The following is a 72,089-nucleotide window of genomic DNA, read 5'->3' as shown; positions in this document are numbered from 1 at the left end:
CGTTTTATCAAGGATTTTTCCAAATTAGCTAGGCCTTTAACTAATCTACTTTTAAAAGATGCCATCTTTGCTTTCAATCATGACTGCATACAGGCTTTTGAAATATTAAAAGCCACTTTAACATTTGCACTGATTATACAGCCTCCCGATTACCTAAACCTTTCAAACTTATGTGTGACGCTAGCAATTATGCTGTTGGTGCTGTCTTAGGCCAGAAACTAGATGATAAGTCAACCGTTATTTATTATGCAAGTAAGACTTTAAATGATGCTCAAAGAAAGTATACTACTATAGAAAAAGAATTTTTAGCTGTGGTTTATGCTTTAGATAAGTTTCATCCTTATTTGGTTGGTTCAAAGACCTTAGCTGTGGTTTAAAGGCAGCCAGGAAAGGAATATGGGTGATAGCGAATGATAGTGGTGGTACAGCTCATGGATAGGCAGAAATAACACAGAGTATAGTGAAATACTTCACTCAGATATTAGGTGTTATAGCTCCACCAGTTAGTGACAGAGAATGTATCATGGAGTTGAATGTCAGAAATACTATTGATCTAGGTATGAGTGCTATATTGGGATCTAAGGTAACTGACATAGAAATCAGGGAAGCCTTTTTTGAGATTGATAATAATAAGGTGCCAGGACCTGATGGATATAATCCTTTCTTCTTCAAATATTGTTGGGACACAGTAGGGGTGGATGTTGCGAACGCCATCAAGAATGTGTTTAGTACTAATAAGATGCCTCAGGGTACTAATGCAACATTTCTCTGTCTAATCCCAAAATTGGCTTCACCCTCCAAAGTTGAAGAATTTAGACCTATTGCTTTGTGCAACACGATCTACAAATGCGTTTCCAAAGTCATTACTAATAGGTTGAAGATGGTGATGCCTGAGCTAGTACATGAAAATCAGTCGGCTTTCATTCTAGAAAGATCTATACAGGATAACATCCTTATGTCCCATGAAGTTCTGAGAGGATATGATAGAAGACACGGCACCCCCAGATGCTCAGTGAAACTGGATATCAGAAAAGCCTATAATATGGTGAGTTGGCAATCCATCCTTTATATGCTGGATAGATTCCAGTTCCCTCCAAAGATGAAAATGTGGATTCAGATGTGCATTAGCTCACCTTCTTATTCTGTCCTCATTAATGGCTCTCCTGAAGGTTTTTTTTCTCGGAGGTAGAGGTTTAAGGGAGGGGGACCCCATGTCTCCATATTTGTTTGTGCTCATCATGGAAGTTCTAGGTTGTCTAATTAGAGAGAGTATTGAAAACAAGCTTATCCAATACCACTTTAAATGTAAGAGGAATCAACTCACGCACCTGACATTTGCGAATGATGTCCTAATTTTCTGCAAATGTGAAGTGAATTCTATATACGCTCTCAGAAATTGTTTGGTGGAATTCAACGCAGCTACTGGTCTACAGATAAATTTGCATGAGACCACTATTATGACTGGTGCCATGGACAACAAGATTCTTTGGATTTGGCTTAGATTCTAGGTATTGAACTTGTAACTCCTCCAGTAAGATACCTAGGACTTCCTCTCTTCTCTACTCGACTTGGTGTCAAAGAATGTCAACCACTGATAGATAAGGTTACAAGCAGAATCAAGGACTGGAAAGCTAAGCTACTCTCTCATGTAGGTAGACTGCAACTGATCTTATCAGTGCTTAGCTCACTACATATTTATTGGGCTAGAACATTCATTCTACCAAAAACTGTTCTAGAACATGTGGAAAAGATATGTGCAACTTTTCTATGGAGTGGAACTGATATAAAGAGATGTGTGCATCAAGCGAGTCTAAGAACCATCTGCATGACAAAAAAAGAATGAGGATTGGGAATCATGAATATGGATGTATGGAACAAAGGAGCTTATTGTGGGCTGTTATTCAAAGTAGTTGCCAAGGATAGTAGTATTTAGGTTGATTGGGTATGGAAGAATCAACTGGTTAACAAATACCTATGGACCATGACAATCCCTCAAGATTGTTCATAGTCATAGAGGATTATTCTACAGAGCAGAAAAGAAGCGTGAGATCTAATTCTGTACTCTATCTCAAATGGTATAGACACGCTATTATGGCATGATATCTGGTGTACTAGTAGTCCTCTCTTGTTCAATGCATAGGCAGTACCTGAAATCCAGCTTCCAATCAATGCCATAGTGGATGAGCTCTTATCAGAAGGTAATTGGAATGAAGTGGTACAGAACATCCAATGTAATAGGCTATGAGAGGACATCTTAAATACAAGAATCAATAAACATTTAGATTAGGATCAAGTGGTGTGGAAGCCTCACCAGAGTGGAAAGTTCACATCGAGCAGTGCATATGAAGCTTTGAGGAAAAAAAAGAGAAAGAGTAAGATGGCAGAGACTTGTTTGGGGCAGGTTGGTTAAACCAAGACATTCTTTTACGACCTGGCAGTTGTTTCCCAATAGCTTATCAACTCAAGATACAACGTATACAAAAAGATCCTCTTATACTCTTCCTGTTGCTTGTGTAATCAAAGTAGATAATTCTCTAATCATCTTTACTTTGATTGCATATATTCGTGTGAGATTATCAATGGTATAAAAACTGCTCTGGAAATTACGACTGATTATAGAAGTTCAAATAGGGAATGGTCCTCGCTGTTGAGATTATGCAAAGGTTCCAGTTTAGTGGCTGAAATTTACAAGGTTTACATTTGTGCGATAGTGGATGGGATATGGAAAGAAAGAAATGGGTGCAGATTCAATAATAATTCTAGACCAGCTGTAGTGGTTTTAAGAAAAATCATCAGAGAAACCAAGGCGTATATCCAGACTCAAGCAACTGAAATTGTAGATTCTCTAGAAGCTAGAAATCTCTGTCAGTCACTGGGTATACATATTAAGTTCAAAGCTATGAAGATGCAACATTGCAATTGGATTCCACCGGAGCAAGGAATGGTAAAACTAAATGCAGATGGGGCTTTGACGAACAAGGGATCAGGTTATGGAGGTGCCATCAAAAACTGTAATGGCGAAGTGTTGTCAGCTTATACGGGAAGTGGTGACATTTAGTCTGTGTTATATCAGGAGCTAAAAGCAATTGTGATCAGGCTTGAGTTATGCTATGAGCTAGGATTTCAAAAAGTGGAAGGTGAATCTGACTCCCTTACAACAATGAAATTTTCACTAAGATCACAAAATCACTATGGACATGTTCGGATTTGGAGTCATAGATTTCAAACTTAGCTGCGAAATTTAGATTTTGTTCTTTCTCACATGTTTTTAGGGAAGCTAATAAGCCAGTAGACTTACTTGCAGGACTTAATCCTTCTCTTTGTAATGAATTGTTAGTGTTTATACCTCATCTAGATAGAGAATTGCATAGACTAATAGAGGAGGATGCACTAGGTACCACCTATGTAAGATTTGGTTAATTAATGCAGGTGAGGGTTAGCTTAACCCTAGCTTATCTTTAAATAAATAAATTAAAAAAAAAAAAAAAAAAAAAAAAAAAAAAAAAAAAAAAAAAAAAAACTTTAGTGTACACTGACCATGCAGCTCTTAGGTACCTTCTAGCCAAGAGGGATGCTAAACAGATATTGATCTGATGGATCCTTCTCCTGCAAGAGTTTATTTTAGAAATTAAGGATAAATAAGGGGTCGAAAATGTAGTTGTTGATCACTTATCTAGACTAACTAATGACAGTGATAGTGACTCTGAGTCCATATCTGATTCTTTTCCTAATGAGCACCTTTATTCTATTTTTTCTGCACCTTGGTATGCTGACATTGTGAATTTTTTAGCTTTTGATATTATTCCTGATGTTTGGTCAAAAAGCGAATGTAAGAAATGTTTTGCCAAAGTTAAGTTATACTACTGGGATGAGCCCTACCTTTTTAAGTATTGTGTAGATCAGATTATTCGTCGTTGTATTCCCCAGTGGGAATATAATGAGATTTTATCCTTCTGCCATGACAAAGTGTGTGGTGGCCATTTTAGTGGTATCAAAATGGCAGCTAAAGTTCTTCAATGTGGGTTTTATTGGCCTACCTTTTTTAAAGATGCCCCAGTACACTACAGGACGTGTGTTTGTTGCCAACAACTTAGGCGTATTACTAAACGTAATATAATGCCTTTAAATCTCATTATGGTAGAGGAAATTTTTGATGTATGGGGCATTGATTTCATGGGTCCTTTTCCTATTTTCCATGGTTTTATTTATATTCTTGTTGTCGTGGACTACGTTTCCAAATAGATAGAGGTCATGGCTTGCCGTAGCAATGACCATACGACAGTTATGTTTTTCGTTAAGGAATACATTTTCTCTCATTTTGGCATCCTTAAAGCCATCATCAGTGATGGCGGAACGCATTTTTCCAATAGAGTTGTTACTTCTTTAGTTAAAAAATACGGAGTTACTCATAAGGTGGAAACTCCTTATTATCCACAAGCTAGTGGCCAAGTAGAAGTCTCTAATAGGGAAATTAAAAAAATATTAAAAACGACAGTCAATCCTGATCGGAAAGATTGGTTTAAGCGACTAACAGATGTCTTATGCGCACATCGGACAGCTTTTAAAACTCCTATAGGAATGTCTCCCTTTAGACTTGTGTTTGGAAAACCTTGTCATTTGCATGTTGAATTTGAGCACCGTGCTATGTGGGCTATAAAAAGCCTAAACTTCAATATTGATGAGGTGGGTGTCAAGCGCAAATTGCAATTAAATGAGATTGAAGAAATCCGTAGTGATTCTTATGATCTCACAAAGGATTATAAAGCTAACATGAAACGTGTTCAGGATAAATAGATTTTGCATAAAGAGTTTGTAGTTGGTTAAAAGGTTTTTCTTTACAACTCACGTTTGCATATTTTCCCCGGGAAATTAAAAACCCGTTGGTCTAGTCCTTTTCTGGTTACTGAAGTCACCCCTCACGGGGCAATCACCTTGGTAAATCCCAAGGACAACAGTACCTTCCATGTCAATGGCCAATGTTTAACACATTTTCATGAGTTAAGGTCCCCAGATGTAAAGAATGTCCTTTTATAGGTTCTTGTCTATGAGGACTGACCTTTGATGTTTGGTGTACTTCCTTTCATTTCCATATATAGTGGTAGTGCACTATTAAGGTAACCGGGCCCTCCCTTTGGAGTGTGTGTACTAAGTTCATGTTTAACGAAATTCTACTTTCCACTCTTGCATGTTTTCTCGTTTTTGAGTCGTGTTTCTCTATAGAGTAAATTATGTCCTTATTGCTTTATTGTTTCTTTTATATTAAACCTTATTCATAAGAAGTAAAAAAAAAAAAAAATCCGATAAAAATTAGTCTAGTAAATCTCAGGAATCTGATTTTAAAAGGCCAACGTTTTAAAACAAACTTTCTAAACCTTGTTTTCAAAAATTTGTTTGGGGGTGGGGTGTTTGGTCTTTCCATTCTTGATCGCTCAACTTTCTAGTCTTGTTGATTATGTCGTTTAGTCATACTTTGATTCAGGTTGACACTATCTATGAATTTAGACTTCTTTTGATCACATAACTTATGCCATTCACGTGTTTCAAGCTATTTTCTATCTCCTTATGTGTCAACCACGGTTAGATTTGTTTTTTTTTTTTTTTTTATAGATCATTGGATTGTATTTTCTCTGCTGATCATTTTCATAGCTCATTTGCCAAAATCAGACCGTTAACGAATCAGGAATTTTAGTTTTAAGTTATACAAGGCATAGGACGGATGGCTCTGGCCCTTCCTCCTCTCGTGGCTAGTTCCTTAGTATTGTATTTAAGAAAAATTTCCCTGTTTTAAAGTTTGAGTATTTCCAGTTGTTAGTTTAAGCAAGTAATTAATATGGGATTATGTAAGTTTGTTTGTTATTTCAATTTCAAGTTGGTTTAATTTTTGTCTATGCATGCTATCGATTTTTTATGAATCCCACCCTTCCGACCTGTTTGGGGGTGGCATAATTTGTTTAGCACTGTATTTTACCATATCCACATGTTTTTAGAATTAATATTGTAATGCTTAAGGAATATAGTTTATATGAGCATCTTGCTAATAAGGTGTAGCTAGAATTAGCTACTGTTGTTTGGTGCAACCTGAAGGGTTAAAAGCATTCAGATTGCTATTTTGATTCCATCTTAAAAACATATAGGTTTGGTGTTGGAGTCTACTCTCGGCTGTTTCTATTTTGGTTTTAGAATCCTTTTCCTTATTCCATCTCTTTCCTTATCAATTTGGGAACCTTGGGGACCTTTGTTTAAGAAACTTGTGTTCTATAAATACATGGCATGCCATATACTTCACTCTGCAGCTTTCAAATTCATATCACAAGTCTTGCTCATAGCTCGCACGCACTTATATTGCATTAACACAGAGCGCGCTCGCGCTGTAATCCAATATCGCAGAATTTGATTTTGTTAGAAGAGACTGCGCTCGCCCTCTGACATAAGCCATTCTGAGCGTGCCCGTGCCCTTAGTTCAACATATATCTAGTACTATTTTTTTTTGTTTTTCTGTAGTAAATTCCAGGAGTTCAGTAGTATGTTTGTTTGCTATGAAATCTCCTCGAATCATACCAGAGCAGTCCTTTGAAGAATTGCTTGAGAGTGACACATATGGGTTATTGTTCCGCGACATGATTATGCAGTTAGGATGACATCCTCTAATGGTAAGTGTTGATTAATCTTATTCTCCTGCACTTATTGCTTGTTTCTATGATAATTGTAGGTTTTTTTATCGACCAGATGGGGAACAAGTGTTCTCTGTCGCAATTAATGATGAAACAATGGATTTAAGCAAGTTTTTGTTAGCCTATGCTATTGGACTTTCTATTCCTACTACCCAAGACTCATGGGGCTATATGTCTGATAATGTGTACATCTACAATTATGAGAATTTCCATGAAACCTATGGGGCGGGGATTTTTTGTGTAGAGGATCAAGGGCAATATAACGTAGCCTGTCCCTTAACATAGGCATTATTATGTTCTTTATTATGCTGAATATTTTAGGGGAATGGCGTTTTTCTTTTGTGGATAATGTCACTTGTGATGTCTTCCTTGCTCTAGCTGAGGGACGTATGTTGTATGACCTTCCCCAGACCTTAGTGTCTAGTTTAGCACAAGCCCATAGTTTGAAGTATAAGTACCTTCTTATGCCTGTCTTGGTTTGCTGCATAATGTTATGTTTCTTTCCTGAGTTCTGTGCCCATTTCACAGATTGGGTTGGGGTTGACATTATGCGACCCACCAATTGCATTATACACTCTTTACGTGCTATGAATTGGCCGAGGCATCATCTACAACCTCATAAGGTTGCCCCTTACACCCCATCAGACCAAGTAACGCTTAACAGGTTAGGAAAAGGTAGATGATAAATGGTGTGAGGCCTGGTAGATTATCATGGCTTGGCAGGACGCAAAGGAACCTCACTTCTTTATAGGAGGGGAGGACAACGTTTAGTGCTAGATATAAGGTAAGTTTTACTTTCTGTTATTGTCTGCTTATGTCCCAAGTAATTTAATTCTTATTATTCCCATAGCGGGTGGAACTCATATAAGAGTTGAGTCTGTTTTTTTCTTTACCTATATATTAGTATGTTCTGAATTTGTTTTGTAGGTGCTCTAAAATCTTCACGCATTTCCATAGTATTTTCTATCCTTCTTCTTTCTATAATTTGAGGACAAAGCATGTTTTTGTTTAGGGCTAGCATAGAAACACGCGTAATTTAGGGCACCTATTAGTATATATATATAATATGCACTTTGCTTTATAGTAAATTTTTTTTTAAAAATAATATAAATAAAAATAAAAAGTATTTATACTATGCACTTAGGATTATTGGTCTTGTTTCTTTTTCTGCAATGATAACAGTCTAGAAGTCTCACTTTAGCTCTTAAATTAGAATAGTTTTTAGAAACTTAGGTTAATATGTAGGTAATAGTCATTGCATCTTTCCATAAATATATTGCATGAGCATCTCTGTTTGTATTGGCAGTAAGTTTTTGAAATCTAGGCTAGACTACTTATTCTACAAATCCTGTGACAATATAGCCTAAAAGCCTTATATGAGTGAAATATCTGAGTAATGACACAAGGGAGAAGTAAATTTCGAATAGAGAAATCACACGTCCACTTGCTTGATCACTATACCATATCCTAAGCGAGAATTTAGGCCCATTTTGGATTGATATAGCTAGAAATTCAAACTTATATAAAATTATTTTCCGCTAGTCGCCCCTCTGAGACTTTCTTTAGCTTTTTCAAAAACCACAAATCCTTTACCCTTTTGTAAAAAAAAAATCATCCTACCCATTTTTGAATGTGTATGAGAAGTAGGATGAAATGAAGAAAAGAAAAGAGAAAGACATGTGGAAAACTAAGAATTTGTTAGTTGCTTCAAATAAGAAAATAAAATAAAGTTTCCATCCAAAAAAAATAAATAAATAAAATAAAATAAAAAGTTAGAACTCCAAAAAACATAATCAAATGAGTCAAAAGCCAAAAAAAAAGGAAAAAATGGCTAAGGATGGAAACAAAGTGTAGAAGCAAAGTAAGAACAAGGTTTTCTCTAGTTACATATTTTGAAGATCCTATTATCTCAGACTTGTCCATTTGAATATCCATTTCCTTCCTTCTTAAACCATCACCTAATCCCCACAACACCTAATAGACCTCTAGCTCAATTAGGAATAGGTTGGTGTGATAATAAGTGGCAGATGTGTTTGATTGACCTCGGCTCTCTTGACGTCATTGAAATTGTGAGGAAAAGTGTGCCCACCGCACACTGGAGTGAGCGAAACTTGAGTGGAAAAATCAAAGCATTTTTGTCTTGACATATTTGTGAGGACCAACTTAAGGATGTTATTCCAAAGTTTCATAAATGGATCTGTTATTGGATTTCATAGCATAGTTCATTATATATATGTTTATCTATAGATGATTTGCTTATTATGCACGAATTAGCTTAGGTTTCGAATTGATTATTCTTTTTTCATTTCTAATGAGATGTATAAATATCTGAGAATAAATAAGGAAGCATTAATTTTATTTCTTAGTCGTTGTAGTATAAATGAAGTTTGTGAGTATCTTCTCTGTAAAACTTTCACAAGACTATACCTCATCCACTAGGAAAATCCTAGTGGTTTAAGGCCTTATTGCATATGGTCAATGCAATCGCACTCGGCGAAACGAGATTAGTTAGAATTCTATTTTTGGTCACTTATTTTAATTTCTCATCTTTGCTTGAGGACAAGAAAAATGCTGTTTGGAGGTGGTTTGATAAGAGCTCAAAACTGTAGTTTTAGCCCCTTAATAATATTACATTTAGACCAATTATGTTTATATTAAATAAGAGTGAGTACTGTTTACGTATTTTTGTGTATTTCAGGTCTTTGAGTCAACTATGTGAAGAAATATGTCACTTTTGCAAAAGAAATGAGCAAAAATTGGTTGCTCATAAGTTCTATGGTTAAAGACCAAGTTTCAAGGAGAAAAAACTTTTTTAAAACTCATTCAAAGCTGAAAAGTCAAAGTCAACGCGTGTAGAAATAGAGCATAAAAGTCAACCAAATTTCCGCAGGCCGTATCTTTGGACTTAGCTAGACCTCGGAATTGGTCCTATTATATGTCAAAACGACCACCTAGGAAAGAGATTTCTAATGGTCTAAGCCTTGATCCAATCAGAGCAGTAAAAGTGGATGAAAAATTTGTTGCAATAATTTTCAACAGAGAAACCCTTTTTGGACTTAAATAATTAAGTTTTGGGCTTGATTTGGTGGCCCAAAACATAGCTCCAAAGCCCATGCACGAAATTGTAAACCTAGCCCTCTCCTATATAAAGAGGACTAAGGCAAAACTCTAACTCTCTCCTACCTCTTCTCTTTAGTTCAATCTAGTTTTAAAGTTTACGTTTTATTAGCCTAGCCACCATTAATACAATTCAAGTTATTTTTAATATAAGTATTCCTTTAATTATGCCTTCATCTTCTCATTATTTATTAAATGATAGTCTAAGGAATCATGGCTAAACCTCCATTAGAAGGGTTTTTTTTTTTAAACAATAAGCTGGGGTTCGGCTGACCCCCACCTGCATATATTATCCAAAACGTACATATCTGGTACCTAATGCATCCTCCTCTATGAGATTACTAAGTTCGCTACCTATTGGAGGTCTATAATGCATTAGCTCATTACAATGAGAAGGGGCTAGTCCTGCAAGGTAATCTGCAGGCCTATTGGCCTCTCTAAAAACATGTGAAAATTTACAACGCATGAATTTCAAAGAAGTGTCTAAGATGTGTGCCAGGACATTCTTGCAATTCCACGGCGGTTTAGCTATCTTTGTTGCTATCTGAATTGCTGCGAGAGAATCAGATTCCACTTCCACTTTTAGGAATCCCATTTCCTGACAAATGCATAGACCAACCTCTATGGCTTTCATCTCTTGGTAAATAATGGATTCCACGCCTCCACTTCCTGTAAACGCTGCCAGCAAGACTCCTTTTCTGTCTCTGATTACACCCTCGTGGCCCATACCCTTCTCTGATAAAGACCCATCAGCATTTAGCTTCACACTACCCTGTTCTGGGCCCTGCCAATATACACTTTGTTGTTTAGCTCGTTCAAACTCTACCTGAAGCCCTATAGCCTGGCATAATCTTCTCGCTGCTATTGTATCTTCCATAGATGCGATCTTGAGTTGTACATACGCCTTCATACTTCTAAGAGTTCTCTTTAACACCACTGCTGCAGGTTGTGCGTTATTCTTGAACCGTCGGGCATTTCTTTCTTTCCAAATCGCGTCTACAGCAGCACAAATGTAGACTTTGACAATTTCGATTACTTGGCTTGCTCCTCGGCAGATTCTCAGTATGAACGACCATTCTCTATTTGAATTGCGGTGATTTGAATTAATTCCCAGCACCGACATTATTCCCGCAAGGATTACCCGAGCACTCAAAATAGAGATGGTTGGAGAACTCTCTACTTTGATTACAAAGGCACCAGGACGAATGGTTAAGGATTCTTTTGTACACTAGCCGATCTTGAGTTGACAAGCTATTGGAGAACAATTGCCAACAAGTAAAGGAATGTCTTGGAATGACTAACCTTCCCCAAACTAACCTCTGCCATCGGACTTTCCCTCCATGTCTTCTCAAGGCCTCATATGCGCTGCTTGACGTGAAGTTTCCACTTTGATGTGGTTTCCAAAGGACTCTGTCTTTCTCTAAATGCCTCTCAATTGCCGTAGACCTGATGTCCTCCTTTAGCCGATTACACTGAATATTCTCAACAATTCCATTCCATTCTCCACCTGATATTAGCTCACTGACCTTTGCATTGAGAGGGAGTTGAATACTCATGACAGCTTGATTGTTCGCCAGAAGAGGGCTGCTATTACACCATAGATCATGCCATAGAAACGTGTCTTCTCCATTAGCTATCGCATAAAGGATATGATCTTTCGCATGTTTTCGACACTTGAGGAACATCCTCAATGACCAGGAGCAATCTTTCGGTACTGCCATGGTCCACAAATAGCTGTTCTTGAGCTGATTCTTCCATATCCAATCAACCCACAAAGTGTTTTCTTTACTCGCTATCTTGAACAGTAGTCCACATTGCGCACCAGTGTTCCATGTCTCCATATTCATAATGCCTAGCCCTCCCTCTTCCTTTGCTTTGCTAATAGTTCCAATACTTGCTTGGTGCACACACCTTTTGATATCAGTCCCACTCCATAGGAACGTAGCACATATCCTTTCCACATGTTCTAGAACAGATATTGGTAAGATGAAAGTTCTAGCCCAATAAATATGAAGAGAGCTAAGAATCGATACAATCAACTGGAGTCTGCCTGCATGAGAGAGCAACCGTGCTTTCCAATCCTTGATTTTCCCAGTTACTTTTTCAACTAGAGGTTGGCAATCTTTGATACCTAAATGAGCTGAAAAGAGTGGGAGACCAAGGTATTTCACTGGAGGTTTGACAAGTTCAATACCCAGGATATGAGCCAACTCTAGAGAATCTTGATGCCCCATAGCCCCAGTCATTATGGTAGTCTTCTGGGAATTGATTTGGAGCCCTGTAGCATCACTAAAGGCAAGCAAACAATCTTTGAGGGCTGCAACAGATGAAACTTCCCCCTTACAGAATATCAGAACATCATCCGCAAAGGTCAGATGGGTGAGAAGACTCCTCTTGCATTTCGAATGAAATTGGATCAGCTTATTATCAATACTCTCTCTAATCACACAACCCAAAATCTCCATGATTAAAACAAAAAGATATGGGGACATGGGGTCACCCTGTCTTAGACCCCTGCCTCCCGCAAAAAACCCCTCCGGTGAGCCATTTATAAGAATAGAATAGTAAGGTGAGCTTATACACATCTGTATCCATTTCTTCATCTTTGGTGGAACGAGAAATTTATCCAACATGGCTAGGATAGTTGCCCAACTTACCATATCATACGCCTTTCTAATATCCACCTTGACTGAGCATCTTGGGGTACCATGTCTTCTCTCGTAGCCTCTCAGCACTTCATGAGCTAGAAGGATGTTATCTTGTATCGATCTCTCGGGGATAAAGGCCGATTGATTCTCATGTACTAACTCTGAAATAACCAGTTGCAGCCGAGATGTAATCACTTTGGAAACACACTTGTACAAAGTATTGCAAAGTCCAATAGGCCTATAATCTTCCACCTTAGTCGGATTACTCTTCTTTAGAATTAGGCATAGAAACGTAGCATTTGTTACCCTCGGCATCTTACATGTTCTGAAGACATTCCTGATAGCATTCAACACATCCTGCCCCACTATATCCCAGCAGTATTTGAAGAAGAAAGGATTGTACCCGTCTGGTCCTGGCACTTTATTATTCTCCATCGCAAACAATGCTTCCTTGATTTCTGTATCAGTGATATCGGCGTCTAATACCTCTCTCATGGCTGAATCAATCACATTTCTAACTTTCAACCCCATGAAGAACTCTCCCTTGCTGATTGCTGGAGCTGCAGTTCCCACTGTTTGGGTAAAATACTTTACAATGCACTGTGCTACCTCTGTCTGCCCATATACTGTTACCCCATTATCATTGGAGATGGCCCATATTCCTTTCTTAGCCTCTTTTTCCTTCAAAGAATTGAAGAAGTAACTAGTACATCTATCCCCATCTATACTCCATTTCTCCTCTGATTTCTGTTGCATATCTATCTCTTCAGCTCGTGCTAGCTTGATATACTTCTTCATGGCCGCCCTTTCTCTTTCCCCTACATTTACATCACTTGAGTTATTCTGGAAGTTTACTTGTGCGTCATGTAGCTCCTGCCTAGCTGAGTTTACTCTCTCATGAAGATTAGAAAAATTCATCCTTGCCCATGGCCTTATTCTTGTCTTCAGCAACTTCAGTTTCTGTACCAATATATACATCGGGTTATTGTAGATATTGGTGCTCCATACTTCCTCTATCATGGCCTTGAACTCTGGCTGATAAACCCAAAAGTTTTGAAATCTGAATGGAGTTGGAGTTCTGGAATGATCAACCCACGTAAGTAGCATTGGCGAGTGATCTGAAACTCCTAGAGGTAAGAACTCAGCTACAGAATGAGGATAACGAGTCAGCCACCAACTGTTTACTAGGCATCTGTCAATCCTTGACATGATTCTAATGGTGACATGATTCACCATTAGAAGGGTTTGATTGAAGCTTTGATGAAGACTTGTTGTGTTAGTATAGAATAGTTGTATTAAAGAGTTTCAAGTCTAGGGTTTTCTATTTAGCAATAAGTAAAATAAACCTTCACCATGAGAATAGGTTTCAACTTCCTCTCACGCTAATTATTAGTTGGCTAGAGATACCATGAATAATTAGGGATAATAAAGTCCTAACCTTTATGTTGAACCTTGTGTGAGAACATAAAGATTAGGGTTGCAACAAACTCTATACTAGCATGTTTCGGATTAATCAATGTGGATTTCAAATCTCCCTAATTCCTTCTTCATATTGACATCTTAATATTTAATTGCCCTAGTTTAATTTAGAATATATTCAATATTAGTTTTCACCATTAGTTCTATTTAAAATCATTACTCTCATGATGTTTAATTGTTCACCATTAGTGGAATTAGTTATTATCTAAGCAATTAGGAGTGGAACAATTCTTACTCTAGTTTTATTACATGATAAATTGAGAGTAGAACTTTGATATAAAAAGATAGAAAAATAGTTTACTTCTTCCTAGTCTCTTTAGCTAAGTAGGAGTAAAAGCTTAATTTTCATTCTATCATTCATCCTTGTCGCTTCTTGAGAATTGGGTCTTGTAAAGGTACATGAGCAGACACATTTTCTCCATAACTCCAAGAGTTGCATTGTTGTTGGTTTCTTCGATTAGGACTAGGAGCACATTCTATCGTGTTAATCATTTGCTGAAGTTCAACTTTACCACTTTCGCTCAATTCTTTAGTTCTAGCACACTTGATTGCTTAAGATAAACCAAGACGAGATAACTCACTATATCGTGTTGAGAAAGCTGGATCTAAGTCAACCACAATTTGAACTCCACGAACGTCAAACACCTCACCTTCTTTAGCATCACTACTCCACCTTCTCAAATAATATTTTGATGGCAAACTTCTCAAATTGACATCACGAGGAACATTCATGACATGTGAACAGAGAATGCCATCAAATTCAAACTTTTTACAACTACACATGATGGTATGATCATAAGGCATATAAGTAACCTTACATTCTCGATGACCACGCACAAAGGATGAGACAATGTATGTTTCACTAGTTTCATCAGCAAAATCAAGAACTAGGCACATATCCACAATCTTTAGGTACTCTTGTTGAAATTTTCCAATTTTTTTCCTGGTGTACATATATCTTTTATGCTTCACATTCCATTTCCCATTATGAAAAATGATTGGGGATGGTTATTTTACTGGTTCTATTCTCTTCGTACAGTTCATCATCATCTCTGTTGTCCATTGCTTTACGATATTGATTGACCAATTCTCTTATGATTAGGGTCTTCGTAAAGAACTGCTTTAAAAGGTTGTTCGCACTTTCACTTCTTCGGGTGGTTGTCAATCCAGCACATAAATGTTCTCTACCATAAACTTGAGCCCATTTTTTACATAATTTAAACAATGACGTCATCCATTCATTATCTTCTAGATTGAACTCCTTAAGCAACTCTTGCCACCACGACATAAACTCTTCTTCAATTTCAGGGTTGTAAATACAATTCTTAAAATCTTGTCGAAACTTATCATTGCTAATGAAAAGATGGTGCAAGTGTTTGGACTGTAACAAATGAGCTCTTTCGTCTTCTCCAATTTTGATCTCAAGCATAGCAAGACACCTGGTTGACATAGCTCTTTTTTTCACTAGAGTTCTCCTTTTACTTGGTTGGCCTTCAAAAGAACAACAAAATTGTCGTCGAATCAACTTGTCATTAGGAAGTTTGTAGAATTTTTGTAGTCTTATACTGAATCCAATGTTGGGCGCATAACTATTGTAGAAATCATAAGCATATTGTTCTTATTCGAATCTCATTTCCAAATTTAAATCAGCCTCACCTCCTATGACACCATAAGTCTTTTTTGCAAACAAGTCCTTAAATGCCTATTTCTGATTGGTTGGATAGTTAGACACCATAAGTGTGGGACAACAAAACTGGGTTCCTTTTTTAAAGGCTTTTATTGATAATATTTCTTGGTGTTGCCTTATTGGCTTATTCTGGTGATATCTCTTCCTACTAAAGCTTTTAGAAGTCAGATAAGAATAGCGATGCCATTAAATTATAGCGGCAATTTGGCTTAATGTTCATCATTATCTACAAGCAATTACAATGTTAAACGAAAAGTTATGGCTTTAGTTGATATAAGGAACAGTTATAGCCTACAATACTAGCAAACACATAATCCAAATAATACTATGGAAACCTTACCAATTTCAATTCCTTTATTGTTGTGCCCAAATAATAATGCTAAATCCATATAATGATATTTTGAAATAACGAGCTCTTCCACTAATTTTGATACCAGTTATCATTTTATCATCCTCTGCCTTTCTCAACATCCTTGATAATGCTTCTGTAACTAAGATGTAGAGATAGGGGGAGAATGGATCCCCCTGTCTTAAACCTCTTTCTAGCATGATGTGGCTTAAAGGTGAGCCATAAAGCAGGATTCTAAATGAGGCAACTCCAAGCATATCTTACTCGTACTCACCCACTTGTTGCTGAAACCCAGTTTTTCAAGGATTTGATATAAGAAAACCTACTCAACTCTATCAAAGGCTTTCTTCATGTCCAGTTTCAAAGCTAGCTAGCCTTGCTTCCTCTTATTCATTCTTTTCATACTATAGATGTCTTGACTTGTAAGACCTATGTTATCTCCAATGATGCTTCCTTTGACAAAAGCTCCTTGGAAAGGTGAGATGATTTTGTGGAGGTGGCTTTTGAGTCTATTGGTAAGGAGTTTTGAAAGCACTTTGTAGGTGAAGTTACAAAGGCTTATGGGACGGAATTTTGAAATACTGTCATGACAATGGATTGTAGGAATAAGGGTTAAAAAAGTGTCATTGAGATCAAGTAAAATTGAGTTATAAATTAAAATTTTTTTACCAATACTTAGGATTGTAGGCCCTACGATATCTCAACATTCTTGGTAAAATATCCCTTGAAAGCCATTTGGTCCTGGGGCTTTCAAAGGGTGTAGTTTTTTTATCACACTCCATATATCTACATTAGATGGGATGGCACCAAGAATGTAATTTTCTCTTTGGGTTATAATGGGTGTGAAGAGGTTGGTGATGTTGTTGTTTGTTTCTGGGCTCTGTGTCTTAAAAAGATTATAGAAAAAGTGGTTTATAACCTCTCCCATGCCACTTCTTCTCGTTTAGACTTCCAATCCCCTAAATCATTCTTGAGTTTATCAATCCTATTCTTCCTTCTCCTATACACTGTTGAAAGATGAAAGTATCTTGTGTTTCTTGCATAGTCTTGTACCCAATTATGTCCAAATTTTTGCCTCCACATGCTAGCCTCTCTATCCAGAAGTTCACTTAATATATCTCTTCAAACTTGTATTCTTTTGTATCTTGCTTCATCCATCTATCCTATTGAAGTATATCTCCATTATATCTTCTTTCCTTTAGTGTTATATCTTCTTTCCTTTAGTGTTATGTAACAAGGATATTCTATCATGTTGATTTGCATATTGTAATCTTGAGTATCAATAAATATGGCCTCTATCTATTAATTAGATAAGCCTTTTTCCCCTTACAATTTGGTATCAGAGCTACGACTCTCAATCCTCACCACGTAAATCCCCTCTCCATGTTCTTCATCCTGATAGAGTTTTATTCTCTATTGTTCCCAGAGTATTTGGTTGTGTGTGTTCCGTGCAAAGCCGTAGCCCTACCCGTACAAAGTTAGATGATAAAGCTACTAAATGTATCTTTCTTGGGTACACTCATTTCTCAAAAGGATATCGGTGTTATTATCCTTTAGCACGAAAATTGTATTATACTATGGATGTACATTTCTAGAGGATACACCTTTCTTTGGAAGTAATCCCTCTTTACAGAGATCGCTTGTATCAACTTTTCTTTACCTGTGAAGGACAACTCTGTCCCCATTCGACCTTTACATGTGTTTGATAATGACTCTCATCCATTTGAGGAGCAAAAATAGGTTTACCCGCCGGCTCCACCACCACCACTTATGCCTGACTTCTCTGATCTGGGTCTATCTTCTTTGTGTACTTCTGATATTGTTGCTGAACCGATTTCTACATAAGATTCACCTATTGCATCACCGGTACCGCCACCACCACCACCACCGCCACCACCACCACCACCACCACCATCTCATAAGTCTTCATGGGACAGACATCCAACTGATCGTCGCACTCCTACATGTTGTACTCACCATCCTATTAGTAAGTTTGTGTCTTATCAGGGACTTTTTTATTCTTATCGAGTTTTCTTGGCTGCAACATTTTCTATCTCCATTCCTAGATCTGTTTCTGAAGCTTTGTGTGATCCCCACTGTGTTGCTACAATGCAATGTGAAATGGAAGCACTGGAACGAAATCACACATGGGATATGGTTTCCCTACCACTTGGTGAGAAAACAGTTCAATGTAAATAGGTGTTTTCTATTAAGTATTGTGCAGATGGTACTGTGGATCGTTACAAGGCACGGTTGGTTGTGAAGGGGTTTACTCAGATTCCTGGTAAGGATTTCGGTGATACATTTGCTCCGGTGGCTAAACTTTCCTCTGTGCGGCTCTTTATCTCTTTGGCATCATCTCATTCTTGGCCTCTGTATCAATTGGCATCATCTTCTGTAGAGGCTAAATATCATGCCATGGCTTAGGGGACTTGTGAGCTTTTGTGGATACGTTCACTCTACGATGAGTTAGTTGGGTTTTCTAGTAGGACCTTCTTCCACATTGTTTTGTGACAACAAATCTCCCATAATGCTCGCTTCAGATTCTGTGCTTCATGAGAGGACGAAACATATTGAGGTGGATATAACATTTCATACGAGAGAAGGTCAGAGATGGCATTATTATTCCAGTGTTTGTTCGTTCTATAGAATAAACAGCAGATATGTTCACCAAGCCGGTCGGACCATCATTGCTCAAGAGTTCCATTGTCAAGTTTGGCTTGATAAACATCTTCACACCAAATTGAGGGGGAGTGTTGAAATATACCCCCATATATCTTCTTTCCTTTAATGTTATGTAACAAGATTATCAAGCTCATCACGCTCTCCCACCGATTCCCAGGCATTCCTTATCACATTTTTGCAATCAGTATCTTTCAGCCACATCTCAAAAAACCTAAAAGGCTTTTTTGGGGAGGGTTCATGTTTATGGATGGAGATAGCTAGTGTTAAATGGTCTGACATTTGGAATGGTAGAGACTTTGGCATCATTAAACAATTTGACAAAACTGGGGGTGGCAAGTGCACGATCCAACATCTCTTAGATGTGATTGCCATAAGAACGATTGTTGAACCAAGTAAATTTTGAAACCTTGTACCCCAAGTCAACCATCCCGAGGTCACTTATGAACTCATTAAAATTAGCTATACTTCTATTGATAACATTGTGTCCACCTTGTTTCTCTTGTAGACAAGAGATGGCGTTGAAATCGCCAAAAGGAAGCCAAGGAATAGGGATATAAACTGCAAGGGATCTCATTTCATCCCACACTTTCTTTCTATGGCATGAGGATGGCTCTCCATAAATCAAAGAAAAAATCCAATCTAAAACAGTACCAAAATTGGAAATTTTACCAATTATGTGGTTCTTAGTGGCACCTAAAATCTCCACCTTATAGCCTTCTTTCCAAAACATTTTTAGCCCTCCTTTCCTTCCTATTGTATTGCTGGTACAATGCAGTGCACTTCCCCTTGATATTTCAATTGCTTTCTTACTATTTCTATCCTACTTTCACTTGCTTTGGTCTCTGATAGGTATAATACATCCAGTTGGAATTCACATACGAGGTCCTTTGTTATCTGGACCATAGAGGTGGCACCTATATATACCCCTACAGTTCATGCTCAACATCATATTTGCAGAGGCTATATTATATAGGACAACAGCCGCGAACCCATGGATTTGTATCAGAAGTATCCTTTGTTGCTTCACCGTTTGTTGTATCAATTTGAGCTTCTGAGTTAGATGAATTCCCATTAGCATATATATGTTGTTTCTGGAGCTTGACAGGATTGTACTTCATTGTTTGCTTATTCTATTTGATTCTCGCTGTAGCTTAGGGATGGTTTGTCATTTTAAACTTATGTTTGAGGTTGTACATCGTTCACATTTAATCTGTTTTTCTTGCCGTCTGAGTCTCTCTCCCCACTTTTACTACTAGTGCTTTTCCTCATAAACCATACTACTTGTCTACTTAGATTGTGAATAGAAAGTGAATGCTAACGCCGTATACTAATTAGTGATTTTAACCTTGAATTCTAACTTTACTGTGATCACAGTAAACCCACTCTTTTTCATCGTGAAGCTACAATTTATATGTAACGAAGTTAAAACAAACACACTGAGGTCTGAGCAAGCCACCCTTAAACGAATGATTGAAGATCAAATTATCACGTATTCACAAGGTTTGTATATGTCAGATTGCCAGAAACCTTTGGTGCCAACTTTTTCAAGACCGTCAACTTTGCATAAATTGCACGAAGCATTACTCTAACAAAAAAAGGGTGATTTAGTCTTTAGGCCCATTATTAATTGAATAATTTGTGTTTGGCCACCAATTGATCATTTATTTGCGTTTGGGCCAAAATTGACGGTTGACTGTGTTGACTATGAATTGACTATTAGGTTCAACTTTATTTGTTCAATCCATAGGTTTTTTTTTCCATGGCTAGAATACCCTTGCACATGTCAAACACATGATTTAGTGCAATGAAATGGGTTACACCAACAATATTGTTCAAATTTAAATTTCGATCCAACAGCCAAATTTTATACCATCTTAAAAAACAAAAAAATACAAGCTCTTCCACTACCCAACCAACAACTTACCAATGAAAATAGAAAGCCAAAAAAAAAACTCCTTATCATTTCAATCCATTGTTGTACATTAACTAGTAGTGAGGTCGATTGCTATATTTATATGAAGTATTATATTCAATTTCTTTACAGATCTTTCAGTGGGGTTCAAGAATAATAAGACTACTGGAATGGAAAAGAGGAAATATTCAAAACTCCATTACATGTATTAACTAGCTTCTACTGAAAAAGTTGAACATATGCATGAGACGGCTACTCGACAAAACTTCCAAATTTCAGTTGGCTAGGAAATATTTATGACTTGCAAAACTAGGTTTCATTTGTGGGTTTACATCAAAATATATTAGTAAGAATATACTGTTAAATTGGAATACTGAACTTCGGAATGTTAGCTTTTAGGTTGATCTTTGCTACACTAGATACTATTATTTGTATTGAAATTATGCTTTTGTTCTTGATAATCTCTTTGTAATGTGAGAATATTTTTTTCAATGATAATAAAGAAGAAGAGGAAGAGAACATAAACAAAAAGAAAAGGAGAATAGCCAGGTGGTGGTGGCACAGTGTTTGTTGGTGATACCAAATGACAGCGAGGGGCGACTGTGGCTAAAATGTGGTTGGGGATTCTAAACTTTAATAGATGAGTCTAGGAGATTAGGATACTTGTTAAAAATCTATGGCCTGGGGAAATACGTGTGTTGCAGGTGCCTTTGGGTGATGAAACCAAAGGTCTGGGGCTCTAACCCCGCCAGCACCAAAGAGTCTCGTTTAAAACAGGCTTGCCAATCAAAATATATATATATATATATATATATATATATATATATATATATATATATATATATATATATATATATATATATATGTGGTAGAATAGGAGCTGTTAAGATTGAAAACAGATGATGACTTGTGTCCATTGATTTGGTGAATGTGAACTACACGTGCAAGGGTAAATGTGCCAATTTAGAAAATATGGACGAATCACCGTCAATTTTGGCCCAATTGCAAATAAACAAACAATTGGTGACCAAACACAAATTATCCAATTAATAATTGGCCCAAAACCTAAATAACCCCAAAAGAATATCAATATGTCAATGAACAGGTTATGTGAGTTTGAGAAGTCCCTCTGTCCGAACCGTGTGCCCATGTTTTCACTACTAACAAAGCTTGGCTCATAGAGTTATCATTACTCTAAAACAAGATTACCCAGGAAAAAGCCCATTAACGTAATTATGTAGTTTTCAAAATCAACGAAATCCAATTCGTGCTAATATTTGCAATGCAAGTGCTGGTTGGCAATCACTTAAATTGATTTACGAGATAAGCTTTCTTTGGAGTCTTAGGGGTTAAACCGAGTTAAAACTTAAAAACATAATTGGCAAGAGTTAACTATAGGCGAACAAATGTGCACTTATCTTCAGAGGAGAGTGAAAAACTAAACATTGAACATGCGGCAAAAGGAACATATTGAAAGTTGAATCATGTTCTTACTAACACCTTGAAGACACCAAACCATATCTTCAGATTGAAACAAAGCACAACATTGCCTGAACTTGGCATTTCGTGGTTTTAAAACGGACCAAGATTCCATCAAATTCTTTGCTTACACGTAAGATCTCCTAATTTGATCTTCTGGTTTAACCAAAAATTTGACAAAGGGAAAGTGATGATAAACAACTGAAATCTACTAAAACTGAACAGTGAGTACATAATATGAACAAGCTATGACTTCAACTCCCAACTTTGCTTTGCTTATAATTCATAGCCAATTATGTTTGTACTGGTCTAATATTTGGGTAGTGAGGAGGGTACGTTGGCTAGTGCGTGTGGTAGCAACAGCCTCCCCATCGAGAAACCTATATCAGCCCTAACCAGCAAGGGCGGAGCCAACTGTGTGCAAGGGTGGGCAACTGCACCCCGAAGTTTCCCGGGAAAAAAATAGTTGTAGTCATGTCTCAATTCAATGTGTGATGCATTTGTTTTTATCTTAATTTTCAAAGGTGCAAAATTTTGCTACCCTTGAGAGCACCTTATCCAAACTTAAATTAGAATGAAAACAAAACGCCCTCATTCTTAATCTGTCTCACAAAAACCCAAACCTCAAATATAAAACCTTGCACCTGGCTTCTCTCATTGTCTGGCATGTATGGCTTCTCTGGCTTGCTCATTACTTCATCACTTATTCTAACAGTCGCTACCACCACTGAAAGCATTTTTAGCTTTGCATATTGTAAAGAATCGACTTTAGAATAGTATGGGAGATGAGTATTTCAATGTTACTTAGTAACATACATTAAGAAGGAGATATTTAAAAGCATTGATTCTGAAGCGATCATGGTTGTTTTCAGAAAATGGATACTCGCTATGGACATTTGTAATTTTTTTGTTTGATTTTGAGTTTTTTTTAAAAAAAAATTGGATAATTAATATACACATGTTTGGAATTTCCGATTTTTGGTGTAATAAATTTTGGGTCGGTTTTCTAATGAGTCGGCATATTAATTTGCCCATCCTCCTATAAAATCATGGCTCCACCACTGCCAGCCAGCCAGTGTCTTGTATACTGCCAACTCATTGTAATTTTGTAACAAAAATTTCTTTTTCATTTTTTAAGTCGTCTTCCAAAGTGTGCTATCTGGGGCTACAACTACGTTTTGCAAAGAATAATGTGCCAGCTAGTAACTTCAAAATTACTCATAACTTCAATTTTTTTTTTTATTTAATAAGTTATTAAGATCAAGTCTCAAGATAGTTTTAATTTTGTTATTACTTTAGTAGGTAGTATTTGAAGCAGATTTAAAAATATTGAGGTTAGTTGTCAATATTTCTTTTTCCTGATGGTGTATGATTCTAGTTTTTGGAATATACTCATTATGGGTATGGAGTACTTAAAACAAGCATGGAAAAAGTAGTTAAAATCAATCTGTAACAAAAAAATATGTATTAATCTGTAAAAGCTAACAACTAGATACCAGTCTGCCTACCAACAAAAGGCAAACAAAAATAGTTGGTCAAGTAAAAATAGTTATCATTTAAATAACTCCATCCAAAATTTAGCAAATGTTAAACCAGCGTGTTCTAAGTTGAGTACTGAGGATCAATATAAATTGTCGTGACTTCATGATTGTACCATTTCATATATTCCCTCCAAACTCAATTTGAAGAAAAAATGGCCTTGACTAAGAATTGTGTATATGTAATATGCTTAACATGTTTGCTTGCTTACTTGCTAGCATTCACTTTGGCAAATACAAGACATAATCCATCTCCTGCCCCAGAAGTTGATTCACCAACTATGGCTCCAGCCCCAAAAGTTGATTCACCAACCTCAACTCCAACTCCTACCGGAGATGGTTTGCTAGGAGTTTTTGACGTTAAAAAGTATGGAGTTGTGGTAGATGCCAAGACCGATAGTAAATCAGTGGGTTTTATAATATCTGAATCAGAGAGAATTTATCAGGGTCTTTTTTAGTAGAACTATATCTATGTGGGATAATAGTGTATTGTCTCACAAGGTTGATCCTCAAAGCGCGTTCACATATATATTACCGAACTTTACAATTGTGTGCTTAAAAAGCCAAATACCAAATTAAAATTAATCTAGCTTAATAGTGAGCACATTTAACAAAAAGAAATATACTTCAATACTTCACCACTAAAATTAAACACACGCTTTTTCAATTTCTTTGTAGGCATTTCAAGCAGCCTGGACTGATGCATGCAAGCACGCTGGGGATTCAACCTTCATTGTTCCTAGAGGAGAATTCTTAGTAGGCCAGGTGTCTTTTTGTGGGCCTTGCAATAAGTCCCCAAATGTTGAAATAAGGGGAACATTGAAGGCTCCTCTAGATATGAGTGCCTTTGAGGACTCAACCTGGCTTGAATTTAGGGACTTGTCTTCTATTAATATCACTGGAGCTGGTACTGGAATGTTGGATGGATATGGCCAAGGAGAAGCATCCTAAGGACGCTCTGGTTGTCATAATGTAGGAGGAAAATGCAAAAATTACCTTATTGTAAGTAAAGTTTGTATCTCTAATCATTACACCGAAACATCAAGGTGGTTGGAACACCCATTCCAAATATCCTGCCACAATCAATGGCCGATTTACATCTAAGGGTAAATCGTGGTAAACTAACAAACTGTTGTTATTTTTCTATCAAATGACATAAAAGAAATAAAGTAAACACAAAAACACCAAAAGATCGCATAACAAAGAAGTGGTACTCCTCGTAATGCTGCGGTACACACCACTTCTATTAATATATTTATGCAACTATTGTCTTTATATACTAATTTTGGATTGATCCTAAGAAAGATTGCATATCAACTACATGTGATTTGCAGACTCTGAAAATTGTCAAAGTTTCAGGAGGTTCGATTAACAATATTGCATTGGTAAATAGTAAGGGCTTCCACATGAACTTCTTAATGACCAACGACATCTTGGTCCAAGATTTGAACATCACAGCCCCAAACAAAAGCCCAAATACTGATGGCATTCACATAAGTCAGTCTACAAAGATCAATATAACGTCTTTTACAATTGGTGTTGGTGATGATTGCCTCTCCATTGGACCAGGCAGCAACAATATCTTTATCTCGAAAATAACTTGTGGGCCAGGCCATGGTATCAGGTAGGGTTCACATACTCACACACGTCTTATCTAGAATAAACTTGAGTATTACTTTTTCTAAAATATTGTGAAGCTTTTGAATCAAAAGTATTGATATTTGGTATAATTGCAGCGTAGGAAGTTTGGGCAAGTATCCAAATGAGCAGGATGTAAGCAGGGTGCATGTACAAAATTGTACATTAATAGGCATTTATAATGGTGTTAGAGTCAAGAGTTGTCCAGGATCACCCCCCAGCAAAGCTAATAATCTCACGTTAGAAGACAACGATCATAATGGCCAACGTCAAAAACCCTATTATCATTGATCAAGAGTATTGCCCAGGGAAGGGTTGTGAAACTAATAAGGTAGACCATTTCATTAATCTGCATATATGTAATCTTTTCGAGTATATATTTATAACTAAAAGAGCTGAAATTGCCATATAGCTTACTCTTTTTATCCTTTACAGCCCTCGCAAGTGAAGATTAGTGATGTTCATTTTAAGAATATCAGAGGCACCACAACTACTAAGTCTGAAGTTACTTTGGTGTGCAGTTCAAGTATGGCGTGTGAGAACGTTGTACTTGCCAACATCGATCATAAATATATTTTGCCAGATGGACCAGCAACTTCAACTTGCACCAACATGAAAGGAATCTCTATTACTGGCATGGAAAATCCACAACCTTGCTCATAAATCCCTTCACGTTATGAATTCACCATCAATATATCAAGAGTGTGGCCCTTCTTTTTTCTCGGCACCTCTAAGAAAGACAATCGTTGGAAAAGAACATCTTCGGTCTAACTCGATTAGGAAGAAAAAGTTTTGTTCCGTTGAGCGTTTTCTAATGCGAAATTACGAATACATATAAATGGTGGTCACGAGAGTAATTAGCCACATGTATTCAAGTAGAATATATAAAGGAATATATAGTTTATGTTTCATTTCAATTTCCATAATTTTATCCTTCAACTTCTAGCTCATTGATTGAACATTTGAACTGCACAAGCACTGCAACCTCAATTTAGAGGGAGATAAACTGCAAAACTAGCTTAATTATATGCATATTTTAATACAACGTCTGAAGTTTCCATTAAATTAAAAGTAGTGTACTTCTCTTCCTGATAGCAACCCCACATTTTTTATGGTAGGCCTCCACTCTATATAAAAATTGGAGGACCCCTAGAACATGTTTCTACTTTAGATTTCAATTGTCACATTGGTGATCGACTGCATCAATAGTGTCTAACGACCCCTTGTATATTTTTATTTTCCTAACACAATCTTAATAAAACGAACTTTGATTATCGAAACTTGACAAAATAATATGACGCAATTGAAGTCACCATCTGAGAAACAACAACGAGGAAAACATCCAAAAGTAAAATAAAGCCATGTTTTCCTCTTTTGAGGCCGACTGGAAAATGTTGAGAAAATAAACAAATAAAATCCCTCCAGTGCAAAAGAGTTTTTATGATGTTTCGCACTGCAAGTTCTCCCTTGTCGGAAGACCATTTCTAACTGCTGGCCAGAGAAACATTCAACTTCACTCATTTTGATGTGTAATGTGTTTAAGTCCCAAATACGCTTCCAAAAGAGTGGTGTCCTTCGGTTGTTACAAAGACCTCTACTGAGATACTTGTATACCGACTTGACAGTAAGCTTTCCGTTTTTCTCACCTAGCCATCTAGTGGGTGATAGTATCTTCGTGAGGATTCTGGCTTACTGGATTATCACAGGCTTTCCACTGCCGCGACAGTTCCATGCAAATATACTCATGGTGTGGACAAAAGAACTTTCAAAAATGTTGACAGAGACAAACCATATAGCATAAAGAAATGTCACAAACATAACAATATGTTTACAAGGTATTATATGATTTCCATATTCATATGAATGATATATCCAAGCACATGCAGAATGTAATAAGCATAGGGCAAGTAATATAGTGTTAATAGATGGCAAGTACACAAGCATTAGAGGAGTTCATAAATTAAGTAACATAAATGATTATAAAAACAATAATCAATATGTTGACCAATATATATAGGTGATCAAGTATGGCAATCTAGCAGCAAGTTTAGTTTATAGAATAAGATTTAAGGATAATGTAAGAAGCTTAGCTGATGCACTGCTTGAATGCATGGCATCAAAGTGTTATCCATAGTTCGTAAGGCAGTGAATTAAAAGGCTTCAACTGTTACCAACTTAAATGCATGTTTGAGAACATTGAGAACTCGATTTTGTTGTCCTAAACTTATGGTGTCCAGCTATCCAACCAATCAGAAAGAGGCATTTAATGACTTGTTTGCAAATTAAATTTCTATAGTTATCCTAAATTAAACTCTAGCTAGTCCTTCCCCACTTTGCAGATTCATCCTTCTCCTACTCCACTTGCCATTTGGGCTTACTTTGAAGCTGACTGGGCAGGGTGTGTCCTAATTCTTGTCGTTCTACCACTGGCTTTTGTGTCTTCTTGGGTTAGTTCTACCTTAGTTTCATGGCCGGACTGCCAAGAAGCAACCTACTGTCTTACTACATGTGTGTGCAGAAACTACATGGGTATCTCATGTACTACAAGAGCTCCAACTCTTACTTTCAGGCCCTATCACCCTTTTCTGTGGCAACTTAACATCAGTGCAATTTACATGGCTTCCAACCCTGTATTTCATGGTCAGACTAAGCACATTGAGTTGGACTATCATTTTATTCGAGAGTGACTCATTGTTGGGACTCACTGAGTACACTTTATTGCTTCTTCAGATCAGCTAGCTGACAACTTCACCAAAGGGTTACATAAGCCTCATTTTCAACTTCTACGCTCCAACCTCGTCTCTCCAGGACAGTCGAATTTGCGAGGGAGTGTTAAGGATACACACATGATATAGATCATGTGTATCCTTTTATGGAATATATGCAATATATTTATTGTGATTTATTTCCTTTATACAGAAATATTCTCTACCATAAACCTGAGCCCATTTTTTACATAATTTAAACAATGACATCATCCATTCATTATCTTCTAGATCGAACTCCTTAAACAACTATTGCCACCATGACATAAACTCCTCTAGTTTCAGGGTTGTAAATACAATTCTTAAAATCTTGTTGAAACTTTTCATTGCTAATGAAAAGATGGTGCAAGTGTTTTGAGGCATTTAGTGAGATACCCAACAATCTATGATGAATACCTGGGAATACTTCTTCAATTGCATTACTTATCGATTGTGTTTGGTCAGTGAAAATTACCTTTGGTTTTTTACCACCCATGGCTTCAGGAAAAGTCTGGAACAACCAAACAAAACTCTTGGTGGTTTCATCGAACAACAATGCAGCACCAAAGAAACAAGTTTGGCCATGCGAATTAACCCCAACTATTGGTGCAAACTTAAACTTATATTCGTTTGTGCCAAAGGTCGTGTCGAAATTAAACAAACAACATCTCCAAAAAAAAATGGTAATCTAACCTTGATTTTGCATCTACCCAGAAACAATGAGTGATTCGATTATCATCATCCCATTTAATCTTGTGGAGAAATGAATTATTCTCCTTTTCCTTCATTGAGAAATATTAATCAACGAGACAATTAGCGTCACCTTTCTTTAAGAATTCAGTGCATGAATTTTTTGAATCTGATCGAGTAAAATTTAAATTCTGAGAACCCTTGCGTAGGTAAGAATGAATTTCACCTGGTCTTATCCTAGAAGCACGCATGTTGGACATCGAAGCACCTTGAGCAGGATCGATACTTCTCTGTGACTGCAACAAATGAGCTTTTTCCAGAGGTACGACTTCGTGATTGTGTTTTGCAATAAAATTTGTTATGTGGTACTTTTCGTCTTCTCCAATTTTGATCTCTTTTTTGTTACAGCCGGTTCTTGACGTAGCTCTTTTTTTCACGGTAGTTCTCTTTTTACTTGGTTGGTCTTCAAAAGAACAACAAAATTGCTGTGGAATCAACTTGCCATTAGGAAGTTTGTAGAATTTGTGCCATCTTATATTGAAACCAACATTGGGCGTGTAACTATTGTAGAAATTGTAAGCATATTGTTCTGATTCGAATGTCATTTCCAAAGGTAAATCAGCCTCGCCTCCTATGACCTCTTCGTCTTCCACAAGTGCTTCAAGACTACCAAACATATATGTTCCTCATCATTAAAGTTATTTTCTGGCTCGTCATTAATATGTTCCATCGTTTGAGAAGATGGAAACAGAGAAAGCTAAGTATTTGCTTTTTAGGGCAATTTGGTTTGATTTCGTGAAGAAGAAGATGTTCGTTCGTTCGTTCCCTCCTTATTTCAACAAGAAATTGGTCCCAAGGTCCTTTCTTTTTTTCACTAATCGCATTCCTTTTGCGACACCAGCAACGTAAAGACGGAAGAACAATCAGTGTGAAGACGGTTGTCTATTAAGTCCCAAGGCCCTTTCAAAACAACTCTAGAGGACAAGGTTTTTTTATAATCACTCACAAACCCAATTTTCACTTTTAAATAACCCACGAACCCAGTTTATACAATTTAATAACCCTCAAGGACAAACTAATTTGGCCTGGCCTTTTTTCTTTTTTTTAAATTCTACTTTTACCCTTTTCTTTGTAAAATAGAACGAACTTACAAGAGTGAGAAAACCCAAAACCCCTTTCTTCTCCAACCAATTGACCAGACTCCTTCTCTGTCTTTCTCTTTAATTTTCATGAGATTTATTATTGTTGGGTTTCCTATCTTGTTTCTTTTGACAATCGCTTGAAAGTGAAGGTCTACGATCCAAAAATAAGAGAATTACCAAGGGAAATCAGAAAAGATTGACCAGACTCCTTCTCTGTCTTTCTCTTTCATTTTCACGAGATTTATTATTGTTGGGTTTGCTATCTTGTTTCTTTTGACAATCGCTTGAAAGTGAAGGTCTACAGTTCAAAAATAAGAGAATTACCAAGGATCAGAAAAAATAAAAAACTCAACACGCTATTTTGTTTTGCTTTTGTTTTTTTTCTTTTTGAAACTTTGTTGAGCTATGAACAGTGAATAATGAGTGTTTATAATCTATACTGTACTATGAACAATCAATGTTCATAGTCATGAGCTATGAATATTCTTTGTTCATACCACAATTGAACTATGAACAATGATTGTTCATAGTCATGAGCTATAAACATTTTTTGTTCGAGTTTATGACTATTTAGTACCATGTACTTTCATTTTTTTCCTAAATGGTACCCGTACTTTTTTTCTCGCCTATTAGTACCCTGAACTTTCAATTTGTTTCAATTTAGTACCTCAGTCTCTTTTCCATCTCATTCCGTCAAATTTCGCTAATGGATTTACTATTCAAATTGACTATTATTTTTCTTTTTCTTTTTTTTTTAAAAACAGAATGTTGAAAATATACATAGAATGATTCTGTATGTTTAAAAAGCTCCTTGTGAGTTTCTCCAACTCCTTTCCGCGAGTTTGAGTTTGAAAAATCTAAAAAATCTCGTGAAACATAATTTGCTCCTTTCCCGTGAATACACAACTTCAAGAAACTTACAGAGAGAGAGAGAGAGTGAGTTTGAGAAGAAAGAAGAAGAAAAGAGGAGCCGCCTCTCTCAATATAGTCAGCAATCATGGGTATCTCTCGTGATTAAATACTTGAAAATATCTCAAAACTCATAATACTCCATAACATAAACAAAACCAAAGTCTCAAAATTACATTTCTAACAACCCCATTTTACCAAAACATTTAAAAAAGGAAATAACCAAATCTCAAACCTCATAACCTGAGCTTAGAAAAGAACCACCTGTTCTTCCTAGTCTTAAACCTTTCCTCAAACCTAGCTTTAATCTCTTTAGCAGCAGTAACCTTCTTATCCCTTGACCCAAATGTTTCCAAACTAGCCATATCTTTCAAATCAACATCCAATGTATACCTAGTTGCCTAGTTGGCATTATGTGATTATAATTCACAAGCTTCACAAATGTTTTCACAAGTGATTTCTTAGCTTTTTTTTTTTTGTGTCTTTTCGAATCACTTTTTTAGGGTATTTTGAGATACCAGCTACTAAACAATGTCCATATGGTCTGTCACGTGTTCCATCATCATATGATTTTATTATCACTGCCTTACGACCTGCGTATCGACCTTGTAGAACAATCACAACTTTGTTTGGTTTCAAAAATTTCGCCATTTTCAGACGTCTCATGATTCGATGCACAAGAGACGTGCAACTGGTGGAAAGAAGAAAAGTTAGAGGAAGAAACGAAAGTATGAGCTCGGTCGCCAGCCTGCTAACACTAAACTCTCCAGCAACAAAACTGTGAGAAGAATTCGTGTCAGGGGAGGCAATGTTAAGTGGAGGGCTCTCAGATTGGACACTGGAAACTTCTCATGGGGTAGTGAGGCTGTCACTAGGAATGAAAAGCCCATAGTGTGTTTGGCCCATTTCGTGCCTAAACTATGTTTTGAGTCTATCAGTCAGGGAAATATGGTGATAACCATGGAAGTAAAAAGATCGACATCAACAAAATTGGATATCGATTGAGAGATTAAAACAGATGCGAGATTCTTGGATATGCAATCTTGTTGAGAGAGTAACAGGGTTGATCGAGTGAGTTCGAGGTTGCCTTTAAAAAAGAAAAAACTCACACGGTAAAGATGAGCTTTTCACCGGAAAGTTCTTTGGAGATATTGAAGTGGATTTCTTCATCTTGTCAATCCAGTGATCTTATTGTTGCGACTACATGAGATCACTAAATTGAGTTCTTCCATACGTGTTAATTGTTGGTAGCTCTTGCGAAGGGAGTGAATCTTCTTCCTGCGAAAGAAGGCGAAAGGTTACAATATTGAGGAGTACGATATTCGGGTAATCATGGGACTTGATCCTCATTGTGAGTATTCTTACTTTGTAACTGATTGATTTATATAGTGGATTTTTATCTCAATACCTGAGATAGGTAGTGACGTGGATGTTTCACAGTGATTGGGTTTACCACGTAAAAAAAATTCTCTGTGTCTTGTCTCGTTTTATTTTTTCAGTTTGATTGTCATAGATAATTGTTTGCTTGTGCATGATTAAATCTAATTGGGAACATTGAATTCATCGAGATTACTCTGTGAAATCGTATCTGGGAATTTCAATTGGTATCAGAGCGGTTACACTCTTAAAGGTTTAAAAGCCTAGGCGTGATTTTTTTTTTTTGTTCCTTAAAAAAAAAATGTTAGATGGAAGTTGATAAGTTTGGTACTTCTAATCGACCTCCTCAATTTGATAGGAAAAACTTTCCCTACTGGAAAGCTAGAATGATAGCTTACCTACAAGCCTTAGGTGATGATGTTTGGATAGCTGTAGAAGATGGTTGGGTTCATCCTACTCAAACTATCGGGTCTGGTGACACTACTGTAAATTCATTAAAACCTAGAAACCAATGGACTGATGTTGAGAAGACATTGTCTCGTCATAATAATAAGGGTCGTAGTGCTATCTTCATGGCCATGAATCCTAACGAATTCAGACGCATTTCCACTTGTACCACCTCAAAAGAGGCTTGGGATAAGCTTGTTATTTCGCATGAAGGTGATAGTGCTGTCAAAGAGAGTAAGCTTGAGTTGCTTACTACTCAATTTGAGACCATGAAGATGGAAGATAGTGAGACATTTGATGAATTCTTTATCCGTCTCCAAGATGTGATTAACTCTAGCACGGCTTTTGGTTTAGAGTATCCAGATGTTCAAGTTGTTCGCAAGATCTTGAGGTCATTACCTAAGAGGTTTAGATCTCGAAAAGATGCCATTCAAGAGGCACATGATATAAAAAGAATGTCCATTGAGACTTTTGCGAGCAAATTGCGCACTTTTGAGATGGAATTAGAGTATGAAAATCCTCAGAAAAATAAGAATTTAACTTTCAAGAGTTCATCTTATTCTAATTCTTCTAAGGATTTCTCTGAAAACGATGTCTCTCTAGAGGATGAGTCTTTTGATATTGATCATGAGATTGCTCTTATTTCTAGAGATTTCCAGAAACTATTGAAAATGAAACATCGAAGAGAATTTACTGATAAAGGGAAATTTAATAATCAAGTGTCAAGACCTCATGATAGGTTCAAAACTGAAAATAGACCAGACAAGTCTTTTACTGATTTCTCAAAAGTCCAATGTTATAAGTGTAATAGGTTCGGTCACTATGCTCACAATTGTCCTACGAAATTGAATAAGAAACCCTTAGAGAAAAGGAAAGCCAACATTTCTATAACTTGGGATGATAGTGATGACGAGATTGAACTTGATGATTCCCAAGCTGATGAAATTGTTAAGTATGTTGTGTATGGTGCTAGTCTTTGTGGAGATCTTGAGGAATCTGACAAAAATAGTTTTGCAAGTAGCAAGTTGAATAATTTTGAGTCGAGTGTTACTGATGATGATTGGGCTGAGATGTACTCTAACTCTGTTGCCAAGTGTATCAAGCTTGACAAGATAAATAAAATTATAATAGTCAAGTTTGACGCACTTAATGCTCAAGTTTTATCTGGAGCTGAGGAGTACAATATACAGGCTGAATTGTTTGAACAAGAAAAACAAACTTTTTTAAGTAAAATTGATGTTCTAGAGAGAAAGAATTTTGATAGCGAAGAAAAATGCAAATCTATCTTGGCTGAACTTGAGCAGACCAAGAAAGACTTGGTGTTTACTCAACATCAACTTCAAGCCTTCACTAATGGTGCTCAACAACTTGACAAAATGCTTGGGGTTGGTAAATCTCATTCTGACAAGAGAGGTCTGGGTTATAATGATGCTAATGCATCATCTTCTAATACCTCTTGTGCTATTACTTTTTGTGAAAGCTAAAGAACATCCTGCAACTATGGTCTCTCCTAGTGTCAGCAGAAACAGTGTAAGAGCTCATAAGAAACTTCCTATTCAAAAGGTTCGGTTTGAGTCAAAGTCTATTGTCAAACATAAAGTGTTTACATGTTATGCTTGTGGTAGAATGGGACATCTTGCGCCTTTTTGTTGGTACAATCGTTATTCTTCTTTTCATAAAAATGGATTTCGAAATTCTTATGTGCCCTTTCGACAAAAATCATATTATCACACTTGGACTCCTAACCGTTTCATGAATATGCAGCAAAAGAAACATATGAAGGCTAATGATAGGAATGTGTACAAAACCTCTCGTCACACTCAATATTCTCATACTTCAGCGAGGAATCTAAAGACTATTTGGGTAAAGAAAGACGACCTTTGTCCACAGCTCACGTGCAAGGTGGTTGTTACTGCTCTTCATGCCTCCCGTCAAACTGCCCAGTGGTATTTGGATAGTGGGTGTTCTCGCCACATGACTGGTGATGCTACCAAGTTTAGCAACTTTACTCCATTCAAAGGAGGTAATGTCACTTTTGGCGATGGTAGCCAATCACAGGTTACTGGTAAAGGCACTATAGATGGTCTTGGTCTTCCTAATGGTGAGATTGTTCTTTTGGTTAAAGATCTACAGGCTAATCTAATTAGTATTAGTCAATTATGCGACAAACACCACACTGTCAGTTTTCAAAAAGATATTTGTAAGGTTCTTAATGGTAAAGGACAGTGTGTGATAACTGGTACAAGAACTTCTGATAATTGTTACGCAATCCATCATGAGCCCTTGGTTACTAGTTACAAATTGGCTAAACTTGATGAGATTCAGTTGTGGCATCAAAGATTAGGTCACATTAATTTTAAGGACCTTGACAAAATCACTAGAAAGGACCTAGTTAGAGGCCTTCCCAAACTTGGCAGACTTAGAGATGTTATTTGTGGACCTTGTCAAGTCGGAAAACAAATTCAGAGTTCCCATAAAAAGGTTAAGGACATTGCTACCTCGTACCCTTTAGAATTAATTCATATGGACCTTATGGGTCCTATGCGGACTGCTAGTATTGGTGGTAAGCGGTACATTCTTGTGATGGTTGATGACTTTACTAGATTCACATGGACTACATTTTTGAGAGAGAAGTCCGACACTTTTATGGAATTCCAAGCTATTTGCTTACGGGTTCAAAATGAAAAAGATACCCAGATCACTTACATTCGAAGTGACCGTGGTGGTGAGTTTAAGGGTACAGGTGTCATTGAGTATTGCATTGCCAATGGTACTTGGAAAGAGTTCTCAGCTCCTCGTACCCCTCAGCAGAATGGGGTGGCTGAGAGGAAGAACCGTGTTCTTCAAGAGATGGCTCGAGTTCTATTGCATAATAAGAGTCTATCCAAAAAAATTTGGGCTGAGGCTGTTCATACAGCTTGTTATATTGTAAATAGGGTTTATCTTCGCCCTAACACTTTAAACACAGCTTATGAACTTTGGTATGGCAAGAAACCTAATGTTCAATACTTTCGTATTTTTGGAAGTTCTTGTTATGTGTGCAGGGATCGTGAAAGTTTGTCCAAATTTGATACTCGGGGAGACAAAGGTATTTTACTTGGGTATTCTTCTAATAGTCGTGCTTTTAGAGTCTATAATGAACGTACTCAGACTATTATGGAATCATGTAATGTGGTTGTTAATGATACTCTTGTGCACACTATTGGTGATGATGAGGTGGCAGATGACATGTTTGTTCAAAGTCCCACTACACTAGCTCCTGAACACTTCTCTACGACACCATCTACCACTAACATACCTTCACATGTTGAGTCTATAAATGCAGCAGACTCGCCTTCTAGTGAACACGAATCTCCACACACAAATGACCTTGCACCTAATACTGGCTTCATCCAGCCAGTGACTTTTGATAAGGCTTATGTTAGAGTGCAACAACATCATTGTGTCCAAGATGTGATTGGTAACTTGAGTGATGACATGCAAACTAGGAATAAAATTAAGAATACCATTCATTATGTTTGCTATGTTTCTGTGATTGAGCCAAAGAATATCAATGAGGCTCTTGTTGATGAGGATTGGCTCCTTGCAATGCAAGAAGAGCTGGGTCAGTTTGTTCGTAGTGATGTGTGGTATCTTGTTCCTCGTCCTTTACACATTAATGTCATAGGCACAAAATGGATTTTTAAAAATAAAACTGGTGAATTTGCTATTATTGTTCGGAACAAGGCTAGATTGGTTGCACATGGGTATACCCAAGTTGAGGGGATTGATTTTGATGAGATGTTTGCTCCTGTTGCTCGATTAGAGTCTGTTAGGCTTTTGCTTGCTGTGGCTTGTCATCTGAAATTTAAACTATTTCAGATGGATGTTAAGAGTGCTTTTTTAAATGGCATTCTTCAGGAGGAGGTGTATGTGGAGCAACCAAAAGGATTTGTTGATCCACATCATCCTACTCATGTTTATCGTCTTAAGAAGGCTCTTTATGGTCTTAAACAAGCTCCTAGAGCTTGGTATGAGCGCCTTACTGCCTTTCTTTTAGAACAGGGTTTTTCTAGAGGGGGAGCAGATAAGACTTTGTTTGTACAACATAGTAAAGATTATGTGCTTATTGCTCAGGTCTATGTGGATGACATTGTGTTTGGTTCCACCTCTGAACACCGTGCTCTTTCCTTTGCTGATCTTATGCGAACTGAATTTGAAATGAGTATGGTGGGTGAGCTAAATTATTTTCTTGGTCTCCAGGTAAAACAATTAGACAATGGGATTTTCGTTTCTCAGTCTAAATATGCTAGAGATATTCTGAAAAAGTTTGGTATGGACTCAGCTAAGCATACTCGGACTCCTATGAGTACGACGACTAAGTTGAGTAAGGACAACTCTGGTAAAGATGGAGATATAAAATTATACAGAAGCATCATTGGAAGCTTATTGTATCTCACTGCGAGTCGTCCTGATATTGCGTTTAGTGTTGGTGCTTGTGCTAGATATCAAGCTTGTCCTAAGGAGTCTCATTTCCTTGTAGTAAAACGCATTCTTCGTTATGTTCATGCTACTTCTAGGTATGCCTTGTGGTATACTAGAGATACTAATTGTGCAATAGCTGGTTATTCAGATGCCGACTGGGCTGGTAATGCTGATGATAGGAAGAGTACATATGGTGCGTGTTATTATATTGGTAACAACCTTATTGCTTGGCAAAGCAAGAAGCAAAATTCCATCTCCTTGTCCACAGCTGAGGCTGAATACATTGCTGCTGGAAGTTGCTGCACCCAATTGCTTTGGATGAAGCAAATGTTGAGGGATTACGGGCTACAACAGGGTACTATGTCTATTTTTTGTGATAACACTAGTGCCATCAATATTTCCAGAAATCCTGTTGATCATTCTCGAACTAAGCATATTGACATTAGGCATCACTTCATTCGGGACCAAGTCGAGAGTAAAGTGGTTTGTGTTGAGTATGTTCATACAGATAGTCAATTAGTTGATCTGTTCACTAAACCTTTAGATTCCCTTAGGTTTGAATTCCTTAGGAAATCTATTGGTATTTGTGCTTTTGACTAGCTAGTGTCGTTTGTTCTGAAATTTTCTTAGTTTTTTTTATTTCCCAGGTTTTAGTTTCTCTTTTGGATTTTATGTCCATGATTTCTAGATTGAAAAAAAAATGAAGAAGAGTTCGAAGTGGTTTTCTGCATCCTTGGGGGTGTTAAGTATATTGATGAAGTAGCATTCTTTTACTGGCATGTGTTGACTATTTTGCTCTTTGTTTCCATGTGTGTGAGATGTCAGGTTTTAAATTGCAGTTCATGTCATTCATTGCAATCTTAATCCAGTTGTGCATTGCTTCATAATGCTTCTCTTATATTGGATTTTCTGTTGTCACACACATCTTACACACTCACACTACTATTTGAGTTTTATAGTTTTCACCGGACTTCTATGACATATATATTTTCTATACGTTTGTGAAATCTGTGCAACTCAATATTATATTTTTTAATTTATGGAGCACATGCATGTAATCACCCAGGTTGGTCGATTCGTAGGGGTTTAAGCCTGGTAATCTAAGACCAACTGGTCTGGACTTACCAATCGACAACCTGTTACAAGGGATGATTCCTCTCCAGTATATAAAGTCTCTCTCTCTTGGGGCACAGGCATGTAACCACCTGGGTTGGTAGATTCGTAGGGGTTTCCACCTGGTAATCTAAGACCAACTGGTCTGGACTTACCAATCGAAAGCCTGTTATAAGGGATGGTTCCTCTCCAATATATCTATATATATTAAGGAAAAGAAAAAGAAAAAGAAAAAGAAAGAAAGAAAGAAAGAAAGGAAGGAAGAACGAATAATACTAATGCTTATTCTTGTATTTTCTTGAGTTGCTGCTTTTCATTTTCATATAGTTAGTTGTTGTCATATCATTCCCGATGGAAACTATGCTTCACAAATGTGTGTTGAGCATTGATCTCTTGCACAAACAGAAGTCTACACTATAAGTCTTGCATTATGGTCCTAATACGCATTGTGATTTTGTTTTCAATGCATTATATGACTTGTTTTTTTTTTGCAGCTCATGTCATGTGGTCGAAAGTTACAAGTTTAGTCTTGCCAATGCCATTTTCTGAATGGTTCTTTATGAATGTGCTTAACTTCTTCTTATACATGTTTGCATTTCATGTTCTCCTCTTTCATTGTTTTTGGGTACAGAGTTGTCCTGCCACTTCTTGCAGAGCGTGTTACTCCTTCACTTCATATTCTCTGCTGGTGGTATCCTCTTTTTTATTTTTTTCTTCATAACAGGTAACATTTTTACTTGTTGCTCTACTGGCCTCTCCTTCTGTGTCACTCCTTATGCTGTCAGCGTTCAAATGGAAGTTGCGTATATTGGCGGGAGTGTTTTCTGTCCTTGTGATTTTGGTACAGTTTCAGCATGACTAATGCCTCAACTCTCTTACTCTGGGATGATGTAAGGAAGTCTCTGTCAAGTGTGTGTAATCCTTGAAAATGCTTAATGGAAGTTTTACTGCAACATTTATTGACCGATTCCTTCTGACATTTCCATGCTTTCTTGTTTTTTTTAAAGAGCGTGTCTTTAGTGGATACTTCTTTTGAGTCCTGCAGTAGCCCTATTCATTTTTTTTTGCATCTTAATGTGTGACTGCTCTCTTTGTCAAGGTCAGAACCTGCTGCCACATGGGTTACTTGCTTGGTTGTTGCTTGTGGTTACTCTGCAATATTTTATTTTTCATATATTATCAGTGTTTTTTTTTCTCTGCCTTCATTTCTTATGTGTCCATATTTGATGTCTCATGGCCTGGTTTGTAGATTTCCTTTCCATCAATAGGCTATCTCCTGCAGTTCTATGTTTTGTATGGTGATATCTTAGTGAGGGGGAGTTCCACATACACCCCTACTTGTTTTCATTTAGGGGGTTTTTCATTTAGGGGGATTCGTCTTTTGTTAGCTACGTTTCTCATTGCTTCTGTTGCGTAAATTTCTGTTGCTCATTACCCATCTTCACTTTTGTCCTTTCGTGACAAAAAGGGGGAGATGTTTCACTGGTTTGCTCTATGTGCAGCGGAGGGTCTTATTCCAAAGAGAATGCATGATTTTTGAAAAGCATAAAGATCTTTGGTTTAGTTTTGACTTGGATGATATGAGGTGTTGAAAACCTTGTGGAGACTGTGAGTGTTTCGGAAATGTTTATGCTATAGATGAAGTCAAATAAGAAGAGAGCCGGGCTGATTTGAAGTGAGGGGAGAATTATGTGTGGGAACTGGAACTTTGTGTTTTGAGTTTTCTTGAGTCCTTTGTAATTATCATTATGTCATTAGCAGGAAGTCTTTTGATGTATTTTCCAGTGAATTGTTTGTAAGCTCTCTGTAAGGTTTTGTCACGAAATTGGCCAAAAGGGGGAGATTGAAAAGCCCATAGTGTGTTTGGCCCATTTCTTGCCTAAACTATGTTTTGAGTCTATCAGTCAGGGAAATACGGTGATAACCATGGAAGTAAAAAGATCGACATCAACAAAATCGGATATCGATTGAGAGATTAAAACAGATTCGAGATTCTCGGATATGCAATCTTGTTAAGAGAGTCGTAACAGGGTTGATCGAGTGAGTTCGAGGTTGCCTTTAAAAAGAGAAAAACTCACACGGTAAAGATGAGCTTTTCACCAGAAAGTTTGCTGGAGATATTGAAGTGGATTTCTTCATCTTGTCAATCCAGTGATCTTATTGTTGCGACTACATGAGATCACTAAATTGAGTTCTTCCATACGTGTTAATTGTTGGTAGCTCTTGCGAAGGGAGTGAATCTTCTTCCTGCGAAAGGAGGCGAAAGGTTACAATATTGAGGAGTACGATATTCGGGTAATCATGGGACTTGATCCTCGTTGTGAGTATTCTTACTTTGTAACTGATTGATTTATATAGTGGATTTTTATCTCACTACCTGAGATAGGTAGTGACGTGGATGTTTCCCAGTGATTGGGTTTACGTAAAAAAAAATTTCTCGCGGTCTTATCTCGTTTTATTTTTTCAGTTTGATTGTCATAGATAATTGTTTGCTTGTGCATGATTAAATCTAATTGGGAACATTGAATTCATCGAGATTACTCTGTGAAATCGTATCTGGGAATTTCAAGGAAGACCCGTCTTCTTGATGTGGTTTACAATGCCTCCAACAACGAGCTTGTCAGGACTCAGACTTTGGTGAAGAGCGCCATCATTCAAGTAGACGCTGCACCATTTAGGCAGTGGTATCTTCAACACTATGGGGTAGAAATTGGCAGGAAGAAGAAATCCGCTGCCAAGAAGGAAGGTTCCGAGGAGGGTGAGGCTGTTGTAGAAGAAGTTAAGAAGAGTCAGCATGTGCTTAGGAAACTGGAGAAGCGCAAGGAAGAGCAGAAACTGGATTCTCACATCGAAGAGCAGTTTGGTGGTGGGAGGCTACTGGCATGTATCTCTTCCCGCCCTGGTCAGTGTGGCAGAGCTGATGGATACATCTTAGAAGGAAAGGAGCTAGAGTTCTACATGAAAAAGCTCCAGAGGAAGAAGGGCAAGGGCAGTGTTGGTGCTGCATAAGCAGAGAATTATGTTTTTTGTTATCATTTAGTTTCCTATAAGATTTCAACAACTTAATGTTTAGACAATGGTTTTGTTTTTCTTTTACGTAGCGGATATTATGGTTGATACATAATCATTCTATGGATATTTTCAACATTCTGCTTCAAAAAAAAAAAAAAAAAAAAAAGTCAATTTGAATAATAAATCCATTAGCGAAATTGGACGGAATGAGATTGAAAAGTGACTGAGATACTAAATTGAAACAAATTGAGAGTTCGAAATACTAATAGGCGAGAAAAAAAATATGGGTACCATTTAGGAAAAAAAAATGAAAGTACGTGATACTAATTAAATAGTCATAAACTCTTCTTTGTTCATATAACAATTAGACTATGAACAGTGATTGTTCATAGTTCGGCAGTTATAAACACTTATTGTTCATAGCTATGAGCTATTAACAATGAGTGTTCATAGTCCATAATGTACTATGAACAATCAATGTTCATAGTCATAAGCTATGAATATTCTTTGTTCATACCACAATTGGACTATGAACAATGATTATTCATAGTCATGAGCTATAAACATTCTTTGTTCATATCACAATTGGACTATGAACAGTGATTATTTATAGTTCGGTAAACTATGAACAATGAATGTTCATAGTCCATACTGTACTATGAACAATCAATGTTCATAGTCATGAGCTATGAATATTCTTTGTTCATACCACAATTGGACTATGAACAATGATTGTTTATAGTCATGAGCTATGAACATTCTTTGTTCATACACAATTGGACTATGAACAGTGATAGTTCATAGTTTGGTAGCTATGAATATTAGAGCAAGCCACATCCTGAAAACTCATATTTTGAACCACCAAGTTCAAGTTTTTGATAGCCGTTCTTTTTGTGTTGTGCTCTCATTTTTTTTAGGTTGTGATATCGGGTTTTTTGGGTTGTGTGTTTTGAGTGTTTCCTGAAGAACGAAATTGATAGTGGGCTGGTTCTTGCATACAAGGGTAAACTTGAATTTTCACTAACCCTGTCTTTGAGAGTGATTAAAACAAAACACTGGTTCTAAGAGTGACTTTTCATTCCGGTTAGTCCTTGAGAGTTACTCTTCAAAGTGGGAAAGAACTAGAGTTTAATTTAGGATAATTGTAGAAATTTAATTTGCAAACAAGTCCTTAAATGCCTCTTTCTGATTGGTTGGATAGTTGGCCCATAAGTTTGGGACAGCAAAACCTAGTTCCTTTTTTTAGAGGTTTTTATTGATAACTAGTCACTGTGCACATGGTACCTATGTGGGGCCACATTGGATCTTTTTTACTTTCTTTATTAATTTATACATTTAAAATTACTATTGTACTTTTAGGTGCAAACTTTTCTCCCCACACAGGGACCCATCGAAGGCCACTCATTTATTAAAAAAAAAAACTATTTTTAAAACAGCAAAACTACCATTTTACTCCTCCAAAAAACAAAAAAAAAATATTAAAATTTTTAAAAACTGCAAAATGACAAAACTACCCCTGTGACGTACGGGAATAAGTAATTCATCACCCCTTATATTTTTCTATATAACTAGCATCATGCACGTGCAATGCACGTAATAACAATACAGATTTATTGAGGTTGAACGCACTTACGCACATAACAAATGCCCATCGAAAGGCCTATCTGTCTCAAGAGAGAAGGCTCTTGCAAGCCTGGATCTCTTCGGCTTATGCCTCCAACACTACCTGACTAGAAGGATCTACACTAATGCACTCGATGGTGCCATCAAATATATCCTTCTGGATGAAATCATCTTCAACCATCTTCAAAATCTCCTTCACCACTTTAAAGTTCAAACACCCAGAAAGGACCAGCTTTCCCATGATCTCACCAAAATTGTTGGGTGCTTTGGGTAAATCAATGCCAATCTCGTTCAACTGAAACCCATATAGTAGACATCCAGTACCAATGTCACTGCCAGTTAAAACCATCCTTGTGAACAAATACTCAAGGAGTTTCATAATAGGTTCTACCATGTGAGGGCTCATATCCAGTCCAACCAAAAAGGCCTCCTTTAATTTATAACATCCAGGTGGAATTCTGTAGCATTCAGTTCGAGCTTTCAGCTCCTCCACACACTGTAAAGCTTCATATAGAATGCGAATGCCGAAGTATTCCTTGAGAAAAGAGACTGTTTTCTTACGAAGTTCATCTGGGTTTATTTTTGCAACCGGAGCTGGTCGTTTCTCTACCGGCAATACAAGTGCTACTGAAGTGACAGGCTTAGTAGGAGGACTATATGCTACAAGATCAATAGTAGTAGCTGTATTGGAAGGACAACCAGGCGAACTTTCACCACTACCTTACAATAATAGACTTGTTCTCCCAATTATTACGCCACCACAACCCTGAGTTAGAAGCTTTGAGTTGATGACTGTTAGCTTGTTGGTAAAGGGAGCCTGAACACGCACAACAGACTGCATAGCTGAAAGATCACCCCTTGGCATCAAACGACTGCGTTGGACCTCCCAATTGTCATTATTATCAATTCCTGGCATCCCGGGCATCTTCCTCGCTCCAAGCATTCAGGGCATTATACCCCCTGCGCCAGGTCGGTTGGGGAAACCTCTTGGGCTCAAACCCCCAATTGCATCCACGCCAGTCCCATAATTAACCCTCATGCTAGCGGTTGCACCTGGACGCAACCCAAGAGTCTTTTCTGCATCCGAATGAATTTTAGTGATGGTCTTAGCTTTGATATGTCAAAACAAATTGGGGAGAGTAAGTAAAGAAAGATGGACTCAAGTATGTAAGACTTTCTTGAGGAAAGGGAATTGAGGAAGTATAACTCCTTGTGGTTGGGGACCCACTTGTTTGCTCACAGATTCAGAACATCACGAACCATGAATTTCAGCCGTTGTGCCAGTTGGGGGTGCGTGGTGAGATCCTTCATTCGGTTGAAGTAGGTATCATTAACACACCGAGACTTGGGGCTTTCATCCAGCTGCTTGCCAATGGTGCTGAGAAACTGACATAGTCTCAACATTTCCCTCATCCGAACAAATCTTAGGATCTTGTCCCAACAACTCCTATAATCAATCATCAGAACAGCTTAAGAAACTTACACATAAAACACAACAAAAAAAAAATAAAAAATAATAAAAAAAAAAAAAACTGGAAAAAGGAGGAGTGACTAAAATGTAGAGGGTTCTGATAACAACCTAAACAATGTGGTGTATAATCTTCTTGGGCACCATCTTCTGTTTTAAAAGTTCACCTATATGACGGATGTTTCCAAGAGTGCGCAGCTTCGATTTTCAGCACCTTCAAATGCTTCTTGACAATTATTCAAGAGGACACGCTTGAAAGTTATATCCTTCTCACCAGGCTCATCAGAAGGGAATGCTGGGAGTTTTTCATTGAGATTAGAACAAAGAATTGTACATGTAACATTTAGATGTCACCTACATGGGAACAAAGAAGGTTACATTTACATAATGAATCAAATCCACAACAACAAAAAAGAACTCTAAAAAAAAAGGGGAGAAAAATGAAAAAGAAAGAGGAAATGATAGTGAAATCCAAGAAAAGAGCGTACTCTATTCACTAACCCCAACTTTCTACAGTCGCTTCCTTAAGTGAAACAAAGGAATCTATCTCATCTTTAGTATAGAAAATAGCATGATTTTGAATAGGCAGATAAAGTATGAAAAGACTTTTCTTTTTCTCCTGGTTTTTTATCAGTTACAAATCAATTTATTTGCTTCTCTTTGGACTGACAGATATAAACAATGTCGACTATTTCAAGATTGCAAAGTGTTTGTTATTATAGCTAACCATCTTTTGTAAATGCATGTTTTTTTGTACAAAACACGCATGAGTTGCATAATCCTGTTCTGCAATTAGCTTTAGAAATAAGCATATCCACTAGCTTTAGAAATAAACATATCCAGTAGTATAAGTTGTACGAACTACACATAACATAATTCAACAACAACAACAATGTCCATATATATATAAGAAATAAAAACATAATTTTATCAATAATGAATTAATATCAATATTAAATTGACAATAATTACATAATAAATTAATAAACAAATAAAGTAATTTATAATTGTCAAACATTACAAATCAATATTTACCCGAAACGTATGACCATCAACATCCAGTGTGATTGGCAAATAATTACCAGTGAATCTACTAAATTCCGACTCAATATGTTGCCTTAGTAGAGAGAGCAAATGGTTTACATCTACGTCATACCCAACAACAGTGACACCTGAATCAAAAAATTCAACGTGCATAAGTAACGAAAGCTAACAATACAAACCTAAATATATCAAAGTCTAAATAGATATTTACATGAATGCTAAAGGTATTAATGTTTAATCAAATACAAACAATAGAACTCAAGTAATTAATTACCTGAAGGCTGTGAACTTTGAGTGTAAGCTTGGATAGATTTTTCTTAGGGCTGAAATTGGCTTGATTCTTCAACATTAAAAATATATATATATATATAGACAACTATATGAATGCAAATGGTAATTATAAATAATAAAATACAACATAAACTAAGTAATCAATTACATGAATGCTACGAAACCTGATTACCTGGAATGTATTCTCTTTGGGAATGTAGTTGGCTTGGCCCTTTGATGTTGGTAGGTCCTTTTTGTGGTGTACCATGATCGTGTTGAATTCGGTCACCAGTCAAAGCATTTTTTCGGCATCTATAGTATTCATGATACCGTTCTCGTTCAACGGATCGTTGCTCATCAGTCATTTGCCGTTTTCTCTCTCGCTGACGCAGACATTCGCCTTCTATGTGCGCGGAAATTTGTTCTTCAGTCATGCATTGTTGTCAGTTTTTTCGTCTCAGTCGCTGCTGCTCTCGACGATCATGAATTGTGTTAAGTACCAATGCATTTTCTTGGGCAAAGTTATCCATTCAAAGTGCAAATGAATTAAGTTGTGGCCAAAATAACACACACAACTCGATCATTAAGTACAAACACCACTAAAATTAAAATCAATATAAAATCACATTTCACATTGTTTCCTGAAATCTATAACACGTAACCCATGTTATATCCAGAAAAAATAGAAAAACTCTTTATTGTCAACTCCTCATTACATTTTCTCAGTCAAAGTTGCTCTAGATTATATGTTTGTTCCTGCATTCAAACTACCATTCTACCAACAACACATCTGATCGCAAAGTATTAAGGTATACTTACGTATTGTAATTTCACTATCGGGATATAGTTTTACAATGCTATTATGTGTCTTGTAACTTTTTGAAAAACAACTATAAGATCAGCTCCGAAATGTAACAGATTAGAATTAACCATTAGTTTTCAAGTTTGTCCAGTGGCAAGCATATATAAAATATGATGATAAGGACCATCAGTTTCCAAGTGTATAATAATTAGATAGAATAGGATGTATATATATATATATATATCTTAGATATGATGCGGAGAAGTGATCACTCTTTCCCTTTATGTACATACATTTCTTAGTTCTCCTACATTTGGCTAAAGCCCTTTGTCTCTAGTCATCAATTTTATTATTGTTAAATGATACACTACTTAGATCTCTGTTTCCTCATAAGTTCTATTAGTTTATTGGAAAGGGTTTTAGTTTGATTGTATTGAAGCTGTGTGTTCGGATTTTTGTGAGTTGAATCTTGTTTCTCACAGTCAACTATTCATCAACAAAGAAATAATGAGTCCATTGTAAAATTTAACCACCAACCCAATAAAACTCAGACCATTGAAACTTGGAACTAACACAACAACAAACATAATATGGACGAAAAGAAAACAAATCAACAAACAGGGAGAATGATCGACAGGACGAACCTTCAATTAACTTCTTTTGTTGAAAGCTTCGTATTGATCTTCTCTACAAATCAGGATTGGATAATCTGGATTGAATATTGTGTTTGCATTCATCTAGAAGAGTTAGGTTGGGTTTCCTTCCCTTCGTACTCTCTCTCTCTCTAGAATTTTCTTTTTTTCGTTATATCTGTTTACGAACTGACGATTATGCCCCAATATTAGACAGCGAAAAGACAAAAATACCCCTGTGACGTTATGTGAAAAATACTGTTCATCAACCCATATTTTTCTAATATCTCAGTCAATAGAGTACACCATAATTAACATTGACATTTAAATTGGACCAGCCTTTTTTCTACCACTAAATACCCTTGATAGAATATTCAAACAAATTATTCAATGCCTTTAAAAAGGACTACTTCATCATTTCAAAATTTACTACCATTTATACCCTTAAGATTACATAGTACCTTAAGGACGTATGTGTAAATTCAAGTCGAAATTCAACTGCATACCACTATTTAATTGTTCGCGACTTAGCCTTCACATTAATTGCCAAATTATTACCATTTATACCGAAATTAAATGCAACAAAACCAGCCGTCTCTCTCATCTTCTTCTCCTCTTCTTATGCGCCCATTTCTCTCTCCCAAATCTCCCCTAATTTGATCTCTCTTAAAAAATCTAAAACTGAAAAAAAAAAAAAAAATCATATATCCCTGATTGTCTCTCTAATGCCGATTATTATTAGAAGTAAAGCGGAAAAAAAAAATCTCTATTTCAAAAGGTAATATATTCTCCTGCATTTGATTACTTGATTTCGATATCGATATTGATTTCAAGCTCTTGCGCATCTCTTTGCCCTCTTCGTTTTTTTTTTCATCAAGACTGGGTGTGAATAAAAATGAAAAATGAATAGGCGCGTCTGGGGGAAAAGTTACTGGGCCTCACGGTCATAGGGGTGTTGTCAATGCTCTTGCTTCCAAATCTTAAGGTAACCATTATCTCTCCGCCATTTTTTTTTTATGTTAACTTTAATGTGAGAGTTGAGATTTTGTGCATGATTGTTATGTGGGATGCTCCATTTTTTCTCATTCTACCTGTCAGTTGGGTGTTTTAGGGATAACTTAGATTATGTGTTTGAAGTTTATTTGTGAGTTTGAGTCATGTATGGGACTGCTAAGTTGCGGAAATCTGGAATCTTGTTAGTCGTCATCAAACCAGTCCTAAATAAGGTTTTGTATCTTTACATCTTGTGATCCTTTCATTTGATTTCAGTAAGAGTACAATCTATATAGCCAGGAAAATTCCAACTCCAAGACAGGAACATTAATAAAGTTGGAAGTGGTGCAAAAAGTCAGCAACAAAGCTGGAGTGAATGTTATAGACAAACAGAACCTTCACAGTGAGTATTAGTTCCAAAGCTGTCGAAAAATGACCTATTTTCAACTTCTGCTTCACATGCTCCCTATCTTCTCAAGGTACTGCTCTTTACACATATTGCTTCAACGCTTTAAATTGTTGTTTACTTCAAAGTCTTGATATGTTTGTTTTGTGAATTTGTAGCGATACCCAGTTTGAGATTTGCACTGCACTAAAACAAGAGATAATTTGGTGGGTTTTTGTGTAAGAAAATGTTGTGGGAGTCGAGGAGATGCGACACAAGTGTTGTAATGAAGACTGCAATGGAGAGGAAGGGAGTAATTGTTCCTAGAAAAGAGGAGTTTGCTGATAATGCAATTATAGCTATCAAAGAAGAGAAAAGTATTGTTGTACCACGTGATACCCTTTATGGATCTGCTTGTGATGCTTAATGTGTTGAAAGAATTCGTTTTTATTTCACCATTTTGGTGCTTATTAGATTATGCTTTATGTATTGCTTTCTTATAAGAACTATTACAATGCAAAAGCGGTATGTGTATATGGAAATTGTTTTCATATATTGTTCATGCCTTTCTGGTATTTGTTTCATGTGTACAGTTCTTCAGAAGCAGAAGTAGTAAATAGAATTTACGAGATCAAGGGTTGGGGTTGTCTTTGACATAGAGCATTTTGCTGTTACATTACCTCATAAGTTGCCTGATAACTAACTTCCAGGACCTCTCACTGTTGTGATCATTTGAGGTGTGCTTCTTATTAGTGCGTGTGCTTATTTATTATGTAGTGGGAGAAAATATTTGTTGTCGACAATTTCGATATGCATTTGCATAAGAGTACTTCTTCGTGCATTTGTAGAGTTGAATAAAAATATTGACACGCTGTCAGCAGAGCTATGAATTAAGGAAAAATATGGTTTTCGTTGAGATATATATTTACCAGTAGAATATAGATGTAAAAATATGACTCATTAGTATTGGTTGCCTATCGTTGATTATAGAATGTATTATTGGCTCAAGGGATGCAACCAATATGTTAAAACACTAATTTTGTATGAATAATGTAGTTATGAATGTATGCAAGACACAACACAATATATAAGAGAAGATAGTTATTAATGGTGATATATGTCATTGGGTTATAACATGTGGTATTGAGTTATGTGAGCATCACTAACAGCCCCCCTACGGCCCTACTCCTAGAGGATACAAACTTCACCTTTCTTTGAGTTTGGTCATAATGTTCCCTATGGATCGGAGCATCCTTCTGGAAACACAGGTCTTAGAGGCTTCGCTAAACCAACCATCTACAGTTGGGTTGCTACATAAGGGGTTACCTTCCCTGATCGTTATGAACTGAAATTTTACGTCCTTCATTCGTCTTACCTTTTGATGGCTAATAGTACGGTTTCCCGTGTCGGTAACCATGGTGGTCGTCATGAAGAATTTTATCATCAACAAGGGCAGAGTCAAGGGGCGTCAAGAGTGTGCAGTTGCTCAAACTGAAGTTTAAAAGTTCAAAAATCTATGGGTCTGCCTTTTTAGTTGCACATGTGCACACCCATGAATCCTAGCTTCCTTTTCTATTCTTTATTAATGTAAATTGTCATATTTAAGTAAGCTTTTTTCTCATTCATGAAAGGGTGTCTTTACTTGAAAGATCAAAAAAATTCCAACTAGAACAAGAAAGATTGTTTGACTCTCATGCCTTGCTAAATAGGAGAGAGGAGTGCATGAGCGGAAAACATGAATGCTTGAGTAGGTTAATTTAAGAGAGAGTCGCAGGATTCAAAACCCGAGATTGACAAGGAAGTTAAAGCTCTTAATGAGGCAGAAACAAATTAGAACTTAAATTTGGCCACCCTTTCAACTAGGTAAGAGATGTTGGTTTCTATTTCTACATGCACTTAGGATAGCAATTGTGGGTGTTTGAATATCACTAACACTTGCAGAGGTGCACCGGCAAGTTATCTCCTCTTTTATTTTCTGTTAATTGGATTGTTGTTCTATTTGGAAGCATATTTACACAGTGAATCCTTTCTTGCTATCAGGCTATTAGTATAAAGGAAGCAATGCTTGATAAAGATAGCTGAATGTTACAATTTATGCATATAATACTCGCCAAGGATTGATGAATAAAAGGTAGTTAACTTGCCCACAATAAGGCTTTTTGGTTATTATATTATGCTATGTTTCAAATGTTCAGTTATTATATTTTTCTTTTTTTTTGTTGTTGTTGTGTATATAGTACTGAATTCCCAGTCACCAGTCCGTACCAAAAAGTTATTGATCTCTTCTTTTATGGTGAGGAGTATGCAAATACTCCTACTCTTGCTGATTGGAAAAATGCTGTTGCTATTAGAGATCTTTTCAAGGTTTACCAGGATGCGACTAAGTTGTTTTCAGGGAGTCAGTATGTTACATCTAGTGCCTTTTGTTATCAGTTGAGTAAAATCTTGTTGGTCTTGAAAAAATGTGATAGTGAACCTGCTTTCAAACTTATGTATACTAGCATGAGAAAAAAATATGATAGATATTGGAAAGATGTTCCTTTGGTTCTTGGGCTGGCTTCATGCATGGATCCCCGATACAAGTTTACGATTCTTGAGTTGTGTGTGGACCTGAATTATGAATCTGAGCCTCAAGTTGTACCAAACTCAGAACTTACATTTAATCAGTTGAAAATGAAGACTTATAAAACCAAATTGGCTGAGCTCTTTGAAGAATATGAAAAGAAAATGGGTAATACTGAATTTGGTTTGAATCAGCCGGTACCTAATTCTGGTGATGATGATGACATTGTATTTGACTTGTTGTTACAGCGGAGAGCATCTTCTAGTAATACTAACAAGTCTGATTTGCAACATTATTTGGAGCAGCCAGTCATTAAAGTCGACAAAGAGCCACCATTTAACGTTTTGGATTGGTGGAAAACTCAGGAAGGTACTTATCCAATTCTGTCGGCAATGGCTCGAGATTTACTAACTTCACCTGTTTCTACAGTTCCATCGGAATCAGCTTTTAGCGCCAGTGCAAGGGTGGTCAGCAAGTACCGCAGCTCTTTGTTGCCGGAGACTATTGAGGCTTTGATGTGCTTGAAGGATTACTTATCATAGGATTACTTCGATTTTGATTTGACCCCTTATTTTTTTCCTTCCACATAACTTCAGTGTTTTTTCAACTCTATCTCCCACCACTCACCACCGGTGAATCATCTATAAATCCCCCTTTGAATATTGTATTCGGTTATTGAAATTTCAATTTTGATTATATGCTTACAGTATTGGTATTTGCGTTTGTTTTTATTATACAATTATCTTCTTATTTTTTCCCCATTTGTGCGTTTGTTCAACGTAGCGATTTGCTTTCAAAACCCCTTTCATGGAAATAAGTTATGTCTCAGGCATTGATTTAGCGTGCTTACATGCCAGTGTTTTTTATTTGAACTTGGTGAAGGAGACATTTCAATTTCTAATTTAGTATGCTTTATCCATTGATACTTTTTTCAGTCAGCAGGTATTTTGAAGGTGAAGAATTCTCATTTGTTACTAGGACTCAAAGATTTATAGAAAATTATTGATTTTGATTTTGATTTTGATTTTATTTTATTTATTATTCAAATTGTTGAGCTACCATTGTTTGAACGCTCTAGCCTTTTTTCCCCGGAATATTTGTGTGATTTTTTATATAAAAAAGGGAAGAAATGGAGACTCCAAATTCTATGGGATAGACCAAATTATAATGGTGGTTGTTTTATACGAACAAGCACTTGAACTTCTCCCTGAAATTGCATCTTTTGCTACACATCCCATTTACAATGAAGCAAATGCAATGAGAATATTGCAACAAGTAATTTTCGCTACTTTATCCCCCAATGACAATCTAAGTGTTATTGCTTGACATGATTGATAGTTAGTTATCTATAATAACTATGCAAAATGCACTACACTGCACTTTCTTCTAATCAATTTTAAGATAGTGTATGTTTCCTTTTGGTACCAGTTAAGGCAATTAGCTATCAGTCATACCTTATCTGGAGAGCTTCTAAATCTCGAGAATATGGTTTCAAATCCTACCTTTATCCAATCTGTCTGCATGTCCTTTATATATAGGTTGTCAGTTGCAGTTTAAGGATCTCAAGTCTCTCTTTCTCCTTCCGGATTACTTATTTTATAGAAGCTATAGTTAGTATAATTTGTTTTCCTTTCCTCATGTTTATGTATGGACAAAGTAATTATGAATGTATGTTTCTTATTAAAATGTAAATGAAGCAGTTATTCTTCAACTCCTATGTTTCTTCTTTGTTACCTACAGTCTTCATCAAATCTCAAATTTATAATGGACAATTAATTGCTTTTCTTTTCACTCTATTCTATTCTATTTTATGATTTCCAGAGCATTACTATTGGTGTGTTCCGCCATTGGAATATATGGGTATGTAGTATGTATCTATCATAATGAAATCTTATCACCTGTTGTCTATTGATGAATATCGACCTATTTATTTGTTTCGAATCAAACTTTTAATATCTTTCTTAGGAATTGTACTCATTTAAAAGCTTCACTTATTAAGCTTGAAGCTAATCCAAGCAAACAATACGATCTATCATTCTATCCACACCAAATTGCTTTGCACGTGGATGACAAAAACATTTATTGAAGAAATGAAGTTAGGCCTTCCTTTGTTAGAAGAACCTGAATCCGAGCGTGTTGAATTGCCTTGTGTTTTTGTTTAGTACCTCCAGGACAGCGCACGATATAGTATCTAGCTATTTTCAGGTTTGTTAGTCTAAGTTTTTTTGGTCCTAAAGTTTATTTCTTGGTTTGTATTTGTTAGCCAGTCTTCTCTTTTGAAATCGGCCCTCTACAACCTCAGTTCAAGTTTACACTGTCAATAGAATTTCTTAGGATGGCAAATGACATGGTCTGGACTCGATAGATACTACGAAACGATAAGGTACAAAAATGAGCTAAACATTACCTCATAAGCCATAACTGAATTAGTAACTAACAGACCATGGCCAATTGGCCACCTTGTGAGTTGCATACGTGCCATAATCATTTACTTTGAGTTGTTTGATGTGAATTTTAAGCTGTTATTATAAATTCTCATCTCAAACCCCCAATTCATGCGAACTCCCCCATTCTAAATAAGTTGTTTGTTTTGAATACAGATTGGAACTTTTGGTTGCTTAGTGAATGGGAAAATATTTAGGGAGTGGATGAGTCCTGCCATGCTTAAGGCACATCAATGGCAAGTAAGTCATTTTTTCAGATTAACGTCTATGATGTTTCATTGAATCTTTAAAATAATTAAACATATGAAAACAATGATATGATCTGATTAAATTTCATACTGGAGCACTCAAAACAAGTTACCTAGAAATGTCTGACATCTTTGATGTCAATAGCACCAAATATATGGATCAAATGTGGTGGAAAGATTACATTAAGAAGTTACCTGACTTCAAGTTCTCAAGCAACAAATATATGGATCAAATGTGGTGGAAAGATTTGCTGTTCAATTTTCCTATAGGTAAACAATTGAACTTTACATTTATCTGTATTGTGGCTAACTTACATAACTCATTAATTATGTGTACAAGCTTTAGTATTTCAGTAAACTTATTACTTTTACACTAAAAAACAATTTGATGTAGAATCCATGTAGCCATATAGGAATACTCTTTGCATGAAAAGATAGTATGATTTACAGTCATATTTTATGTGATTATATCTTTCCCACCCCCTCCCCAAATATCAATAGACGTTCATGGAAACGTTCTGTTTCAAATTTGATTTTAATGCACATATTTTATGAAATGCTTATTACGTCTTTAAAAGAATTAAACATATGAAAACAATGATCTGATCTAATTAAATTTCAAACTTGAGCACTCGAAACAAGTTACCTAGAAGTGTTTGACATCTTTGATGTCAATAGCACCAAATATATGGATCAAATGTGGTGGAAAGATTACATTAAGAAGTTACCTGACTTCAAATTCTCAAGCAACAAATATATGGATCAAATGTGGTGGAAAGATTTGCTGTTCAATTTGCCTATAGGTAAACAATTGAACTTTACATTTATTTGTATTGTGGCTAACTTACATGACTCATTAGTTATGTGTACAAGCTTTAGTATTTCAGTAAACTTATTACTTTTACACTGAAAAACAATTTGATGTAGAATCCATGTAGCCATGTAGGAATACTCTTTGCATGAAAAGATAGTATGATTTACGGTCAGATTTTATGCAATTATATCTTTCCCACCCCCTCCCCTCTCCAAATATCAATAGACGTTCATGGAAATGTTCTGTTTCAAATCTGATTTTAATGCACATATTTTATGAAATGCTTCTCTTGTTACTCTTTAAGGTTTACAAAGTGTGTTTTATGAGATAAATATTTCACCACATCCATGCTTAACTATTAAACAAAGCAACAATGTCATTTACCGCAAAAGGATTTAGCACTAATATACTTCATTGTAGGTCAAAGCCTGTTTTCTAAAGCACGTACTATTATTTCTGTTGGTAGAATCCACAATAAAGTGCAGTTTCGAAATTTCTTTACTTCCGTACTGTGCTTTACTATTCCACTTATGTTTGAAACTCTAAGCATCAATCCTAATGTAGAGATCCTTTTTACAAAAACCAAAGGAAGCTACTTTCTATAGTTAGTAGACTTATATTGTATTGTTGTTGCCAAATTTATGAGGCGCGCCAAGATCTTCTTAATCTAATGGGAATTGAATTATTTCAGCAAATTGTGGATATTGAGGTGTCAGGTGTCTTCAATGAAACGTTAAATTTAGCCTTTTATCTCATTTGTCTGCTCTAGGCTAGATAACATGAACCTTCAGCATCCAACTTCTCTATGTTCATCAAATTGGCAACTAACTCAAGTTAATTATCAATAGTGCAGATTTTGATGGAGACTCCATACCATATACCTTACCATATCAGCACTCCATATATGAATTACGAGTCATTAATTGTCTATTTAAATTAGAATTCCAGTCAATATTCAAATTGTTGATATTATTTATGTTATTTGCATTCCTTATTACACATGTACGAAGTCGCAAAAAGTCTTGCTTTGACTCCTAATGCTCCTTTTCTAATATCATTTGTTCAGCATTTCCTAGAGCCTTTGAACATTGCTGGTCAAGACAACTTGCGTTCGTCATCTACTGAAATCGAGCAACTATGGGCATGGAATTCATTACATGTGAGTGATCGACTGATGCTTCTAAATGTTAAACACATAGAGTGGGTGTTAACCACACTGTGATCTACAATATTTAATATATGGAGCAATCGATGACAGTGAAGGAAGTTCTTGGGCGTTGAAGTCGTGTTGTTTACACTCCTCTGTGTGCAACTCGGAAAATTAGCTCTCTTCAAGAAATTAACCTCCTACTCAAGCTCCTTACCAGATCTTCATATTTGGAATTTGAGGCAGTCAACCAATGATTTTTTAACACAATTTTATAATGCACGTACCTCAAATGTGTTACAAAGACTTTGAGGACCATATATATTCATCTTTTTTTTTTCCTCCCATTTTTTTTCATGTACTTAGATTGTTCTGTGATTGCAACATTGGAAATTATTTGTAAACAGAAAATGATATTTAAGCAATGATATGTATTATGAATGTAATGTACTGGCCTATTGTGTCTAGTAGCACGGTAGCACCATTGCTATTGAACCCTTTTCCCAAATAAAAAAAATTGCAGTATTTGTTACACGTGTAATGCAAGTGAAACTTTGCTAGATTTTCTGAATATCATGTATGAATTAATAATGAATGGATTAGTAACAATCTGACATAGCTCTCCTCTTGATAACTATGTTCACATTCTCTTCAATAAGTTTTGTGTGTCGTTCATGTGCAGAGCACGTGTATTTTGCTAGTAGTAAGATAAAGATATTTCTTGGTATTGCCTTATTAGCTTATTCTGGTGATATCTGTTCCTACTAAAGCTTTCAGAAGTCAGATAAGCACAGCGATTCCATCTGATTATAACGGCAATCTGGCTTAATGTTCATCATTATCTACTAGCAATTCCAATGTTAAACGAAAAGTTATGGCTTCAGTTGATATCAAGAACAGCTATAGCCCACAATGCCAGCAAACGTATAATCCAGATAATACTAACGAAACCTTACCAATTTCAATTCCTTTATTGGCGTGCCCAAATAATAATGCTAAATCCATAGAATGATATTTTGAAATCGCCAGTCAAACCATATTACTGGCATTTTAATTAGAAAGTGAATGCTAACGCCGTACACTAATTAATGATTTTAACCTTGAATGCTAACTTTACAGTGATCACAGTAAACCATCGTGAAGCTACAGTTTATATTTAACGAAGTTAAAACAACACACCGAGGTCTGAGCAAGCCACCTTTAAACGAATGACTAAAGATCAAATTATCGAGGTTTGTATGTCAGATTGCCAGAAACCTTTGTGCCAACTTTTTCATGACCGGTCAGCTTTGCATAAAAGATTTCACCCATGGTAGACAATTGCACGAAGAATTACTCCAACAATAAAAACGAATGTCAATGAACAGCTTATGTGAGTTCGAGAAGTCCCTCTGCCCGAGCCGTCCATGTTTTCACTGCTAACAAAGTTTGGCTCATAAAGTTATCATTACTCAAAAACAAGCTTACCCAGGTTTAAGTACATAGTTTTCAAAATCAGCAAAATCCAATTCGTACTAATATTTGCAACGCAAGTGCTAATATTTACTAGAGAAGCTTTCTTTGGAGTACTAGGGGTTAAACCGAGTTAAAACCATAATTGCCATTGCAACTGTGTATTTTTCAGACAGGGACCTGAACATAACGCACCCAACAGCTAGCTCGGATGGAAAGCTGAGTACATAAGAAATCCTACTTAAGCTATAACCGGCCAAGTAACAATTTACACGTCCCAACAACAATTTTCCACACCACCAAGAGAAAGATTGGAGTACCATATATAAACTTTACTGACTATTAGCACAATGATACACTATTACACTCAGACGTCTAAATGCAAGAGATACAGATCCTTCAAAAACACTTCAGGTAAAACATGGAAAACTAAAAGACTGAGTGCCACTAGCCTGCTTTACCATACACTGAGGAACTTCCTGCACTGCTCATCATCGTCGTTTCTTCCTCTGCGTAAAGTATCACCCAAAAATAGAACAGCAGCTCCTTGTAATGGTCTTAAACTGCGTAAGACTAAAACTAATAAAAGACAATCTAACAAAACCAGATAAGTAGTACAGAGCTCTGTCAATCGTTGTCCATTTAAGTACTAAAGCTAAAACCAAACAGGGCAAACTAGCTAATAAATGCCCCAATATTCAATTACAAAGTCTTTCAAACACTGCATATTCCTATTCCTTTCCTCAAAGGAATAACCCTTTGGAAGAGATACACAAGTACTTTGATAACCAGAGCATCAAACAAGTAACACAAACAGTCGGAATGTAAGAAACTGACATCTCAGTTTATTTGCATTGCTTCAGAGTGGTACTTGTCCAACTCAGCATCAAGATCTTTTGCAGATACCGGGTCACTACGGCCTCTTCCTCGTCCACGTCCTCGCCCAGCTCCATGGCTGCCACCTCCAAATCCACCACCGCCACCTCGAAGCCGTGTAGTAGCTCTCACCCTTCCTTGGCCACTGTTTCATTATTGGACCATAGAATCAGACACATTTAAAAGTGTAATTCCAAGCCAAAAAAAAAAAAGGGGACAAGCAACTATCAAGCTATCAATAATTACTAGTTGGTAGTCTGTTGCACTCTCCGTAGAAATGCACAAACAATGTGTTTCTCTTACTAGGTGGAACCAAATTCTGTTCAAAACTTCAAATTACTGTCAATAGTGGCATTTCAAGACGAAGTCATTGGGAAGATTGTAGAAATGTAAAATTTCCATTCAGGATTTTGGTTAACAAAACTCCTTCCGTGAGAGGACCTATCCATGAAATGGTGATTGGGGGACTATGAATAATGGCAATAGCTGTTATTGGTTATTTCAAGTGGGGTTTTCTGTTTAGCGGATCGTGATGGCATGCTGTAGTAATTTTTATAAGCAACAGGGACATTTGAGATAGAACAAAATAATATTTGAGACTGAAAAATATAACTATAGGTTGTCCCATCATCCATAAAAGTAGTTAGATTTATGAAACATTAGTACATTACTTAATCACAAGATACTAAAATAAGTCATTGACCAAAACATCCACCATAATTGCAGTGTGCGAGAGTATCTGTGTCAGTTCCGACATGGCAAGACACTATGTTTAAGTGTCCATGCTATCTACAGACTAGCCCTACTTGATGATAGTAAGGTAACGAAATTTTGAACGAATACAGTTTGGCCATATCCATAGCAGTGTGAGACCAATTAAATCCCCAGTTGCAAGTAAAGTAAAAAGTAAGTGTTCAAAAAAAGAAAAAAGCAAAGAGAGAATAAAATAGACCAGATAATATGTGGTGCCTGAGAACGCATGTACGTTCAATGGATTCATGTTATAAACACGTCCGAAAATTGGATATTGGGAATATATAGTTTTCATGCGACAAATTTTTATTTAAAAAAAAAACAAAAAATCACACACACCCAAACACACAATGCAATTTCTTAATTTCTTACATGTAATTATGCAAACACTAAATCGAGACACCACCACACCTACCAGAGAGTAAATAGAATGAACAAAGACTAAAGATCATAAAGTCATTAAGAACAATAACCGAAACTGGTGTACTAGCAGCAAATATCCTAAACATTGCAGGCTAGCACAGCAAATAATATCAATCTCCCCTTGATTTTCCAAAAATAGTTGATATATTAGAAAAGCTCTGAATGATCGATTTTTTAAGGTCAAGGAGAAAACAGGACAGAAAGGGGTAAAGGTTGGTTAATACATTCGAAGCCAAAAATATAGATTATTAAATTTCCGCTATGTGTCACTAATATTTTCTCATATATCAGGATATTTTCACCATGACAACCAAGAGAATAGGGATATAAAATTATCAGAATCCAGATGTGTAGTAGTAGTTAAATTAACAACTAAGCTCCAAGTTACTGCCATTAAAATGGCTAGAAATGCTTACCCTCTGGGTGCAAAATTTGGATTCCCAAATACGCCATTAGGAGCAATAGGTAAAGCACCAGGAGTCACTATATTTGTTCCAACAATCTCTATTTTCATTGGCTTCCCGTCAAGCTGGACATTGTTATATCTCTTCACAGCTGCTGCAGCATCTGACCTACGTGAAAAGACCACTTCTGCAGTGCCCTGAAAGAAAGACTCCTCTTTAAATACATGACCAAGAGAATCCCAGGAACAGATAAGCCAAACTAAATGAACTACATACCTTTGATCTCCCACTTCTATCATAATGAACTGAATAGCGCTTCAGATCACCAACTTCAGAAAAAAGTTCCTGTGCAAAGCAAAACTCAGCTAAGATAAAGATCAAATAAAGATAACAGCCCCTAAACCTTTTTTTCAGGTACAAAGTTAAAATAATTCATAATCAACTAGATAATTTAAAACAAATAGAAAAAGTGTATTGAAAAAAAGAAGAAAAACTCAACATACTCAACCAACACACAACCCAAAAAATGAGGAAAAACAAACCACTTTTCCAGACAACAATAAATTCAGAAGGAACTGAGTCTGACAAAAAAGGTTAGTCGACCTCACCTAAGAAACTAGTTATAACAGAAGTAAAATTAACATAGGTTCACCAGTTCGTTGGAAAGGCCAGAAATCCAGTTCAACAAAGCTATAAAAGTGAAAATTAGATTCAAAAGAGTGGAACTTAAAAATGATATATCACAACGGTTTACTAAATTGTACCAAATATATGAATATATGATGACACACGACCACAACAATAAAAATCATAAACAGAAATTGTGGATACAGCACTGATGATTTATTTATTGATAACCAAATATATAGCATGATGCTTGCTCATTTTATCATAACATATACTAAATAATGTTAATAAAACTAAGAGTATTGTTTAATACATTCACATGAAAGACTTTGATATCAAAAATCTAAGAGCCTTAACACCGAAGTAGTTGCTCAAAAGCACAGATAGAGAACAAATGATCGTAACTAAAATACTTCCAATAGGGTAATAGACAGAATCTGTGTTACAGGGTAATAGACACAACAAACCAAGTATACATCTTAAATTGACTACGCTATATATAGACAAAACAAAAACTACAATTTTCTCAACAACAAAAAAAAAGTGAGAAGTTCAAATAAAATTGAAACCAGCACACAGCTTAATCTATAATACATCAATTACACTTTAAAAGATTCATTATGCCTCATAATTCAAACTCTGTGAAAGTAGCTTTTGGGAAAAGGGTTTCTCGCTACAAGATTTCAACATAACATTTATTTGCTTCTCATGACGTATTATACACATCAACAACTACATATCATAGATGTTAATACACTAAATATCAATAAATATCAGGTTAACAATGAGATTTTAATATTTTAGAAGAAGGGAAAAGGACATGCAAATGCATTTCATCATTGGTATACATACAAAATTCACTGAAATTAATTTAAAGGACAAGTGAGAAGAGCCTCACTAAATATACGGAAAGAGGACAAACAAGCAACCATCCCAAAGGAATCTCAACCAAGGAGGTATGACAATCCAGTTAAACAAAAATACCCATGAATAGCAGGCTCCTCCTTCATCCAATCTGGAGATATCAAACACCAAATCAGCACCTTGTTACTAATCAGGAATCCTTCTTGACATGCAAGCCTCTCAAAGAATATTTTCACTTATCCACACCAGCCACATCAAGCAACAGAACCGACATGATGTTCCAAAGGCAAATCCTTCAAGGTGAAAGCAGTCTGTGATTCGAATGCTTAATCTGCTCCAGTAAGTATCCTCAAGACTTATAACAGTCAGGCAGATGAAAGCATTTTTAGTTGGAGAACCAATATTCAGGGCCCAATGACCTGTGTGGTTCCCAACGGCACGCATAAACATCTACCAACTTTAACTTCAAACGTCTTCCTTGAATATCCATACATAGAGTGAGTCGTGCAAGACAGACAATATGAAGGTCTTTACTGAAAAGAGTGCTGGGATCTCGACCCCAGCTCAAAGGTAGCACGTCCAATCTCATCTAAATATATAACTGTTCCATCTAACCTTGGATTCGTATATATATCTTTGTACATTTCAGTGAACTCCTCCAATATCTGGATTCCCACCCAACATGTGTTTAAAACGTGTGACGATAAATCTCTTAGCGGGGCGATATATAAAAGATCGCCAACTGAAGGAAAAAAGACTTCAGACTCTTTTGATAGAAATTTAGGCCATCCTCACCATGAATGATGACCGTCTTGGGGTAATTAAGATTTAGTAGAAGACTTAGGTAAGAATATGCAAATCAATGTTTTCTTTTTTTTTGGATTGTAGTATACAACTTGCATTCCTCTTATTTTTATTTTTCTGTTTCTATAAATCAAAACCTCCTCGTCCTCCCTACGAGTTGACGACATAAAGTGGGCAAATCTTGTATTTGTTCCACAAAGGAACAGTAGAGCTTCGTACTGACAATAATATACGAACTCCAGCTTACTACCTCATCTTTAGTTTGTTAAATAATATGAAAAACAAACAGCAGCATGAGGCAATAATATACTCCCAATCAAAATCCTCTTCCATATATCATCACAGACTAAGCCGCTAACCATTCCCAAGTTGGTATCCACAAAAAAAGCTATCTTGATCATTCTTCAAGTTCCCATAAAAATTGCAAATGCCAACCAAGCTTTGTAAAACGGTGTGTACAAAGACAGAGTAATCAAATACAGAAGTCTCCTCTAGAAATAACATGTTTCCACCAATCTTCTAAAGACAGGCTGTTTTCATAATATTTCATACACAGTCAGAAATTCAATTTCACTTAAATATCTTATTCCTAAACATTTATAATTAACTATAACATCAAATAAATATATGTACCTTAATATCTTCATTGGAAACACCATAATCCAAATTAGATATATAAAGCTTAGTCCCAGTCTCAATCCCTCGACCACCACCACCACCACCTCCTTGTGCAGCCACAACAGCCACAGCACCAACTGGATCAATAAACATATCATGCTGCCACGCTGTCTCAGGTGCATGAACCGGCTGTATAAATTTAATCCATCAAAAAAACAGTCCACGTCAGATCCAAATTAATAATAATAATAATAATAAATATCATTAAATCGAATTACCTTTCCCATGGAATACGGGGTGGTACGGTTAGAACCGCGGTTTTGAAAACGGCGGGTTGGACCAGGACCTGGATTAGAACCAGATCGGCCACCTCTTCCAGAAGCAGAGCTGTTACCAACACCACCTTTTTTGTTCTTCTTGATTATGTCCTCTAGTGACATGTCTAATCCGTCTGTCATTTTTTTATTTTTATTTTGTTTTGTTATCAAGGAAAATGAGGATGAGGAATTTTTTTTGTGTTAGGGTTTTGCAGAGAGAGAAAGGAGGTAAGGTCGGAATGGTTTTTTTTAAAGTCAAAGTCAAACTCTATTGGGTTAGATAATAGTCAGAATTGATTTTTGTGGTGTGTGAGGGTTAGGGTGCCAATGGGTACCCGAAACCGAAACCGAATGTTCTGGTTATGAGTCTTAAAAAGTTAGACTCATTTAAAATGGGCCATTAAAAACCGAACCGATAAAGAATCGAAACTGTAGCACCGAATAGTAAAAAACCCGTAAATACTCAAACCGAAACCGGAACCGATTATTATGATTTCAATATATAAAATTTAGTATCATATTATATTTAAGATAATCAAACTCATACATTATAATATAAAATATATTTTTTACGTGTAAAAGTCTATTAAATATATATAGCATAATAATGAATGTGTGTTGTTAAATATATATTTTATAACTATACGTTAAACAAGTGTATCATAGATGCAAATAATAATGTCAACGTGTGTATTATGAATTAACTAATATATTTTATATTTATTAACTTATGCACGTATATATTTAAATAGTATACACATGCTTGATATATTGTGATACACGCACTTATTATAAACCAATATATAGTGTTCATATTAAAAATTAGTGATGAGATGTAATTGTAAAATGCATGTACTCGCATGTTCGATTTAAAATGTGTGTTAATACACGTGTACAAATATATGTGTATGCACGTAAAATATATCAAGATAACATATATATGTGATTGCACGTGTACACGATCGAGTTAATACAAGGAAACAAATATATATGTATGCACGTAAAAAAAAATCAAAATTATAAGATTAGATGTTTGATTATTTTAATTTCTATATCAAAGGTTGAAATTATCACATGAATAGTAAATGTTTTAACGTGTATGATTGATACGTGTTCATAAATTGATGTAAATATGATTGTTGATATATCACTAATTATACATAAAATATTATCATGTAGGACAAGAAAAAAAGAAAAATAAAAAAAAGTTTTAGTGTTTAAATGATTGAATTTTTTTAATATTCATAATAAATATTAAAGACCCAAATTAGAACCGAAACCGATAAAAACCCGTAGGTTTTTATGGTTTTGGGTTGGGTTCTATAATTCTCATACTAAAACTGTAACGCCCGTATTTAAAATTTATATTTTTTAATTAATTAATTATTTATTTATTTATTTAAAATTGGATCGGATTGGGTTTGGGATACGTGGGCCTAGTTTCTGGGCCCGAGTCTGTGTTGGGCTTGGGTTTCAAACCCAAGTATATAATCATATTGTTCTAGAGAATAAGGTTTGGAGATAATAAAAAAATAATAAAAATGGAGGCAGAGATAGAAACTCGTTTGCTGGAGGGTGGAGCGCGACAATTCGGACTAGGAGGATTCGTGGAACTTGGGATTAATGTGAGTAGATTAGTTTTTTATTTCACGTATCATTTTGTTGTTCAAAGTTTTCGTTCATTTTTCTGTTATTATCATTCGTCCTGTCGTTGTTAAAATTGGTTAAACTGTCTCTTAAAACTCGGTTGAAACTCTGGAAATTTGATGTTGAACTGTTGAAAGTTTGATTTGGGCCCGTTAATGGCGGCGCGAGCCCAAACAAACATTGGTCGTGTACATGGTTTAAAGATGTCCTACTGTGTTGTTGAGTTTAGTAAATTTCGGATTGGTAGTTGAACTGTCGAATGGGTGCTGTCGAGGGTATGGGTGGAGTGGGATGATGTTTGGTGGTTGAGGTTTGAGTGAGTGTTGGAGAGTGTTGTTGAAGCTTGGGACAAACCTTTGACAAGCGTTAATGGCTGACGAATTCAGAGTGGAGAAAGGGTGGTCGATGTAGATTATACTGTAGTTGTTTTGATTGATGACTGGTGAGGGGGTAGTGAGTGCTCGAGTGCTGTAGGGTGGGAAGGTGCTGTCAAAGCTCAAGGATGCGACAATGGCGGTCGGATCCAAATTTAAAGTTGATACTGCTATACTATGGTGGGGTGATTTTTGTAGTTTGAATTGTTATTTTGTATTGTGGGTTGGTTGATTGATGAATGGGGGTAGTGAGGAGGCTTGAGTGTTGATTGAAAGCTTGAAATGAAGCTAATTAATGGTGATTTGGTTGAAATTCGGGCCGAGAGGTGAGAGGAAAATCGAGTTTCCATGTATTAAAGTTGTAGGGGTTTTGGTTGTGGGTATTTTCAGTTATGTTTGGAGTTTAGGGGTGGCGGACGTGAAATTTCGAAAGCAGTGGTGGTGGTGGTCTTTGGAGTGGTGAGGGGAGATGGCGTATTGGGCTTGGGCCTGGGTTGGTTTCTTTGGGCCGGACCACACCAGTTTCAATTGTTTTGGTTGGGCCCGATTTTGTTTTAAGTTGTTGGGCCGGACCAGTTCAATTAAGTTTTGGACCAATTTGGTTTGGTTCAATGGGCCGGTTTGTTTTGTTTTGATCGGGCCCGGTTTTGTTTTAAGTTGTTAGGCCAGTTTAGCTTGGTTGTTTGGGGCCAGTCCATAGGACTTAAATAGAGATCCGAATGGGTCTTTCAACATTTAGACTTTCGGGTTCTAAGATTTGGACTTGGCCAGTTGGGTCCGAACCATTACCTTGGTCATGAGCCCATGAGCCATGCACCTTGACCTTAGCCATGAACCATGGCTATGACTGTAACGCCCGTATTTAAAATACGGATTTATTTATTTATTAATTAATTAATTTAATTATTTATTTAAAAATCGGCTAGATTGGATTTGGGATACGCGGGCCGGATTTCTGGGCCCGAGTCTGTGTTGGGCTTGGGTTTCGGATCCAAGTATATAAACACATTGTTCTAGAGAATAGGATTTTAAAAATAATAAAATATAATGAAAATGGAGGCAGAGCTTGAAGCTCGTTTGCTCGAGCAGTGGAGCGCGATGACTCGAACTCGGAGGAATTCGTAGGAGCTGTTCATACAGGTGAGTAGTTATTTTGTTATTTCACCGGATTTGTAGTTTACATATATCGGCGTATACTGTTTCTGCTTTTTTTTATACTGCTCATTTTTCATGTTGTAATGGACTTCGTGCCATTTGTAGTTATTAAACTTTGTTAAATTCGGATTGGTATTAAACTGTCGAAACTTTGTTGATTTGGGTAAACTGTTCGAACTCTGGAGGTTTTAATGGCGGCGTTGAGAACTCGCCAGTAAACCTTTATGGGTGGACTGTTAGTGTTGGGAGCCTTGAATTGGCGTCAATGGCGCCGAACGCATTACTGTCATACTGTGGTTGGAACTTTTGAAATTTTGTTTGTTTGGTTTTGTTGGTTTGAGGAATCGTTGGTGGTGGTTGTTTGATTGAGTGTTTAGGAGTGGTGGTCGATGCTGCCAAAGCTTGGTTGGAGGCGTTAATGGCCGGTGGACGAACCGGTGGTTGGGCTGTTTTTTGTTTAAATTGGTTGTTGTGTTTTGTGGTGATGTGTTGTGAGGTTGGTTAGTGGTGTTTGAGTGTGTGTGAGGGCTGAAAATGCTGTCGATTGGAGCTTGAAACAAGCTTTAATGGAGGTCGAATTTTAGATCTAGGTTGATGTATAAATGGGGATTGAATGATTGGAGTTTTTGTTTTCATTAAAGTTGGTTGGGTTTGGATGGGGAGTCTAACCGACTTAATGGAATGGGAGTGGGTGGCCGGCGCGTTTTGGTGGCTGGTGGAGGAGAAAATTTGGGGAAGAAGATGCACTGTAGCTGTGGTTGGGCCTTGGGCCGAATCCACTTGCTATATGGGCCGACCTTGTTTTGTTTGCTTGGGCCGAGTTCAGTTTTTGGGGCCTTGGTAATTAGTTGGGCCCGATTATGTTCTAAAGTGTTGGGCCAGTTCATTTCTATTTTGTTTGGGCCCTTTTCCTATTAGTTGTTAACTTGTTATGGGCCAGTTCTAATTTTTGTAATTGTGGGCCGATTTTCTCTTATTTTGTGGACTGTTTAATTTAAAGTTTTGGGCGAACTTCGGTTGTGTTTTGGGCGAAGATAAGTTTTGGGCCCGTTTTATAATATTCTTTGGGGCCAATCCATAGGACTTAAAATAGATCTAATTGGGTCTTTAAATGTTTGGACTTTCGGGTTATAAGGATTGGGCTTGGCCAGTTGGGTCCGAATCATGACTTTGGTCATGAGCCCATGAGCCATGCACCTTTGACCTTAGCCATGAACCAGGGCTATGACCACGAACCTGTTGAGCGATGGAAACGATAGTTTGACCTTGATCATGACGTGTTGACTTTGACTTTGTTGTGGAATGTTGACTTTTCCCGTTTTTCACATATTTGATTATATGGATAAATATAGTAATAATATATTGTCGAACATTATATAATATTGTTTGTCATTATCTAATTAAGATTTGACGTGAGTAGTGTGTAAAGCATATATATATTGGGCTTTGATTGTGGGTATGTGGAATTTGTTTAATTGTTTACGCATTTTATGTTGTAAATTGTATAAATTTGGTGGTCATTATCTAATTAAGATTTGACATGGATATTATAATATTATATAATATGTTGGGATATATATATAATGCAATATGTTTGGGAGAAATAAATGTATAAACACTCCATTAGTATATATGTGATATGCTACTATGAGGTAGTAGTATTGGTGAATATTTGCCCACAGGAGTGTGGCGTAGTGCAATAATATATTGGCACGTGAAAGAATGAAAGTGGTTATGAGATATAATTGAGATATTTTCTAAATATTGTGGTTTAGTGCAATAAGGTATTTGACCTGCACGTGATATAGTGGAATGTTTATGAGTCATTAATGTATGACACCTGAATAAATTACGTAACGAAAATCCTAGAACCTGACTACCACAACTCATGTGATTGGCCCTTCTGGCGTTTCAGTTAATCTGAATGGCCTTTGGGCGTAAGTAATGTGATTGGCCCTTCTGGCGATTCAATTAATCTGAATGGCCTACGGGCGTAAGTAATGTGATTAGCCCTCCGGCGTTTCAATAAAGTTTGAATGGCCCTCCGGCGTAGCGAATAGTGGCTTGATTATTCCGTTCGCAAAATAGAACGATGACGCTAGCGATATTTTATGCGAATAGTGGCGATTTACATAGATTTGGCTTCCGTGTGAGGATTTACGGTGTCGCGGCATCCATTTCGAGTGGTAGTTACGCCGCGGAGTGGCTCATTATGTAAGGGGGGCATGTGGATGTACATGTTCGGTTGGGTAGCGATTGTGGTAGCCGGGGAAACTAGGTAAGACATAGATACTGACGTGAATTTTAGGGACACGCAAAGAAAGCCTGAAATAATCTAATTATGGTAATATGCTTGGTTGGTTATTTGTTTAGTTAGAACCTAAGGCGCCTCGATGGAGGAACTACATGCCTTATTTATGATGCGTATAGTTTGTTGTGTGGTTAGTGGGAAGTTAAGGCGCCTCAGTGGAGAAACTACCTGCCTTAATTATTGTACTTGAGTATGTCATATTAGTCGTTGAAAGTTAAGGTGCCTCGGTGGAGGAACTAACTGCCGTATGGATTATATATATATTTGTATAAGTATATGTTGTTTTTAGAGCTACTCACACCAGCATTTTTATAATGCTAACCCGATTTGCATGTTTGCTTATCGGGTGTGTTCATTAAATGAACATAGTTGATAAGTCTTGACAGGTTTAGTGATAAAGAAGATTGGTTGCTGCTTGTGGTTTGCGTTAGCATTGCATCTCAGGATGTGTTTTGTTTTCCCTTAAGGTGATATAGGTTTTTCAGTTGAGACAATATTATTTGTATTTTCATTTGTAATTTTAATTAAAGAGTTGTTGAAAGGAGATTTGTAAATGTCGATTTGAGATTTTTTGAAATGAATAGGACTTTTGTATAATAGAAATTTTTATTGGTTTTTAATTATCCGCATATTTAAACTGTTTATGGGTTTTTGGAAGTGGAGAGTGCGTCACACCTCAGAGATCGAAGAGTCGGAGACAAATAATGTTTTTTCGAATTCTGTCGAAATTCGGGGTGTGACAATGACCCTGAACCTGTCGAACATGGAAACGACAGTTTGACTTTGACTTTGACTGTTGACTGTGGAATGTTGACTTTTTCTAGATTTTTCACATATTTAAGAATATGGACAAATGTAGTAATAAAATATTGTCGAACATTGTATAACCTTGTTTGTCATTATCTAATTAAGTTTTGACGTGAGTAGTACAATATAACATTGGCACGTAACTAGAGGAGAATTCTGATAATAAGAATTTGATATATATGTTTTTATGGGTATTAAATTATATACGGACTTAGATTCATAGACTTTGATTGTGGACTGTTGACAGTTTAATTGTGTTACGTTTTTATATATTAAATTGTATGGACAAATCAAATGCTAAAATACTGTGAAAGCTTGTATAAATTTGGTGGTCATTATCTAATTAAGATTTGACGTTGATATTGTGACATTATATAATATGTTGGGATATATATATTAAATGCAATAGTTTTGGAGAAATAAATGTGTAAACGCTCCATTATTTTATCTGTGGGATGCTACTAGGAGGTAGTAGAGTATTTGTGGATATTTCCCACGGGAATGTGGCGTAGTGCAATAATATATTGGCACGTGATAAAATGAAAGTGGTTATGAGATATAATTGAGATATTTCTAAATATTATGGCTTAGTGCAATATATATAATTGGCACGTGAAATAATAAGTTTCGAGATTTGATATAGAGATATTCGGATAGCGTGCAATGAATAGTATTGGCACGTGATAATGTGGATTGTATTATAACGAGAAATGTTGAGCTTCAGTACCATTAAGTATAATGGCATGGGATGGAATAAGAATTATTCTGAGATATATATGTATGACACCTGAATAAATTACGTAATGAAAATCCTAGAACCTGACTACCACAACTCATGTGATTTGCCCTGTGTGGGCGTATGTGATATGATTGGCCCTTCTGGCGATTCAGTGAATCTGAATGGCCTCCGGGCGTAAGTAATATGATTGGCCATTCTGGCGTTTCAGTGAATCTGAATGGCCCTTCTGGCGTAGCCGAATAGTGGCTTGATTATTCCATTCGCAAAATAGAACAAGACGCGCGATATTTTATGCCGAATAGTGGCAGTACTTACATAATGGCTTCCGTGTGAGGGTTACCTGGTGTGCGGCATCCCGCTCAGGGTAGTTACACACGGAGTGGTTCATTATGTAAGGGGAGGCATGTGGATGTACATGTTCGGCGTTGGGAAGCGATTGTGGTAGCCATGAAAACTAGGTAAGACAAAAATACGACGTGATTTTAGGGACACGCAAAGAAATCCTTAATAATATAATTATGGTAATATGTTGGTTAATGATGTATCTTTAGATAGATGATTGTATATGGTTTTGCAGAAGGGTGGGTCAAACTAATTACTTGGGCAGAGACGACCCACTCTGTAATTGAGCATGGAATGCGGTATGTATATAATACGTTTGGTTGGTTATTTGTTTAGTTAGAACCTAAAGCGCCTCGATGGAGGAACTACATGCCTTATTTATTATGCGTATAGTTTGTTGTGTGGTTAGTGGGAAGTTAAGGCGCCTCATTGGAGGAACTACCTGCCTTAATTATTGTACTTAAGGATGTTGTACTAGTCGTTGAAAGTTAAGGGGCCTCGGTAGAGGAACTAACTGCCGTATGGATGGTGTAAATATATGTATAACTATATGTTGTATTTTAGAGCTACTCATACCAGCATTTTTATAATGCTAACCCGATTTGCATGTTTGCTTATCGGGTGTGTTCATTAAATGAACATAGTTGACAAATCTTGACAGGTTTAGTGTGGAAGAAGATTGGTTGCTGCTCGTGGTTTGCATTAGCGTCGCATTTCAAGATAGGTTTTGTTTTCCTTTGAGGTGATATAGATTTTCAGTTGAGATAAGGCTATTTGCATTTTCATTTGTTAATTTTTTAAATGAAGAGGACTTTTGTTAATTTGAAATTTTTATTGGTTTTTAAATTATTCGCATGTTTAAACTGTTCATGGGTTTTTGGAAGTGGAGAGTGCGTCACACCTCGGAGATCGAAGAGTCGGGAATGAATAATGTTATTTCAGAATTTTGTCGAAATTCGGGGTGTGACAGTTTGGTATCGGAGCATTTGGTTAGCTTAGGCTTAGGTGAGTCTAAGTGATTCTCGGATCGTGGTTTATGGGTAGTGTTTAAGAAGTTTTATTTTCAAAAACTATTTCCGCTAGTTGTTTTATTTTTACAAAGAAAAGAAAGATACATAAATAAAGAGAGTAAATATTTTTTCTTTATTTGATTGTATGTGTAATGTGTATATTTATATTAGTTACTTGTGGAGTGGAGATGAAATGATGTTTTTGTTTCCTTATCATATGAGGAGTAATTACATTTATTATATGTTAATTATTAATGGATTTGATCAAAATGATGTGTACTGCTATAATATTATTTTATTATTGGTGTTCATTTTCACATGGAGTATTGATTAAGTATGACAACCTGTTTGTGAACTTTGTATTTGAGTGTTATCTTATTGTTCAAGAAGCAAGGAGATATTTTATCTATATTGAATGAGTATGATTAATCGATGACTTTTGATGTACTAAGTAAGGAACTAATTGCCTCGATATTGGAGGAACTATCTCGCCTCACTCGTACATGGTAATGAATGAATAATGTTTTAAAGTATAAGAGATTAATCTGTTAGAGGTGATTAGTTAGAAATAGACCGAATAATAAATAAAATATACGTGTATTCTTTTTGAGATGTGTATACTTGCGTATACACGTGTATTCTTTTTGAAATGTGTCTACTTGCGTATACACGTTTTTATATTATTGTATATAGAGGAACTATTACCGTGCGTATGAGATGATTAATATTGTTTTACCAAGAAAACATGCATGTGTAGGTTGTTTTCTTAGGGTCACGTTATTAATAATTAATGAAAATAATTGTGATAAGTGTTTTTTTTTAAACTATATTGGAATTTATGTAGAGGATGTCTTAATATAATGATGATCGTATTTCAACAACCAACGGATTTTTATTTTGTCTTATAAGTGTGTTTCGTGCTGATAAATTTTGACATGATTGATTAATATTGTTAAATTAGTTTCACATTGATTTTTGCATATTCAAGTATTCTTAAATATATACCTTGATTTATGGTTCATAAATATTACC

The 72,089-nt window shown here is 36.3% G+C and overlaps 4 protein-coding genes, 1 long non-coding RNA gene and 4 pseudogenes across 6 annotated transcripts; 5 read left to right on the top strand and 4 right to left on the bottom strand.

Moving 5' to 3' along the window:
- Window positions 1-14,467: 14,467 nt before the first annotated feature.
- Window positions 14,468-14,869, bottom strand: LOC147488761 (protein FAR1-RELATED SEQUENCE 9-like). The gene has a single exon (XM_086574481.1). The coding sequence runs from the start codon at window positions 14,867-14,869 to the stop codon at window positions 14,468-14,470; it is 402 nt and encodes a 133-aa protein (XP_086430607.1).
- An 8,851-nt stretch (window positions 14,870-23,720) lies between these two features.
- On the top strand, window positions 23,721-25,866 carry LOC147488760 (exopolygalacturonase-like; annotated as a pseudogene).
- A 5,058-nt stretch (window positions 25,867-30,924) lies between these two features.
- On the bottom strand, window positions 30,925-31,346 carry LOC147488759 (large ribosomal subunit protein eL27x-like; annotated as a pseudogene).
- A 1,027-nt stretch (window positions 31,347-32,373) lies between these two features.
- Window positions 32,374-33,996, top strand: LOC147488758 (uncharacterized). The gene has a single exon (XM_086574480.1). The coding sequence runs from the start codon at window positions 32,374-32,376 to the stop codon at window positions 33,994-33,996; it is 1,623 nt and encodes a 540-aa protein (XP_086430606.1).
- Window positions 33,997-40,487: 6,491 nt separating this feature from the next.
- Window positions 40,488-41,098, top strand: LOC147488757 (small ribosomal subunit protein eS8 pseudogene; annotated as a pseudogene).
- A 1,668-nt stretch (window positions 41,099-42,766) lies between these two features.
- LOC147488756 (eukaryotic translation initiation factor-like) lies at window positions 42,767-45,871 on the bottom strand (annotated as a pseudogene).
- Window positions 45,872-47,504: 1,633 nt separating this feature from the next.
- Window positions 47,505-48,874, top strand: LOC147488755 (uncharacterized). 2 transcript variants are annotated; one of them, XR_015202112.1, is made up of 4 exons: window positions 47,505-47,718; window positions 47,819-47,925; window positions 48,210-48,412; window positions 48,498-48,874. It is a non-coding gene; the product is annotated as an uncharacterized LOC147488755 (long non-coding RNA). The 2 variants fall into 2 exon arrangements; XR_015202111.1 differs by having other exon boundaries at window positions 47,507-47,925.
- A 1,564-nt stretch (window positions 48,875-50,438) lies between these two features.
- LOC147488754 (zinc finger BED domain-containing protein RICESLEEPER 2-like) lies at window positions 50,439-51,423 on the top strand. Its single transcript, XM_086574479.1, has 2 exons — window positions 50,439-50,449; window positions 50,556-51,423. The coding sequence occupies exons 1-2, from the start codon at window positions 50,439-50,441 to the stop codon at window positions 51,421-51,423; spliced, it is 879 nt and encodes a 292-aa protein (XP_086430605.1).
- A 5,850-nt stretch (window positions 51,424-57,273) lies between these two features.
- LOC147488753 (RNA-binding (RRM/RBD/RNP motifs) family protein) lies at window positions 57,274-63,009 on the bottom strand. The gene is made up of 5 exons (XM_086573478.1): window positions 62,634-63,009; window positions 62,371-62,544; window positions 59,719-59,787; window positions 59,455-59,639; window positions 57,274-58,007 (listed from the first exon to the last, which is right to left on the bottom strand). Exons 1-5 carry the CDS (start codon window positions 62,811-62,813, stop codon window positions 57,827-57,829), a joined length of 789 nt encoding a protein of 262 aa, XP_086429604.1. The 5' UTR covers window positions 62,814-63,009; the 3' UTR covers window positions 57,274-57,826.
- Between the last annotated feature and the right edge of the window lie 9,080 nt (window positions 63,010-72,089).

Source organism: Coptis chinensis, chromosome 7, assembly GCF_015680905.1.
Source record: "Coptis chinensis isolate HL-2020 chromosome 7, ASM1568090v1, whole genome shotgun sequence".
Lineage (NCBI taxonomy): Eukaryota > Viridiplantae > Streptophyta > Magnoliopsida > Ranunculales > Ranunculaceae > Coptis > Coptis chinensis.
The sequence above is the reverse complement of the archived record's forward strand: the minus strand, read 5'-3'. Positions and strand labels throughout refer to the sequence as shown.

Coding starts and splice junctions, on each gene's coding strand:
- LOC147488761 (XM_086574481.1), bottom strand. CDS start 14,869: ATGTACACCAGGAAAAAAATTGGAAAATTTCAACAAGAGTACCTAAAG.
- LOC147488758 (XM_086574480.1), top strand. CDS start 32,374: ATGGAAGTTGATAAGTTTGGTACTTCTAATCGACCTCCTCAATTTGAT.
- LOC147488753 (XM_086573478.1), bottom strand. CDS start 62,813: ATGACAGACGGATTAGACATGTCACTAGAGGACATAATCAAGAAGAAC. Junction 62,545..62,633: donor CCCCGTATTCCATGGGAAAG/GTAATTCGATTT, acceptor AAATTTATACAG/CCGGTTCATGCACCTGAGAC. Junction 59,788..62,370: donor TTTCCAATGAAGATATTAAG/GTACATATATTT, acceptor TGCTTTGCACAG/GAACTTTTTTCTGAAGTTGG.